This window comes from Chiloscyllium punctatum, chromosome 21 (assembly GCF_047496795.1).
Source record: "Chiloscyllium punctatum isolate Juve2018m chromosome 21, sChiPun1.3, whole genome shotgun sequence".
Lineage (NCBI taxonomy): Eukaryota > Metazoa > Chordata > Chondrichthyes > Orectolobiformes > Hemiscylliidae > Chiloscyllium > Chiloscyllium punctatum.
The window spans coordinates 80,697,657-80,769,745 of NC_092759.1; positions in this window are offsets into that span (position 1 = coordinate 80,697,657).

A 72,089-nucleotide genomic window follows, 5' to 3' on the forward strand; every position below is an offset into this window, starting at 1 on the left:
TCTATAAAATTCCACGCAATGACTGCCACAAACACTACGTAGGACAAACAGGATGAAAGGCAGCCACCAGGATACATGAACACCAGCTAGTCTCAAAAAGACACGACCTCATAGCCCTACACACGGATGAAAAAAAAAACCATTTCGCCTGGGGAAACACATCTATCCTGGGACAGGCTAAGCAAAGATAAGCCAGAGAATTCCTAGAGGGCTGCCACTGCAACCACAACACCCATAAACAAGCACATAGATCGAGATGCCATCTATCAACCCCTCAGATAACGAACAGGAAATGGCATACCCACAAACCCCAGGAACCCCATCCAGGAGAAAGATATACATATAAAGCAGGAGACAACAGCTTCGCTTCACTTGGAGGTCGCCACTGATGATGTTACCTACCGAGGTAATGAAACGTCTGGATATCGAACCTACTGCTCAGACCTCAACCTGAGCTACAAACCTTCACAAACCTTGCGAGTATTTAGTGTATTTCAACAGTGCCATTTATCTCAATGGTCTCAGATCATTAAACTGAACCAATGTCGTAAAATCTGTGTTCAAAATGGTATAAAAAACTGAAGATGTAATCACTGTTTCCCAGTGATTAAAATGAAGTCTCTGGAATTGTGCCAGCTCTAACTCCGTGAGAATTGTCCAATTCCTACAGATTGACAAAAGCATGAATGGAAACATTGTGTCACAAACAGCAAAATGCAGCTTCTCAGGGAAAGGGTCGATAAAGTGTACGAGACTATTCTTGTCGTTGGTGTTAATGGTAAGTCTTGTAACAAGTTAACATAAATGCATTTCTGCGTTGAACCATCTCTATTTCCGACGACAAGTGATATTTATCATATTTCCATTCAGCTAGGCAAAACCTGAATTTCTGAGCTGAAAATGTGTTGCTGGAAAAGCGCAGCAGGTCAGGCATCACAAAGGAACAGGAGAATCGACGTTTCGGGCATATGCCCTTCTTCAGGATTCCTGATTCCTGAAGAAGGGCTTATGCCCGAAACGTCGATTCTCCTATTCCTTGGGTGATGCCTGACCTGCTGCGCTTTTCCAGCAACACTTTTTCAGCTTTGATCTCCAGCATCTGCAGTCCTCACTTTCTCCTCGAATATCCTGATGTTCGCCAATCGTAATCTCACTTAATGAGTTTAAAGTGAATAGTTTTATTCACAATTTTGGAGTTCCTCAGTAATGTGCTGCAATGGGGGATGGAATCCGGACTTGTAGTCCAGCAAGTAAGCTAGCTGTGTGTCAGGATGTCCAAGACTGTAGGGAGGCTGTGGAGAAGGTAGCACTGACAGGGACTACTTGCGGACACAGAGATGGGCTCAAGTGCGTATACTTCAATGCAAGGAGTATCAGAAATAGGTTGGGTGAACTTAAGGCGTGGATCGGTACCTGGGACTACGATGCTGTGGCCATCACGGAAACATGGATAGATGAGGGACAGGAATGGCTGTTGGAGGTTCCTGGTTACAGATGTTTCAGTAAGATTAGGGAGGGTGGTAAAAAAGGAGGGGGGCTGGCATTGCTAATTAGAAATGGTATAACGGCTGCAGAAAGGAAGTTTGAGGGGGATCTGCCTCTGGAGGTAGTATGGGCTGAAGTCAGAAATAGGATAGGTGCAGTCACCTTGTTGGATGTTTATTATAGGCCCCCCAATAGCAGCAGAGATGTGGAGAGACAGATTGGGAAACAGATTTTGGAAAGGTGCAGAAGCCACAGGGTCGTAGTCATGGGCGACTTCAACTTCCCAAATATTGATTGGAAGCTCTTTAGATCAAGTAGATTGGATGGGGCGGTGTTTGTGCAGTGTGTCCAGGAAGCTTTTCTAACGCAGTATGTAGTTTGTCCAACCAGAGGGGAGGCCATATTGGATTTGGTACTCGGTAATGAACCGGGACAAGTGGTGGGCTTGTTAGTGGGTGAACATTTTGGTGAAGGTGACCACAATTCTGTGACTTTCACCTTGGTTATGGAGAGAGATAGGTGCGCACAACAAGGAAGTTTTACAATTGGGGGAAGGGAAATTACGATGCTGTAAGACAGGATTTGAGGAGCATACGTTGGGAGCATAGGCTGTCAGGGAAGGATGTGGTGGAAATGTGGAACTTTTTCAAGGAGCAGATATGACATGTCCTTGATATGTATGTACCGATCAGGCAGGAAAGAAATGGTCGTGTGAGGGAGCCTTGGTTGACGAGGGAGTTTGAATGTCTAGTAAAGAGGAAGAAGGAGGCTTACATAAGGTTGAGGAAACAGGGTTCAGACAGAGCAGTTGAGGGATACAGGATAGCCAGGAGGGACCTGAAGAAAGGGATTAGGAGAGCTAAGAGAGGGCATGAAAAATCCTTGGCGGATAGGATCAAGGATAACCCCAAGGCATTCTATGCGTATGTGAGAAACCTGAGAATGACGAGAACGAGGGTAGGTCCGATCAAGGACAGTGGTGGGAGAATGTGTGTATTGAGTCGGAAGAGATAGGAGAGGTCTTGAACAAGTACTTCTCTTCAGTATTTACGAACGAAAGGGACCGTATTGTTGAAGAGGAGAGTGTGAAACGGACTGATAAGCTAGAAGAGATACCTGTTAGGAAGGAAGATGTGTTGGACATTTTGAACAACTTGAGGATAGACAAGTCCCCCGGGCCTGACGGGATATATCCTAGGATTATGTGGGAAGCAAGAGAGGAAATTGCAGTACCGTTGGCAATGATCTTCTCGTCTTCACTGGCAACGGGTGTGGTACCAGGGGACTTGAGAGTAGCGAATGTTGTGCCCCTGTTCAAAAAAGTGAATAGGGATAACCCCGGGAATTACAGGCCAGTTAGTCTTACTTCGGTGGTAGGCAAAGTAATGGAAAGGGTACTGAGGGATAGGATTTACGAGTATCTGGAAAGACACTGCTTGATTAGGGACAGCCAGCACGGATTTGTGAAGGGTAGGTCTTGCCTTACAAGTCTTATTGAATTCTTCGAGGAGGTGACCAAGCATGTGGATGAGGGTAGAGCAGTGGATGTAGTGTACATGGACTTTCGTAAGGCATTTGATAAGATTCCCCATGGTAGGCTTGTGCGGAAAGTCAGGAGGCATGGGATAGAGGGAAATTTGGCCAATTGGATAGAAAACTGGCTAACCGGTCGAAGTCAGAGAGTGGTGGTAATGGTAAATATTCAGCATGGAGTCCGGTTACAAGTGGAGTTCCGCAGGGATCAGTTCTGGGTGCTCTGCTGTTTGTAATTTTTATTAATGACTCAGATGAGGGAGTCGAAGGGTGGGTCAGTAAATTTGCAGATGATACAAAGATAGGTGGAGTTGTGGACAGTGAGGAGGGCTGTTGTCGGCTGCAGAGGGACTTAGATATGATGCAGAGCTGGGCTGAGCAGTGGCAGATGGAGTTCAACCCTGCCAAGTGTGAGGTTGTCCATTTTGGAAGAACAAATAAGAATGCGGAATACAGGGTTAATGGTAGGGTTCTTGGTCAGGTGGAGGAACAGAGGGATCTTGGGGTCTATGTACATAGATCTTTGAAGGTTGCCACTCAGGTGGATAGAGTTTGTAAGAAGGCCTATGGAGTATTATCGTTCATTAGCAGAGGGATTGAATTCAAGAGTCGTGAAGTTATGTTGCAGGTGTACAGGACTTTGGTTAGGCCACAGTTGGAGTACTGTGTGCAGTTCTGGTCGCCTCACTTTAGGAAAGATGTGGAAGCTTTGGAGAGGGTGCAGAGAAGATTTACCAGGATGTTGCCTGGAATGGAGAGTAGGTCGTACGAGGATAGGTTGAGAGTTCTCGGCCTTTTCTCGTTGGAACGGCGAAGGATGAGGGGTGACTTGATAGAGGTTTATAAGATGATCAGAGGAATAGATAGAGTAGACAGTCAGAAACTTTTCCCCCAGGTACAACAGAGTGTTATCAAGGGGACATAAATTTAAGGTGAAGGGTGGAAGGTCTAGGGGAGATGTCAGGGGTGGGTTCTTTACCCAGAGAGTGGTGGGGGCATGGAATGCGCTGCCCGTGGGAGTGGTAGAGTCAGAATCATTGGCGACCTTTAAGCAGCATTTGGATAGGTACATGGATGGGTGCTTAATCTAGGTTAGAAGTTCGGCACAACATCGTGGGCCGAAGGGCCTGTTCTGTGCGGTATTGTTCTATGTTCTATGTTCTAATGTCCGTTTGTCTAAACTTGGTAGAATGCGTTTACACTGAGGCCACTTTAATGTCGTTTGACTAAGCACCCGCCCTGGGTGGTCTAGAAAGTGTTTAGCCAGACTACTCTCTCTCTGCTAGATGAAATACTGCTAGATCGGCTATGGGTCAGATGGGTTTTGTAACAACTCACGTCTTGGTGACACCTCGTGTTTCACATTGCTTGAAGGAAAGGGACTTTGTTGGTGGATCTTGCACAGGCCGCTCCCTCCAACTGGGGGACCTAATACAAAAGGACAATGGGTGGGTTGAGCAGACGTTTCGGAATTAGGAGACAATGGGGTGCTGTTGATGCTGGAAAAAATCATAGTTGATGAAATGTGGAGCTGGTAAAGGCACAACAGCATTCGAGCACCCAAGCTATCGAAGTGTCCTTTTGGATACTTCTTCAGAACGGTTAAAATGAGCAATGTTGCATGGATTTAGAATTTATTTGCGTCAGGGCTATGCTGTACCATCTTACCCAACTAAGGGGAGTCCTAACAAATGTTGAAAGTTTTCTGACTGAGGTGTGGAGACAACCTTGGACATGGTGTGTGGATTCATTACTGAAAACCTTCATGGTTCCTATTTTCGGGATGTTCAATTATGTGCAGAAGGGAGGGACTCAATGCTTTATCATTTGTCCATCCATATCGTGAAGTCCATTCATTATTGGGTGCTGTGGAGTGATCCCTGTTCAATACTCCATACAGCGTGGTCATAGAATTCCGATTGAAAAGTGAACTGTGGAGACTCCAAACCGAAGTACAGAACTTTTGCAATCAATGTCCATATTAGGTGTCTCCTATTCTTTGTTTTACTGATCCTAGGTGTCTTTGTGTGGATGCTGTGTTTTTATGGGAAATGTAAGCCAGTTGGTGTACCATATCAAGCAGATGTAATAGACTGCTGCCTTCCAAAGTAAATATTGTGTGCATGACCATCTTTCTGTGTCCTTTAATTGTCCAAATTATTTATTTATGGAGAGTTGGTTGCTGTGGTTCAGATTTGTACATCTTCACATAAGATTTACAATAATGACTGTTGTGTCATTATTTACAGCCACGACTCCGGTACAGAGAAATTATGGTTAATACCGTCATATCTCGTTTTTCTTTTTTCTTGAAGTTAGTCTATTGGTGATGGGAATATTAGCTCGGGGCAAATATGGAGTTTTTTGCATACCGCACTCATTACGTGATGGCCATGAACCCGTTCGGTGGACTGTTCATTGTTTATCACATAATTCTTTCCCGATTTCCATATTATTCTAATTGTACACTTGTTTCCTGGACATCCTGTTTGTTGTGTTATCTGTGCCCGGAGACACTTGACAATTCATTGCTCTTTGAGGTTCACCATTGCTTTTTCAATTGACCAAATTGTCGCCATTTGGAATTGTCGCCAAATGAAAATTAAATATTGCACAGGTAAATCTGCAATGAAGGTTCCAGCAACAAAGTGATTCATTTTTTTTCTTTAACTAACATTTCCAACTTTTTGAATATACACCTGGAAGGATTAACAACAATGTTCAATCCTACTGTTGAATCAGCTCTGGTAAGTAATATAATCCTCGGTGGATAAGCTTTAAATATTTTGAGAGATCTTTTAGCACCCATGTTGCCATTCACTTTTCTTCTCGGTATAAACATTCTGCCTTTCAGACAGATTTGGGAGACCATTAAGGTGTGTACGGAGTCTGAGAAAAGTAGATAATGAACCAGAGATTGGGAACAGGAAGATTTCTCTGATTTTACTCTTTGCCATATCGGCCAGTTTCATACTTCTCTTGTTGTCATATGCTTTGTATTTTTTTAATGCTGGTTATTGCTTAGAATTCTGTTGTTACTGGTCTCTTTTTTTCAAATTGGATATATTCTGAAGAACTTAAGTTGCTGCACAAATGTACTTATTTATGTGGTGACGCAGGAACATATAACAGACCAGTTGAAGTATGCAGTGGCATGTCCATTAATAAAAATAAGTCGATTGCGAAATAAATCCACTTCTCTTAAGTAAAATATTGGATGCAGGAGATAATGGACGAGGAGTCGATATGAGGAATCGCCCAAAAGGAGAAGCAGGAGTAGTGATATTTTAACACTCCCTTTCTAATCTGCAATGATTGACTCCATCTGAGGAGCAAAATGAAAGACACTGCAAGAGGAAAGTCGGTATAAAGTGCTGTTAGCAATGAACAACAATTAGTAATAAGTGGAACTACAAAACAAAACCAAAGTAAGAATTAGATATGCATGAAAGATGCATTGATCCTAAGTAATCAATTCTCAGTGAATGAAGTGCATAGAAAAATAAATGAAATGGAGGATGGTATAATCGTTCACGGTAGGCCAGAATGGGAAATACAACGACAGGCTCATACCCACTGTCACTTCCTCACTGAATTATCTGATCTGAACTTCTGGCCAAATTTAAAACAAAGAATTTGAGACGTTTCCTGTTATAAAGTGGAAATAACATACTGTAAAGTTTCTGTCTTTTGATTGTGTATTGGACATTCTACCTTCCCTGCTATACTCACTCTGCAAAACCCTAACTTTTTTCTCCAATTATGTCAACCTTGACAAAGTATACAACGACTTCCGGTCTCTCTCCATTTGACAATATGGTTCAAACATTTTGAGATATCCTTCACCCTTGCATCAGAAAAGCAACATGCTATCCTAGATACCAACTCACTGCCACCGAAGCCCCAGTCTGTGCAAATGGTGGGACAGATTCCGAAAACACTTATTCTTTTGAATCTTGGCAAGCCCATTTAACATACTATGCATTGTCAGCACCCAGGATCGGACGACCATTTCTATTTTTCTCATTAATAATAACTAAACCTGAGTATCGGTTGGCGAGAGGAATCGACACAGAAGACTTAGAAACAATCTTAATTCTTTTGCTGACGGTCAATTGTCTATTTGAATGATCTTTCTCTAAATCTGTTCGTCATCAAACTCAATGTTTCAGTAGCATTACTCCTAAAAGCAATCTCTCAACAGCAACACACACACACACACACACACACACATTTGTATATACACTCACATAAAAGATCCTTCCAAAACCACATATTTAAAATGAAGCATGCAAAAATCCTTTAAAGCATAAAAAGAAATCAAACGCCACTGAATCTGCATCACTGATTCCAGAAACAGCAGATTGAACCAACAATGTGCGTTTCACTGACCCGGGGAGAGCAGAATGAACCCATTGTTTGTGTGTCAGTCTGAGACCACTGTTTCTATGTTACTGACTCCACTGAAAGCAGTCTTACCACCATGCGATTGTCTCACTGACCAAGGGCAGAGAAAACTGAAAACACTATCTCTATCACTGAACGAAGGGAGAGCAGACTGACTCCACTGCGCCTGTGTCACCGACACAGGGAAAGCAGGATGACACCAGTGTGCCTTGATCACTGACATGGTGAGAGCAGACAGATCCCACTGTGTCTCAGACATTAATGCCGGGCAGAGCAGAGTGCCATAAATATGTATGTATCCCTGATCGCAGAGGTAGCAGGCTTTATCAATTATGTGTGCATCACTGACGCAGGCGAGAGCGGATTGACATCACTGTCTGTGTCTGTCACTGACCCCAGGGAGAACAGCTTGAACCCACTTAGTGTGTATCACTGACCCGGGAGAGCAGACTGACTCCATTGTGTCTCACTACTGACCTTGCAGAGAGTAACCTGATCTCACCGTGTCTCTGTTACTGACCTCGGGGAGAGCAGACTGACCACACTGTGTCTGTATGATTGACCTATGGGAGAGCAGATTGACCACACAGTTTGTACACCATTGACACCGGGATGAGAAGACTGTCCCGACTGTGTGTGTATTAATGACACTGGAGAGAGCAGACTGAACCCACTGTGTGTCTATCAAAAACCCCAGGTGAGCAGACTGACCCCACTGTCTTGTTGTCACTTACCCCGAAGAGAGCAGACTTTCCCAACTGTGTCTCTGTCACTGTCCCAGGAGAGACATGACTGATCCCACTAGGTCATTGTCAGTGATGCAAGGAAGAGCACACTGACCCCACGATGTGTCTGTCACTGATCCTGGGGAGAACAGACTGAACCCACTGTGTTTGCATCACTAACCCCAGTAAGAGCAGACTGACTTTCCATGTGGGTATCATTGTCTCCAAAGACAGCAGACATTGCCCACAGTATGTGCATCACTGATCCCGATAAGAACATACTGACACTAATGTGAGTGTACCAGTGAACCCTGGGAGAGAAGACTGAACGCTGTGTGTGTATTATTGAAACTGGGGAGAGTAGACTGATACCTCGGAGTGAGTATTCATGAGACCAGTGAGACTAAACTATCCCCAGTACGTCTCTGTCACTGATCCCGGGAAGAATGGACTGACCTCACTGTGTGTATATCACTGACCCCAGCGACAGCAGACTCACACTACTGTGTGTGAATCACAGAAACGAGGAGAGCAGACTGACCATGTTGTTCATGTATCACTAACCTGGGAATCGCAGTCTGACCCACTGAGATTGTATCACTGCTACCGGGGAGAGCAGACTGACACCACTGTGTGTGTGACGTTCAACCGTGGTCCATCAGACTTACCCCACTGTGACTAAATCACTGACAGGCCTGGAGAGCAGGCCGTCCTCACTGTGTCTCTGTCACTAACAGACCTGGAGAGCAGGCTGAACCTACATGGTCGGTGTTACTGACACAGCAGAAAATGGACTGACCTCACTCTATCTCTGTCATTGATCCCGGGGACGCAGACCGACATCACTGTGCATGTATCACTGACACAGGAGAGAACAAATGCACACACTGCGTGTGCATCACTGACCTCGGGGAGAGTAGACTGATGCCAATGTGTGTATTTGGGCGTGGGTTTGTTTGTGGATGGTGCGCGTGTGTGTGTCTGTCACTGAACCGGGGAGAGCAGACTTACACCACTGTGTCTCTGTCACTGACCCAGGGGAGAGCAGGCTGACCCAGTACGTTTCTGTCACTGACACAGGGGCCAGCAGAAAGACACCATCGTGTCTGAATCACAGCAATTGACAATAATATGGACAAACTGTGTCTGTAGAAGTGACTCCGGGGAGAGCAGACTGACCTCATTGTGTGTGTATCACTGAACCCGTCGAGCGGACTGAAATCACTGTGTCACTGTCACTGACCCGCGGCCGAGCAGATCGACCACACTACGTCTCTTTCACTGACATTGGGCAGGGAGTACACTGATCTCACTCTGTTTCTGTCACTGAAACAGGGGACAGCGAATTGACGTCACTGTGTCTGCATCACTGACCCAAGGGAGAGCGGCCAGGCCGCACTGTTTTTGTAGTACTATCCACGAGAAGAACAGACTGACCCCAGTGAGATTGCATTGGGGAGAGCAGAGTAGCCTCACTATGTCTTCGTCACTGACCACTGGGATAGCAGACGGACCCCACTTTGTTTTTGTCACTGACCCAGGAGAGACCGGACTGACCTCACTATCACTGACTGAGGGAGAACATAATGACCCTATCGTGTCAGCATCACTAATCTCAATGTGAGCCGACTGACCCAACTTGTATGCATCACTGACTCCAGGGAGAGCAGACTGACCCCACTGTGTCGGTACCACTGACTCATGGAAGAGCAGACTGGCACCAATGTATCTGTATCACTGACTCCGGGGAGAGCAGACTATCCGCACTGTGTATGCAACGCTGAGCTCGGAAAAGCGATTGATATCACTGTGTGTGTCACTGACCCCGGCTGAGCAGACTGACCACACTGTGGATGTATGACTAACCTCTGGTGAGAGTGGACTAACTGCGCTGTTTTTTTCAGACCCGTCTCTGTAACTGACGCAGGAAAGAGCCAACTGACACTACTCTGTGTGTATCACTGACCCGGGGAGAGCAGAATGACCCCACTGTATGTGTATCACTGTCTTCGGGTAGAGCAGACTGACCCTACGCCCTGTGTGTCACGAATCCTGGGACAGCAGACTGACACCATATTTTGCATATGAATGACACCGGGATGTACAGACTGACCCCGCTACGTGTGTATTAATGACACCTGGAGAGCTTTCTGAACCCATTGTGATCTGTCACTATCCCGGGGAGTGTACTATATCCCCATGTGTCTTTGTCACTGACACAGTAGAGACAGGACTTGATCTCCGTCGCTGCCCAGAGAGCATGCAAACCGACCCACGCTGTGTGTATCACTAATCCCGGGAAGAACAGAATGACCCCACTGCATCTGCATCACTAACCCCGTGGAGAGCAGATTGATCCCCTGTGTGTGTATCACTGATCCTGGGCAGAGCAGAATGACAACACTGTGTGTGTCACTGACCCCACGGAGGAGAGACTGACTGCAAACTATCTGTAGCACTGACTCCGTCGAGAGCAAACTGACGCCACATTTTGCTTATGAATGACACCGGGATGAACAGACTGTCCCCGCTACGTGTGTATCAATGACACCAGGAGAGCTTTCTGACCCGATTGAGATCTGTCACTGATCGCGGGGAGCGTACTCTGACCCCAGTGTGTTATTTGTCACTGACAGAGTAGAGACAGGACTTGGTCTCCGTCGCTGCCCAGAGAGCGTGCAGAGCGACCCACGCTGTGTGCATCACTATTCCCGGGAAGAACAGAATGACCCCACTGCATCTGCATCACTAACCCCGTGGAGAGCAGACTGATCCCCTGTGTGTCTATCACTGATCCTGTGCAAAGCAGAATGACAACACTGTGTGTGTCACTGACAGCAAGGAGAAGAGACTGACCGCAATCTACCTGTAGCACTGACTCAGTCGAGAGCACAGTGAGTTTGTGTATCATTGAAAACGGTCGGGCAGACTGACCCCACTGTATCTCTATCACTGACCACGGGTGGACAGATTGACATCTCTGTCAATGTCACTGATATCTCGGACAGCAGACTGTGTTGGCATATCTAACTCGGGGAGAGCAGACGGACCAACTGTGTGTGTGTGTGTGTGTGTGTGTGTGTGTGTGTGTGTGTGTGTGTGTGTGTGTGTGTGTGTGTGTGTGACTGACCCCGGGCAAAGAAGTCTGAACCCACTGTGTTTCGCTCACTGTCACTGGGGAGAGCAGAGTGAGACAACTGTGTCTCCGTAACTGACCCAAGAGAGACCGGGCTGATCCCACTTGGTCTCTTTCACTAACCCAGAAGAGAACAGAGTGGAATACACTGTGCTTATCACTTACCCAAAGACTGCAGACTCACCCCACTGTGTCGGTATCATTGACCCCGGGGAGTACAGACTATCCCCACTGTGTGTGCATCACTGACTCGGAGAGAGCGGATTGACCTCACTTTGCGTGTATCACGGACCCCGATTGAGCGACTAACCCCACTGTGGATCTATCACGAACCTCAGGTGAGAGTGGATTAACTGTACTTATTTTTCTACACTGACCCCTGGGAGAGAAGACTGTTACATCTGTGTGTGTATCACTGACCCCGGGGAAAGCAGACGGACTCACTATGTGTGTATCTCTGACACAGCAAAGAACAAAGTGCGCCCATTATGTGTGCAGCACTGACCCTGTGGAGAGCAGACTGACGCCATTGTGCTGGTGCCACGGACTCGAGGGAGAGCAAATTTAAAAAACGGTGTCTCTGTCAATGACGCAGGGGACAGCAGAATGAACCAGTGCCTTCCTGTTACTTATCCAGGGTCCAGAGGACTGACACAATTCTGTCTGAATTCGAGAAACCGGGAGGATCAAATGACCCCACTTTGTCTGTGTAATTCACTCCAGGTAGAGCAGATTGACCCCATTGTGTGCGTCTGTCTAAGAACAGGGACAACAGACTGACCCCACTGTGTGAGAATCACAGAAAATGGGAATGTAGACTGAACCCATTATGTCTGCATGATTGACGACAGGGAGACCAGAATGATTCCATTGTAAGTCTGTCACTTACCCAGGGGTCTACAGACAGGCACCGCCATGTCTCAATCACAGAAACCGAGAAGGTCAGACTGACCCCTTTGTGTCCTTATGACTGACTCGGGGGAGAGCCGACAGACTCCATTGTTTGTGTATCAATTAAAACGGGGAGAGTAGACTGATCCCATGTTGTCTGTATCACTGATACAGGTCGAGCAGACTGACCCCACTGCGTCTCTGTCACTGACGCAGCAGAGAGTAGACTGATCTCACTGGGTCTCTCTCACTGACCCAGGGGCGAGCAGACTGATACAAGTGTTTGTTTATCACTGACCGCGGGAACAGCAAACTGAGTCCACTGTGTGTGAATCAATGACCACGGGGAACTCAGAATGACGCCCTGTCTGTGTATCACTGACAGCGGGGAGAGCAGACTGACCCCACTGTGTCGACCTCATTGACCCTATGGAGAGCAGACGGACTAGACGGTGTGCGTGTATCACTGACCCATGGGATCGCAAAATGACCCCACAGTTTGTGTATCACTGACACCGGGAATAGCAGACTGTCCACACTGCTTGTGTGTCAATGACACCAGGGAGAGCCGACTGAACCTGTTAGGAGTCTACCAATGACCCCAGAGAGAGCAGACTGACCCCACTGTCTTTTTGTCACTCACAGAGGAGAGACCGAACTGCTCCCAATTGGTCTCAGAACCTGACCCAGGAGAGAGCAGACAGACCTCACGCTCTGTCGATCACTGAGTCCGGGAGAAAAGTCTGACCGCACTGTGTGTGCATCGCTGACCCGGGAGAGCGATTGAACCCACTGTGTGTATCACTGATCCTGGTGTGCGGACTGACCCCACTGTGGATGCATCACAGAACTCATGTGAGAGTGAACTGACTGCACTGTGTTTTTAACACTTGTCTCCTGGGAAACCAGACTGTCACATCTGTGTGTGTGTTTATCATTGATCCCGGGGAGAGCAGACTGACCGCGCTGTGTGTGCGTTACTGAATCCGGCGAGAGTAGACTAATCCTATTGTGTCCCCGTTACATACCGCGGGGAGAAAGGACTGACTCTGCTGCGTGTACATCACTGACCCCAGTGACAGTAGAGTGACCACTCTGTATGCAGATCACTCACACTGGGGAGAGCAGACTGACAACACTGTGTCTCTATTGCTGGACCCAGGGAGTGCAGACTGACCACACAGTTTGTGTGCCACAGATCCGGGATGAGCAGAATGTCCAGAAAGTGTCGGTATCAATGACACTGGGGAGAGCAGAATGAACCCACTGTGTGTCTGTCAACAACCCCTGGAAGAGTAGACAGACCTCACTGTGTTTTTGTCACTTATGCTGGAGACAGCAGACTGCCCCAACTGTGTCTCTGTCACTGTCCCAGGAGAGACATGACCGATTCCAATTTGTCATTGTCAGTGACGCAAGGAAGAGCAGAGTGATCACATGCTGCGTGTATCACTAATCCCTGGGAGAGCAGACTGACCCCACTCTGTCTGCATCACGAACCTTGGGAGAGCAGACTGGCCAACTGTGTGTGTCTCACTGACCCTTGGAAGAGCAGACTGATCCCACATTGTGTCTGTCGCTAACCCCGGGGAGAGCAGACTGACCACACTGTATCTGCATTATTTAACCCAGTAAAAGCAGAAAAACACACTGTGTGGGTATCACTGTCTCCAGAGAGAGCAGATTTTCCCCATTGTGTGTCTATCAGTGATCTCGGCGACAGCAGACTTGCACTAATGTGAGTGTATCACTGAACCCTCAGAGAGCCGATTGAACGCACCATAAGTGTATTATTGAAACAGGTGAGAGCACTGAGACTCTGTCACTGACCCCGGGAAGAATGGACTGACCCTACTGTTTGTCTTTCACTGACCCCGGCGACAGCAGACTGACACAACTGTGTGTGAATCACTGAAACCAAGAGATCACACTGACCACGCTGTTTATATGTCGCTGACCCAGGAGGAGCAGTCTGACCCATTGTGATTTTATCACTTATTCCGGGGAGAGCAGACTGACACCACTGTGTGTGTGACACTCAACCGTGTTGGAGCAGACTGATACCACTGTGTCTCTATCACTGATTGCAGGTAAGCAGACTGACCTCACTGGGTCTCTGTCACGAACAGGCCTGGAGAGCAGGCTGAATGCACTGTATCACCATAACTGACACAGCAGAAATTTGGCTAAACTCACCGTATCTCCGTCACTGACCCAGGGGACGCAGAGTGACCCAACTGTGTGTGTATATCACAGACAAAGGAGAGAACAGAGTGCAACCACAGTGTGTGCATCACTGACCCGACGAAGAGCAGACTGACACAACTGTGTCTCTATCACTGACCCAGGGGAGAGCAGACTGACCCAGTGCGTTTCTGTCACTGACCCAGGTGCCAGAAGTCTGAAATCATTGTGTCTGAATCACAGAAACTGGGTGGATCACATGGACTCACTGTGCCTGGATAAGTGACTCTGGGGAGAGCAAACAGACACCGTTTTATGTGCATCACTGAAACCGATCGAGCAGACTGAAATCAGTGTCTCTCTGTCACTGACTCCGAATGGAGCAGACTGAACCCACTATGTCTCTTTCACTGAATTTGGGCAGGGCAGACATACTCCATTGTGTCGTTGTACTCAACAAGCAGAGAGTACACTGATCTCATTGTGTCTCTGTCACACACTCAGGGGAGAGACGACTGACCCCGCTGTGTGAGTATCACTGATTCAAGGGAGCGTAGAATGACACCACTGTTTGTGTATCATTGCCCTCGGGTATCGCAGACTGACCCTACGCTGTGTGTATCACTAATCCTGGGGAGAGCAGACTGACGCAAGAGTTTGTGTAACAATGACACTGGGGTGAACAGATTGTCCCCACTGCATGTGTATCAATGACACAAGGGAGAGCTTACTGAATCCATTGTGTTCCGTCACTCACACCGGGAAGCGTACACTGACCCCAATGTGTCTTTGTCACTGACACAGGCGCGACAGGACTGATTCCACTTGGTGTCCATCATTGCCCAAAGAGCGTGCAGACTTACCCCATGCTGTGTTTATTGCTAAACCCGGGGAGGAGCAGAATGACCCCACTACATCTTAATCACTAACCCCGCGTATAACGTACTGATTCACTGTGCGTTTACCACTGATCCCGGGGAGAGAAGACCTACTCCAAAGTGTGTGTGTCGCTAACTCCGGGGAGAAGAGACCGACCGCACTCTATGGGTATCACTGACTCCTTCGAGAACAGACTGATCCAATTGTGTCTGCATCATGAAGCCGGGGGAGAGCAGACTAACCGACTCTGTGTGCATCACTGACTCTGGTGAGAGAAGACTGCACCCACTGAGTGTGGATCATTGACCCCGGGGACAGCAGTCTGACCTCAATTTGGTTGTTTGTCACTGATCCGTGGGAGAGCAACCTTGCCCCACTGTGTTGATGTCACTGACCAAGTGGAGAGCAGACTGATCCCAATGTGTTTCAGGCACTGATCAAGGGAACATCAGAGTTACAGACCTGTCTGTGAATTGCAGAAATCGGGAAGTTCAGACTGACGGCACTGTGGCTGTATGACCGACTCCTGGGACAGCAGACTGACCCCACTGTTTGTGTATCACTGACCAGAGGGAGAGCAGTCTGACCCCATTGTGTGTGTATCATTGAAACCGGTCGAGCAGACTGACCCCACTGCATCTCTATCACTGACCACGGGTGAACAGACTGACATCTCTGTCTCTGTCAGCTATATCCTGGAGAACAGACTGTGCGTCTGTGACACTGTCCTCGGGGATAGCAGAAGATCCCACTGTTTGCGTATCAATCACCGAGGGGAAAGCAGACCAACCCTTCGGTTTGTGCAGCACTGATACTGCAATGAGTAGACGGTCTACACTGTTTGCGTATCAATGACACTGGTGAGAGCAGACAGAAACCACAGTGTTTCTGTTACTGACCTGGGGAGAGCAGAGTGAGCCAACTGTGTCTCGGTTACTGACAGAAGACAGACCGGGGTGATCCCACTTGGTTTCTGTCAGTGACTGAGAAGAGAGCAGACTGACTTCTGCTGTGTATATCACTGATCTATGGAGAGCAGACTGACCCCACTGCGTCCGTCTCACTGACCGCGGGGAGAACAGACCGACGCCATTGTGTTTGCATCACTAACCCCGGGGAGACCAGACTAGTCCACTGATTGTGTATCACCGACTGAGAAAAGAGGCAACTGACCTCACTGCGTGTGTATTACTGACACCGGGGAGAGCAGGCTGACCTAATTGTGTGTACATCACTGACCGCTGGGAGATCAGACTTACCCCACTGTATTTGTACCCCGGGTAGAGCAGACTGATCGCATTTTGTCTGTATCAGTGAACCTCGGGGTGAGCAGACTGACCTCACTGCGTCTATAGCACTGACTCTAGGTGAGCAGACTGACCCCTCTGTGCGTGTATCATAGAGCCTGGTAAGAACAGACGGAATCCACTCTTAAGTGTTACACTCTCCCCGGAAAGAGCAGACTGTCCCCACTGTGTGTGTATAAAAGTAGCCAGGTAGAGCAGACTAACACCACCTCGTCTCTGTCACAGACCACGTGGTGAGTCGACTGACCGCACTGCGTGTGCACGACTAAGCACAGGGACAGCAGACTGAGCACAATGTATGTAAATCACAAACATGGAAGAGCAGACTGAACCCACTGTTTCTGTACAACTGACGCTGCTTTTTCAATCACTGGCCCAGGGCAAAGCAGAGGGACATCATTGTGTGTGAATCACAGATACTGGCAGGATCAGATGACTGCTTACAAATGTGTTGCTGAAAAAGCGCAGCAGGTCAGGCAGCATTCAAGGAGAAGGAGAATCGACGTTTCGGGCATAACCCCTTCTTTAGGAAGCGCTTATGGCCGGAACGTCGATTCTCGTTCTCCTTGGATGCTGCCTGACCTAGTGCGCTTTTCCAGCAACACATTTTCAAGCTCTGAGCTCCATCATCTGCAGTCCTCACTTTCTCCTAGGATCAGATGACTACATTGTGTTTGTATGAATGACACCGGGTCAAGCAGACTGCCTCCCATTGTGTGTGTATCACTGACCCCAGGGAGAGTAGACTGACCGCACTGCGTCTGGATCACTCACCCAGTCGCGCAGACTGACCCCACTGCGTCTCTGCCACTGACGATGAGTGAGCAGAATGACCTCACAGTCTCTGTTACTGGGGCAGAGCAAATTGACTCCACTGTGTCTCCGTCACTGACCCAGCAGTGATTATACTGATCTCACTGTATTGTGTCACTGACCAAGGGGAGAGCAGACAGATCCCACTGTGTGTGTATCACTGACACCAGGGAGAGCAGACTGACACACTGTGTGTGTATCAATAATCCCGGGGAGAGCAGACTGACACCACTGTGCGTGTATTATTGCCTCCTGGGAATGCAGACTGATCCCAATGTGCGTGTGTCAAGGCTTCAGGGGAAAGTAGATTGACTCCACTGTGTGTGTATGTCAATGACTCCGGGAAGAGCAGACTTTCCTCACGATGTGTGTATTGCTGACTCCGGGGAGAGCAGTCTTTCCCCACTGTGTGTGTATTACTGGCCCAGGGGAAAGCACAGTTACCCGATTGTGAGTGCATCATTGATCATTGGGATAGCACACTTACCCCACTGTGAGTGTGTGAGTGTGCGTGTGTGTGTGTATGTGTCACTGAGGCCGGGAAGGGTAGACTAAACCCACAGTGTATCTGTCACTGACCACGGGGATAATGGACTGACCCCACTGCGTGTATCGCACTGACCCTGGCGACAGCAGACTGACCCCATTGTGTATTTCTGAGCCCAGTGAGAGCAGACTGACCCCACTGTTTTTAAAGCACAGTAACCAGGAGAGCAGACTGATCCTTCCTTGCCTGTATGACTCACTCCTGGAGAGCAGATCGACTCCACTGTTTCTGTATCATTAAACCGGGGAGAGCAGACTGACCTCAACATATCTCTGTCGCTGACTGCAGGTGAGCATACTCACATCACTATGTCTCTGTCACTAACATCCTAGAGAGCAGTCTGACCCCACTGTGTGTAAATCATTGACACAGGAGAGAACAGAATGCACCCACCGTATGTGTATCACTGACGACAGGGAGAGTAGACTGACCCCAATCTGTGGGTGTCACTGATCTAGGGGGAGGGCGGAATGACCATACAGTGTCTCTGTCACTGACCAGCGGAGAACAGATTTATCCTAGCGTGTTTCTGTCATTTTCCTAGGGGATAACAGACCGACACCATTGTGTGTGAATCACAGACTCGGAGAGGATCACACTGTATCTGCATAACTGACTCTGGGTAGAGCAGAGTGACCCCACTGCTTGTGTATTACTCACCACGGGTAGAGCAGACTTTCACCAGTATGTGTGTATCACGAAACACGTCGAGCAGACTGACTCAACTGTGACTCTGTCACTGACCCCTAGTCGAGAAGTCTGACCCCACAGTGTCTCCATCACTGACACAGCAGGGTGTAGACTGATCTCACTGTGTGTCTGTCACTGACGCATGGGAGAGGATAGTGAGCCCACTGTATGTGTATCGCCTAACCCAGGGAGTGCAGAATGAACCCAAGGTTTGCGTATCACTGCCGCCGGTAGAGCGCAATGATCCCAACATGTGGTTGTCTCTGACCCAGAGCAGAACAATCTTACCGCTATGTCTCTGTCACTGACTCAAGGCAGAGAACACTGACCCAGGAGAGACATGACTTATTTCACTTGGTCTCTGTCACTGACCCAGGAGAGAGCAGACTGACCCCACGCTGTGTCTATCACCAATCCCCGGAAGAATAAATGACCCCACTGTGCCTGCATGACTGACGCCGTGGTGAGCAGACCGACCACTCAGTGTCTGTATCACAAGCGCGGGGAGAGCAGACTGACCCCCTGGTGTTTGTGTCACTGACCCCACAGAGAGCAGACCGACACTACTGTGAGTGCATCACCTAACCATTCGAGAAAAAAAAACTGACCACACTATGTGTGTATTACTGAAACCAGGCAGAGAAGACTGACCATACTCTGTGTGTATCACTGAGGCCAGGAATAGTCCACTAACCCCGCTTTGTCTCTATCACTGACTGCGACAGAACGTGTGAACTCACTCTGTCTCTGTCACTGACATCCTGGAGAGCAGACTGACACCACTGTGTCTCCGTAACTCGCTCAGCAGAGAGCAGACTGGCCTTACTGTGTTTCTGTCCCTGACACAGTGGATGGCAGAATGACTCCACTGTTTGTGTGTCACTGATACAGAAAAGAGCAGGCTGACCACACTGTTTATGTATCATTGACATAGCAGATAGCAGAGTGCACACTCTGTGTGTGCATGTCACTGATCCAAGCGAGAGCAGACTTGACCTACTGTATCTTTGTAATTGACCCAGGGGAGAGCAGACTAATCCTACTGCGTTTGTGTCCGTGACCCAGGGGATTGCAGACCGACACCACCGTGTGTGAATCCCAGGCACCGGAAGGATAACACTGACCCCACTGCATCTGTATGACTGACCCGGGGAAGAGCAGAGTGGGCCCACTGTTTGTTTAGTAATTAACCCGGGGAGAGTAGAATGACACCCTGGTGTATGTATCACTGAATTTAGTCGAGCAGGCCGACCCTACTGTGTCCCTGCCACTAACGCTGTGTCGAGCAGACCGACCCCATTACGTGTCTGTCACTGGCACTGGACAGTGCAAATTGACTCCACTGTGTCTCCATCACAGACACAGCAGGGTGTAGACTGATCTCACTGTGTCTCTGCAACTGATGCAGGGGAGAGCAGACTGAGCCGACTGTGTGTGTATCACTTAGCCCGGGGAGAGCAGAATGACTCCAGTGTGTGTTTATCACTGATGCAGCACAGACCAGGTTGTCTCCACTGTGTGTGTATCACTGGCATAAAACAGAACAAACTGCAACAACTGGATGTGTGTCACTGATCGCGGGGAGAGCAGAATGATCTCAATGTATCTCTGTCATTGACCGTGTGTGAGCAGGCTGACCTCACGCTGTCTCTGTCACTGACATTCTGAAGAGCACACTAGCATCCAAGGAACAGGAGAATCGACGTTTCGGACATGAGCCCTTCTTCGGGAATCCCGAAACGTCGATTCTCCTGTTCGTCGGATGCTGCCTGACCTGCTGCGCTTTTCAAGCAACACATTTTCAGCTCTGATCTCCAGCATCTGCAGTCCTCACTTTCTCCCCTGGAAGAGACGACTTACTAACTGTATTTGTAGCACTATCCCGTGGGAGAGCAGTCTGGTCAAACTGTTCGTGGATGACAGACAGATGGGAGAGCAGACTAACACCACTTTTTGTGTACCACTGATACTAGGGAGAGCGACTGACCTCACAATGTGTGAATCACAAAACTCGTGGAAAGCAGGCTGACCCCATTGTGTCTGTCTCAGTGACACCAGGGATTGCAAACACCTCTCTGTGTCTTTATCACTGACTCGGGAGAGAGCAGAGTAACCTCACTGTGTCTCTGTCACTGACATCTGGCAGAGCAGACTGAAACTACTGTGTCCCGGTCCCTAACCCAGCAGAAAGTAGAGTGACCTCACTGTGCCTCCATCACTGACGCAGGGGAGAGCGGAGTAACACCGCGGTGTGTGTTTCATTGACCCCGTGATGAGCTGACTGGCCCCGCTGTGTATATAACACTGACCCTTGGGAGAGTAGACCGACCCCATGGTGAGTGTATGACTGGCACTGGGGAGAGCTGACTGACTCCATGTGTCAGTCGCACTGACACCGGGGAAAGTAGACTGGCCCACGATGTGTGTATCACTGACCCCTGTGAAAGCGTCTGACACCACTCTGCTTTCAGCATTGTCCCCTGTAAGACCAAATGTTTGTATATCACTGATGCCGTGAATAGCAGACTTACCTCACCATATCTCTGTCATTGACCTAGCGGAGAGCAGACTGATTCCATTGTGTTTCTGTCACTTACACAGTGGACGACAGACTCACACCACTAAGTATGAATTACAGAAAGTGAGGAGAGTATACTGACCCCACTGTTGGTGTATCACTGACACTGGCAAGAGCAGAATGACCCCATGTGACTCTGTCACTGACCATGGGTGAGCAGACTTACCTCACTGTGTCTCTGTTACTGACATCGGGCAGAGTAATTGAAACTACTGTATCTCCGTCACTGACACAGCAGAGAGTAGACTGAACTCACTATGTCTCCATCACTGAACCAAATAAGAAAAGACTGACACACTGTGTCTGTATGACTTACTCCGGGGAGTGCAGACTGACCCCATAGTAAGTGTATCACTGTTGCTCGGTAGAGCAGACTTACACCACGGTGTCTGAATTACTGAATCCCGGGATAGCAGACAGACCGCACTGTGCCCATACATCTCACTCCCAGAGACAGCAGACTGAACCCGCTGTTTCGGCATCACTGACATCGGGTCCAGCAGTCTGACGCCACTGTATCGGTCACTGACCCAGGAGAGGCGAGTCTGATCCCACTTGGTCTCTCTCTGACCCAAAGCTGTGTGTATTACTCATCCTGGGGAAAGCAGAATGTCCCCACTGTGTCTACATATCTAACCCGGGAGAGGAGACTGTTGCACTGAGTGTGTATCACTGACGCCGGTGGAAAGCAGAAGGTCCGCACACTGTATGTATCACTGATCCCTGGGGGAACACACTCGCCCCACTGTGTTTGCAGCACTGTCCCGTTGGAGAGCAGACTGATATCACCGTTTGTGCATCACTGATCTTTGGGAGAGCAGAATCACGTCAGTATGTGTGTATCATCAACCCCGATGACAGCAGGCCGATCCCTTTGTGTCTGTCTCAGTGACCCTGTGGGTAGCAGACTTGCACTTCTGTGTCTTTATCATGAACACCGGGGATAATAGACTGACCCTTCTATGTCTGTATCACTTACTCGGGGGAGAAGCGACTGAACCGTCTATGCGTGTATCACAGACCCTGCGGAGAATTTATGGACCTTCCTGTGTGTATTACACTGTCCCCGTGAAAAGCAGATTCAGTACATTGCGTGTGTATTACAGAACCTGGGGAGCGCAGCCTGAGCCCACTGTGTGTGTATCGCTGAGGTCGGGGATAACAGACTTACCCACTGTTTCTCTGTCACTGTCCATGAGGAGAGCAGACTGACGCAACTGATTGTAGTTCACTGATACCGACGACAGCAGAATGACCGCACAGTATGTGAATCACAGAAACCGGGGAGAGCAGACTGAACCCACTGTTTGTGCATCACTGAACCGGGGATGGCAGACTGACCGCATTGTATGTCCATCTTCGAAGGAGAAAGTGAGGACTGCAGATGCTGGATATCAGAGCTAAAAATGTGTTGCTGGAAAAGCGCAGCAGGTCAGGCAGCATCCAAGGAGCAGGAGAATCGACGTTTCGGGCATGTGCCATTCTTCAGTGCCCATCTCTGAAACCGAGTCAAGCACACTGAACCCACTGTATCCTAGTCATTGACTGCAGGTAAGTGGACTGACCTGACTGAGTCTCTCTACCGGATCCAGAGGAGAGCAGACTAACGACAATATGTGTGTATCACTGGCACGGGGGACAGCAGACTGTAGCCACTCTTGTGTGTATCACCGGCATCTGGCAGAGCATTCTGAGTCCTATGTGCCTGTTTTTCTGACCCCGGGGAGAGAACGCTGACACCGCTGTGTCTTTATCACGGACCTCAGGGAGAGCAGTTTGACACATTGTGTCTGTATGACTAACTCCAGGCAGAGCAGACTGAACCCACTGTTTATATATCACTGACACTGGGGAGAGTAGGCTAACCCCATTATGTATGAATTACTGAAACTGGTTCGAGCAGACTGACCCCACTGTGTCTCTGTCATTGACCCCGCGTCGAGCAGAGTGCCCACACTGCACCTCTGTGACTGATCACGCGTGCCAGACTGACCTCAGTGCCCCTGTCACTGAAATCGGGAAGAACAAACTGATCCCACGATGTCTCAGTCACTGATCGCAGGGAGAGTAGACTACCACCACTGTGTGCACATCTCTGACCACGGGTGACAGCAGACTGAACCCACTGTGTGTGTATCACTAAATGCGGGACAGCACACTGACACTACTTTGTCTGAAACACAGAAACCGGGGAGAGCAGACTGACACAATGTGTCTGCATGAAGGACTACTCAGAGAGAAGACGGACCTGACAGTTGTGTGTCACTGACCCCGGGGACAGAAGACTGAGCCTATTGTGTGTGTGCGTGTGTATCACTGAATCTGTGTCGAGCTGACTAACTCCATTATGGGTATACCACTGAAATCGCTTCGAGCAGACTGACCCCATTGTGTCTCTGTCACTGACATCAGGCAGAGCAGATTGACTCCATTGTGTCTCAGTCACTGACCGCGGTGAAAGTAGACTGACCCCACTGTTTGCACATCTCTGACCACAATGACAGGACACTGACCTCACCGTGTGTGCATCACTAAGCCCAGGGACAACACACTGACACCACTGAGAGTGAATCACATAAAGCAGGGAGAGCAGACTGACTCCAATCTGCGTGTTTTACTGAAACCCATTCGAGAAGCCAAACCCTTCTGTGTCTCTGTCACTGACCCAGGTGAGAGCAAACTGACCCTAATGCGTCTCTGTTACTGACCGTGTATGAGCAGGCTGACCTCAGGCTGTCTATCAAAGACATCCTGAAGAGGATCTCAATCCATTGTGTCTCTATAACTGAACCAGCAGAGAGCGCACTGACCTTACTGTGTCTCTGTCACTGACCCAGGGGAGGGCATACTGACTCAACTGTGTGTGTATCACTGACACAGAAGAGAGCAGAGTGACTCCACTGTGTGTATCACTTTCCATTCAGAGAGCAGACTGACCGCCATATGTGTGTGTACCGACCATGGGGGGAGCAGACTGACCACAATGTGTTCAGTCACTGACTCCGGGGAGAGCAGACTGACAACTCTGCGTATCACTGATCCAGGGGAGAGCCGACTGACACCAGAATTTGTGTATCAATGACACCGAGGTAACCAAACTGTCGCCATTGCATGTGTGTCAATGACTGAACCGGGGACAGCAGACTGACCCCTTGGTTTGTCTATCACTGACACGGGGCAGAGCAGACTGACTCCATTGTGTGTGTATCACTGAAACCGGTTCAAGCAAACTGAAACTACTGTCTCTCTGTCACTTGCACCGGGGAGAGCAGACTGATCCCAATGTGTCGCTGTTGCTGACCGTGGGTGAGCAGGCTGACCTCACTCTGCCTCTGTCACTGACATCCTGGAGAGCAAACTCAACCAAGATGTATCCATAACTAAACCACCAGAGAGCAGATTGACCTTACTGTATCTCTGTCACTGACCCAGGTGAGGGCAAACTGGCTACACTGTGTGTGTATCACTGATCCAGGGGATGGTAGAATGACCCCAGAGTTTGTGTATCACTGACACTGGGAAACCAGACTGTCCCACCTGCATGTCAATCAATGTCATGGAGGAGAGCAGAATGAACCCCCTGTGAGTCTGTAAATAACCCGTGGGAGAGGAAACTGACTCGACTGTGTCTCTGTCATTGATACAAAAGAGAACGGACCAATCCCACTTGGTCTCTGTCACTGACCGAGGAGAGAACAGACTGACCCCGCAGATTGTGCATTACTAATCTTCGGAGGGCAGGCTGACCGCAACATGCGTGTATCACCAACCCTAGGGATTGCAGTCTGACCTCTGTGCGTCTTTATCATTGACCCCGGCGGGAGCAGACTGAACCATTTGTGTCTGTGTCATGGACTCGTGGAGAGGAGATTGACCCCTCAGTGCGTGTATCGCAGGCAGATCCCACTGTGTCCACCGTCCCTGGGGAGAGCAGACTGACCCAACTGTGCGTGTATTACTGAACTCGGGGAGAGCAGACTGAGCCCACTGAGTCTGCGTCTTTGAGGCCGGGGAGAGCAGACTAACAGCACTTTGTCTCTGTCACTGATCGCAGAGAGAAGTAGACTGACCCCACTGTGTGTACATCACTGACACCAGCGAAAGCAGACAGAGCTCATTGTGTGTGTATCTCTAAGCCCTGGGACAGCAGACTGACCAGACTTTGTGTGAATCACACAAATCAGGGAGAACAGACTGACCCAATGTGTCTGTATGAATGACTCCGTGGAGTGCAGACTGACACCATTGTTTGCGTATCGCTGACACTGTGGAGATGAGACTGATCGCATTGGGTCTCTTGAACTGATCCACCGCAGTGAAACCTGATTCTACCGTGTTTCTGTCACTGACATGGGGGCAGCAGACTGAAACCACAGTGTGTGAATCACAGGAACCTAAAGACCAGACTGATCCGAAATTTTATGTATCACTGACCACGGGGAGACCAGACTGAACACACTGTGACTCGATCACTGACTATGGGTCAGCAGACTGACCTCTCTGTGTCGCTATGACTGATATTGGGAGAGCAGACTGAAACGACTATGTCTCCGTCAGTGACCCAGCAGAGAGTAGACTGACCTCACTTTGTCTCTGTCACTGCCGCAGTGGAGAGCAGACTCACCCTGCTGTGTGTGTAACACTGACCGTGGGGAGAGCCGACGTGAGGATATACAATTTGTTATTAGCTTATTATTAGACGCAATAAGTATATGTAGATTTTCAGTCACACAATGGCTTTTTAATTTAAAAGAATACAAGAAAATGACTGAGTGTAGTGATTGAACTCTGTGAACGTGAACTGCTATTTTGCAGAATTAAGCTGAAATCCAAAGATAAGAGTACAATAGCGTTTTCATAAAATGAATATTGACACATTTCTTGACCATTCGCTCTAACCTTGAACCGCAAAAATGCATGATGATTTACATAAATAAGTACCCTATCCCAGGAAGTGCCATTGGATTAACTTGCTGTAAATCATGTCACCTTATTATATGTGATAGATCTTTTCTTGTAATTAATGCTGTACTATCTCTGAAAAAAAAACATAATGTGTAATTTTCGAATGTCATTGCACAACTTCACCACAGAACACAGAAGCGTTAGCCTCTGTGTTTTTGGATAGAATTACGTCAAGTTTCTTCAATTTAATAAACGAATGACCCTTGCTTTTGAACACAACACATTCATTTAATTCTTTTGACCGATCTCGAACCAAGAGGACTCTCTTGAGGGGTCGCAAATCTTCATTTTGGTGCCATGACACATTTCAGCTCGGACAGGTTATGAACAGCAGTGTAAGAGTTAAATGTCCTTCACTATTGAGTGCTGAGGAATTCGGCCGGCCAGAAGTGAGTATTTTAAGAGCATTTAGTTTTCATCTTATTCAAGTGGTGTCTGACGTGTTTATTTTCCAGTCTATCCCGAAAGGATCTGTCTAAGCACGTGTTGGGTCTGCGGGACATTTTACATGTACATAAAAAAGGGGGGAGATAATAACTGAGGTTGGGGGTGTTTTTGTTCACGTGGATCGTGGTTTCAGAAAATTGCTGAACTCTGAGTTCCAAGCTTTGCTTATTTCTGGGTTTTTAAAAATATCGTCTATCTCCCCAGCTTCGTTTATTCCCAGATTTAGAAAAAAAGATCTCCTAAATGTCGTTAATTACCAGGTTCTAAAAAGTCAGATCTTTGCATCTTCAACAGTTTTCAGTGGCTGGTCACCTCAAGAGTTTTAATACGGACAGTTAATTAAAAGGGAGGCAAGTGGCCTCCGATATTTGGAATTATTAGAACTGAAGATCAGCGGAGGAAGAGGTGGGGAGTGGTGCCGGTGAGAGGAGGAAGAGGTGGGGAGTGGTGCCGCACACGTATGGGCCCCAGCTATGCCTGTCTCTTTGTTGCCTATGTAGAACAGTTGATCTTCCGTAATTACACCGGCACCACTCCCCACCTCTTCCTCCGCTACATTGATGACTGCATTGGTGCCACCTCGTGCTCCCGCGAGGAGGTTGAGCAATTCATCAACTTCACCAACACATTCCACCCTGACATTAAATTTACCTGGACTATCTCTGACATATCGCTCCCCTTCCTGGAGCTCTCCATCTCCATTAGTGACGACCGACTTGACACTGACATTTTTTACAAACCCACCGACTCCCATAGCTACCTGGATTACACCTCTTCCCACCCTATTTCTTGCAAAAATGCCATCCCGTATTCCCAATTTCGTCGCCTCCGCCGTATCTGCTCCCAGGAGGACCAGTTCCACCATAGAACACACCAGATGTCCTCCTTCTTTAGAGATCGCAATTTCCCTTCCCACGTGGTTAAAGATGCCCTCCAACGCATCTCGTCCACATCCCGCACCTCCTCCCTCAGACCCCACCTCTCCAACCGTAACAAGGACAAAACGCCCCTGGTGCTCACCTTCCACCCTACAAACCTTCGCATCAACCAAATCATCCGCCGACATTTCCGCCACCTCCAAAAAGACCCCACCACCAGGGATATATTTCCCTCCCCACCCCTTTCCACCTTCCGCAAAGACCGTTCCCTCCGTGACTACCTGGTCAGGTCCACATCCCCCTACGACCCACCCTCCCATTCTGGAACTTTCCCCTGCCACCGCAGGAACTGTAAAACCTGTGCCCACACCTCCTCCCTCACCTCTATCCAAGGCCCTAAAGGAGCCGTCCACATCCATCAAAGTTTCACCTGCTAATCCACTAATATCATTTATTGTATCCATTGCTCCCGATGTGGTCTCCTCTACACTGGGGAGACTGGGCGCCTCCTAGCAGAGCGCTTTAGGGAACATCTCCGAGACACCCGCACCAATCAACCAAACCGCCCGTGGCCCTCCATTTCAACTCCCCCTCCCACTCTGGCGAGGACATGGAGGTCCTGGGCCTCCTTCACTGCCGCTCCCTCACCACCAGACGCCTGGAGGAAGAACGCCTCATCTTCCGCCTCGGAACACTTCAACCCCAGGGCATCAATGTGGACTTCAACAGCTTCCTCATTTCCCCTTCCCCCACCTCATCCTAGTTTCAAACTTCCAGCTCAGTAACTGTCTCCTTGACATTCCGGACTTGTCCGATTTGCCTATCTTCTTTTCCACCTATCCACTCCACCCTCTCCTCCTTGACCTATCACCTTCATCTCCTCCCCCACTCACCCATTGTACTCTATGCTACTTTCTCCCCACCCCCATTCTCCTCTCGCTTATCTCTCCATGCTTCAGGCTCACTTCCTTTATTCCTGATGAAGGGCTTTTGCCCGAAACGTCGATTTCGCTGCTCGTTGGATGCTGCCTGAACTGCTGTGCTCTTCCAGCACCACTAATCCGGTCTCTCGTCTGTTAGTAACCGAGACACAGTTGGCTCACTCTGCTCTCCCCAGGTCAGTGATAGAAACACTGTGGTTTCTGTCTGCTCTCATCAGTGTCATTGATGCACACACAGTGTTGACCGTCTACTCATTGCAGTATCAGTGATGCACAAACCGAGGGTTGGTTTGCTTTCCCCTCGGTGATAGATACGCAAACAGTGGGATCTTCTGCTATCCCCGAGGAAAGTGTTACAAACACAGAGGGACAGTCTGCTCTCCCCGGGGACAGTGGCACAGACGCACAGTCTGTTCTCCAGGATGTAGGTGACAGAGACAGAGATGTCAGTCTATTCACCCGTGGTCAGTGATAGAGATGCAGTGGGGTCAGTCTGCTCGACCGGTTTCAATGATACAAACACAATGGGGTCAGACTGCTCTCCCACTGGTCAGTGATACACAAACAGTGGGGTCAGTCTGCAGTCCCAGGAGTCAGTCATACAGCCAAAGTGCCGTCAGTCTGAACTTCCCGATTTCTGCAATTCACAGACAGGTCTGTAACTCTGATGTTCCCTTGATCAGTGCCAGAAACACATTGGGATCAGTCTGCTCTCCACTTGGTCAGTGACATCAACACAGTGGGGCAAGGTTGCTCTCCCACGGATCAGTGACAAACAACCAAGTTGAGGTCAGCCTGCTGTCCCCGGGGTCAATGATCCACACTCAGTGGGTGCAGTCTTCTCTCACCAGAGTCAGTGATGCACACAGAGTCGGTTAGTCTGCTCTATACGGGGTTCATGACGCAGACACAATTGGATCAGTCTGTTCTCGACGGAGTCAGTGATACCCATAGAGTGCGGTCAGTATCTTCTCCCTGGAATAAGCGACACACACACTCTGGAGTAGGTCTTCTCTCCCCGGGATCAGTGGTAAACGCACAGAGAATCAGAATGTTATACGCGGGGTTAGTGATTAAGATGTAGTGGGGTCATTCTGCTCCTCCCCGGGTTTAGCAATAAACACAGCATGGGGTAAGTCTGCACGCTCTTTGGGCAATGATGGACACCAAGTGGAATCAGTGCTGTCGCGCCTGTGTCAGTGGCAACGACACATTGGGGTCAGTGTACGCTTCCCGGTGTCAGTGACGGAACACAATGGATTCAGTAAGCTCTCCCTTGTGTCATTGATACACATGCAGTGGGGACAATCTGTTCACCCCAGTGTCATTGTTACACAAACTCTTGCGTCAGTCTGCTCTCCCCAGGATTAGTGATACACACAGCGTAGGGTCAGTCTGCGATACCCGAGGGCAATGATACACAAACAGTGGTGTCATTCCACGCTCCCTTGAGTCAGTGATACACACACAGCGGGGTCAGTCGTCTCTCCCCTGAGTGTGTGACAGAGACACAATGAGATCAGTTTACTCTCTGCTTGTTCAGCACAACGACACAATGGAGTATGTCTGCCCTGCCCAAATTCAGTGACAGAGACATAGTGGGTTCAGTCTGCTCCATTCGGAGTCAGTGACAGAGACACACTGATTTCGATCTGCTCGATCGGTTTCAGTGATGCACATAAAACGGTGTCTGTTTGCTCTCCCCAGAGTCACTTATCCAGGCACAGTGAGTCCATGTGATCCACCCAGTTACTGTGATTCAGACACAATGATTTCAGACTTCTGGCACCTAGGTCAGTGACAGAAACGCACTGGGTCAGTCTGCTCTCCCCTGGGTCAGTGACAGAGACACAGTTGTGTCAGTCTGCTCTTCGTCGGGTCAGTGATGCACACACTGTGGTTGCACTCTGTTCTCTCCTTTGTCTTTTATATACAAACACAGTTGGGTCACTCTGCGTCCCCTGGGTCAGTGACGGAGATACGGTGAGTTTAGTGAAATTTCTGCTGTGTCAGTTATGGTGATACAGTGCATTCAGCCTGCTCTCCAGGCCTGTTCGTGACAGGGACCCAGTGAGGTCAGTCTGCTTACCTGCAATCAGTGATAGAGACACAGTGCTATCAGTCTGCTCCAACACGGTTGAGCGTCACACACACAGTGGTGTCAGTCTGCTCTCCCCGGAATCAGTGATAAAATCACAATGGGTCAGACTGCTCCTCCTGGGTCAGCGACATATAAACAGCGTGGTCGGTCTGATCTCTTGGTTTCAGTGATTCACAAAGAGTTGTGTCAGTCTGCTGTCGCCGGGGTCAGTGAAAGACAAACAGTAGGGTCAGTCCATTCTCCCCGGGGTCAGTGACAGAGTCTCAGTGCTCTCACCTGTTTCAATAATACACTTATGGTGCGTTCAATCGGCTCTCTGAGGGTTCAGTGATACACTCACATTAGTGCAAGTCTGCTGTCGCCGAGATCACTGATAGACACACAATGGGGAAAATCTGCTCTCTTTGGAGACAGTGATACCCACACAGTGTGTTTTTCTGCTTTTACTGGGTTAAATAATGCAGATACAGTGTGGTCAGTCTGCTCTCCCCGGGGTTAGCGACAGACACAATGTGGGATCAGTCTGCTCTTCCAAGGGTCAGTGAGACACACACAGTTGGTCAGTCTGCTCTCCCAAGGTTCGTGATGCAGACAGAGTGGGGTCAGTCTGCACTCCCAGGGATTAGTGATACACACAGCATGTGATCACTCTGCTCTTCCTTGCGTAACTGAGAATGAAAAATTGGAATCGGTCATGTCTCTCCTGGGACAGTGACAGAGACACAGTTGGGGCAGTCTGCTGTCTCCAGTATAAGTGACAAAAACACAGTGAGGTCAGTCTACTCTTCCAGGGGATGTTGACAGACACACAGTGGGTTCATTCTGTTCTCCCCAGTGTCATTGATACCGACACTTTCGGGACATTCTGTTCATCCCGGATCCGTGGCACACAAACTGTGTGGTCAGTCTGCACTCCCTGGGTCCAGCAATAGAGACACAGTGTTGTCAGTCTGCTCTCCCCAGTGTGAGTGATCTGCATACAGAGTGGTCACTCTACTGTCACTGGAGTCAGTGATGTACACGCAGCGGCGTCAGTACTTTCTCCCCGCAGTATTTAACGGGGACACAATCGGGTTAGTCTACTCTCGCCGGATTCAGTAACGCACAGACAGCGCGGTCAGTCTGCTCTCCCCGGGATCAATGATGCACACACACAGATGTGACAGTATATTAGATTAGATTTCTTACAGTGTGGAAACAGGCCCTTCGGCCCAACAAGTCCACACCGCCCCGCCGAAGCGTAACCCACCTATACCCCTACATCTACGTCTACCCCTTACCTAACACTACGGGCAATTTAGTCTGGCCAATTCACCTGACCTGCACATCTTTGGAATGTGGGAGGAAACCGGAGCACCCGGAGGAAACCCACGCAGACACGGGGAGAACGTGCAAACTCCACACAGTCAGTCGCCTGAGGCGGGAAATGAACCCGGGTCTCTGGCGCTGTGAGGCAGGAGACAAGTGTTAAAAACACAGTGCAGTCAGTTCACTCTCACATGAGTTCTGTGATGCATCCACAGTGGGGTCAGTCCGCACACCAGGATCAGTGATACACACAGTGGGTTCAATCGCTCTCCCGGATCAGCGATGCACACACAGTGCCGTCAGTCTTTTCTCCCGGACTCGGTGATCGACAGAGCGTGAGGTCTGTCTGCTCTCTCATGGGTCGGGTTCTGAGACCAATTGGGAGCAGTTCGGTCTCTCCTCTGTGAGTGACAAAAAGACAATGGGGTCAGTCTGCTCTCTCTGGGGTCATTGGTAGACTCCTAACAGGTTCAGTCGGCTCTCCCTGGTGTCATTGACACACAAGCAGTGTGGACAGTCTGCTATTCCCGGTGTCAGTGATACACAAACTGTGGGGTCATTTTGCGATCCCATGGGTCAGTGATACACGCACACCGTCTAGTCAGTCTGCTCTCCGTAGGGTCAATGAGGTCGACACAGTGGGGTCAGTCTGCTCTCCCCGCTGTCAGTGATACACACACAGATGTAACAGTCTTCTCTCCCCGGGGTTAGTGTAGAAAAAACAGCACAGTTAATCCACTCTCACCTGAGGTTCGTGATAGATCCACAGTGGGGTTAGTCGCTCAATTGGGGTCCGTGATACACGCACAGTGAGGGCAATCCGCTTTCTCCCATCAGTGATGCACACACAGTGGGGATAGTCTGTACTCCCCGGGGTCAATGATATAGACACAGTGGGATCAGTCTGCAGTCCCTGGGTAAGGGAGACACACAGCGTATGCCACTCTGTTCTCTTCTGGATTAGTGAAAGAGACCAAGTGGGATCAGCCCGGTCTCTCTTGGGTCAGTTACGGAGACACAGTTGTCTCACTCTGCTCTCCCCGAGTTAGATATGCCGACACAGTGTGCTCTCCACGATATCAGTGACATTAACAGAGATGTCAATCTGTTCACCCGTGGCCAGGGATAGAGATACAGTGGGGTCAGTCTGCCCGACCGTTTTCAGTGATACACAAACAATGGGGTCAGACTGCTCTCCCTCGGATCAGTGATACACCAACAGGTGGGTGAGTCTGATCTTCCCGGTTTTCTATAATTCACAGACAGTTCTGTAAGTCTGATATTCCCTTCATCAGTGATAAAAACTCAGTGGGATCAGTCTACTCTCCCCTTGGTGAGTGACAGAGACACAGTGGGGCATGTGACAAACGCACACATTGAGGTCAGTCTGCTCTCCCCGGGGTCAATGATCCATACTCAATGGGTGCCGTCTCTTCACCCCTTGTCAGTGATACACACCTTGTGGGGATCGTGTTCTCTCAAGAGAGTCAGGGATACACACAGAGTGGGTTAGTCTGCTCTCCCCGGGGTTCATGGTGCAGATGCAATTCGATCAGTGTGCTCTCGACTGAGTCAGTGCTACAGATAGTTTGCAGTCAGTCTCTCCTCCGTGGAGTCAGTGACACACACAGTGTTGTCATTCTGCTCTGCCCAGGATCAGTGATAGACACACAGGGGATCAGTCTGCTCTCCACGGGGTTAGTGATGCAGATGCAGTGGGGTCATTCTGTTCTTCCCGGGAATAGTGATACACACAGCGTGGGTCGTTTTGCATGCTCTCTGGGCAGCGACGGAGATCAAGTCCTGTCTCTACTGTGTCAGTGACAAAGACACAGTGGGGATATAGTACACTCCCCAGGATAGTGACAGATCACAATGGGTTCAGAAAGCTCTCCAGGTGTCATTAATACACACGTAGCGGGGTCAGTCTGTACATCCAGGTGTCATTCATATGCAAAATATGGCGTCAGTCTGCTGTCCCAGGATTCGTGATACACAGGGCGTAGGGTCAGTCTGCTCTACCCGAAGACAGTGATACACATACAGTGGGGTCATTCTGCTCTCCCCGGGTCAGTGATACACACAGAGTAGTGTCAGTTGGCTCTTTCCTGCGTCAGTTACAGAGACGGGTCTGAAAAAAACAGTGCAGTTAGTCCACTCTCACCAGAGGTTAGTCATACATCCACAGTGTGGTCAGTCTGCTCAGCCGGGGTCAGTGACACACACAGTGATATCAATCGCTTTTCCGAGTTCAGCGTTGCATACACAGTGCGGATAGTCTGTTCTCCCCGGAGTCAGTGATACAGATACATTGGTGCCAGTCTGCTCTTCCATGAGTCAGTGGTACCGACACAGTGGGGTCAGTCTGCTCTCCCTGGAGTCAGTGATGCATACACGTTGGGTCAGTCGGCTCACATTGAGATTAGTGATGCTGACACGATAGGGTCATTATGTTCTCCCTCAGTCAGTGATAGACACAGCGTGAGGTCAGTCCGGTCTCTCCTGGGTCAGTGACAAAAACAAAGTGGGGTCCGTCTGCTATCCCAGTGGTCAGTGACGAAGACATAGTGAGGCTACTCTGCTCTCCCCAATGCAATCTCACTGGGGTCAGTCTGTTCTTCTCGTGGATAGTACTACAAAAACAGTGCGGCCTGGCCGCTCTCCCTTGGGTCAGTGATGCAGACACAGTGACGTCAATTCGCTGTCCCCTGTTTCAGTGACAGAAACAGAGTGAGATCAGTGTACTCCCTGCCCAATGTCAGTGAAAGAGACGTAGTGTGGTCGATCTGCTCGGCCGCGGGTCAGTGACAGTGACACAGTGATTTCAGTCCGCTCGACGGGTTCAGTGATACACACACAATGAGGTCAGTCTGCTCTCCCCGGAGTCACTTCTACAGACACAGTTTGTCCATATTATTGTCAATTGCTGTGATTCAGACACGATGGTGTCTTTCTGCTGGCCCCTGTGTCAGTGACAGAAACGTACTGGGTCAGCCTGCTCTCCCCTGGGTCAGTGACAGAGACACAGTGGTGTAAGTCTGCTCTCCCCGGTTCAGTGACAGACACACACACGCGCACCATCCACAAACAAACCCACGCCCAAATACACACATTGGCATCAGTCTACTCTCCCCGATGTCAGTGATGCACACGCAGTGTGTGCATTTGTTCTCTCCTGTGTCAGTGATACATGCACAGTGATGTCGGTCTGCATCCCCGGGATCAATGACAGAGATAGAGTGAGGTCAGTCCATTTTCTGCTGTGTCAGTAACACCGACCGTGTAGATTCAGCCTGCTCTCCAGGTCTGTTAGTGACAGAGACACAGTGAGGACGGCCTGCTCTCCAGGCCTGTCAGTGATTTAGTCACAGTGGGGTAAGTCTGATGGACCACGGTTGAACGTCACACACACAGTGGTGTCAGTCTGCTCTCCCCGGTAGCAGTGATACAATCTCAGTGGGTCAGACTGCGATTCCCAGGTTAGTGATACATGAACAACATGGTCAGTCTGCTCTCCTCGTTTCTGTGATTCACACACAGTAGTGTGAGTCTGCTGTCGCTGGGGTCAGTGATATACACACAGTGAGGTCAGTCCATTCTTCCCGGGATCAGTGACAGGGACGTACTGGGGATAGTTTAGTCTCACTGGTCTCATGAATACTCACTCCGAGGGATCAGTCTACTCTCCCCAGTTTCAATAATACACACACAGCGTTCAGTCTTCTCTCCCAGGGTTCAGTGGTACACTCACATTAGTGTCCGGTTGTTCTTATCGGGATCAGTGATGAACATACTGTGGGCAATGTCTGCTGTCTTTGGAGACAATGATACCCACATGGAAAGTCAGTCTGCTCTTACTGGGGTTAGTGATGCAAACACAGTGGGTTCAGTCTGTTCTCCCCAGGATCAGTGACAGACACATCGTGGGGTCAGTGTGCTCTTCCTTGCATCACTGACAATGACCTAGTGGGATCAGTCATGTCTCTCCTGGGACAGTGACAGAGACACAGTTGGGAAAGTCTGCTCTCTTCGGGGTAAGTGACAACAAGACAGTGGGGTCAGTCTGCTCTCCTGGGGTTTTTGATAGACACACAGTGGGTTCAGTCTGCTCTCTCCAGTGTCATTAATACACACACAGTCGGGACAGTCTTCTCATCCCGGTGTCAATGGTGTACAAACTGTGTGGTCAATCTGCTCTCCCATAGGTCAGTCATACAGACACAGTGTGGTCAGTCAGCTCTCGCCGAGGTCAGTAACAGAGACACGGTGAGATCAGGTTACTCTCTGCAAGGTCAGCAGTGAGACACAATGGAGTCAGTCTGCTCTCCCGGGTCAGTGATACACACTAAGTGAGTTCAAGCTGTTCTCCCCGGGGTCAGTGACAGACACAGACAGTGATGTCAATCCGCTCTCGCCTGTGTCAGTGATGCACACATAATTGATAAAGCCTGCTACCTCTGCGATCAGGGATACATACATATTTATGGCACTCTGCTCTGCCCGGCATTAATGTCTGAGACACAGTGGGATCTGTCTGCTCTCACCGTGTCAGTGATCAAGGCACACTGGTGTCATCCTGCTTTCCCTGTGTCGGTGACACAGGCGCAGTGGAGTCAGTCTGCTCTCCCTTCGTTCAGTGATAGAGATAGTGTTTTCAGTTTTCTCTGCCCTTGGTCAGTGAGACAATCGCATGGTGGTAAGACTGCTTTCAGCGGAGTCAGTAATATAGAAACAGTGGTCTCAGACTGACACACAAACAATGGGTTCATTCTGCTCTCCCCGGGTCAGTGAAACGCACATTGTTGGTTCAATCTGCTGTTTCTGGAATCAGTGATGCAGATACAGTGGCGTTAGTCTTTTGTCCCCTGGCTCAGTGATTCCGACACAGTGGGGTCAGTCTGCTCTTCCTGGGGTGAATGAGACAGAGACAGTGGGGTCAGTCTGCTCTCCCCGGAGTCAGTGATACACATACAGTATGGTCAGACTACTCTCCTTAGTGTCAGAAATGATGACACATTGAGGACGGTCAGCTCTCCCCTTGGTCAGTAATATACACAAAGTGGTGCCAGTCCGCTCTTTACGGGGTCAGTGGGACAGACACATTAGTTCAGTATGCTCTATCCGCTGTCAGTGAGACAGACACAGTGGATTCAGTCTGCTCACCACGGAGTCAGTTATACAGACACAGTGAGGGCTGTCTGTTCTCCCTGTATACAGTGATTAAGACACAGTGGGGCCAGTCTGCTCTTCCGCTTGTCAATGATACACACATTTTAAGGTCAGTCTACTCTGCCCGAGACCAGAAATACGCAAACATTGATGTCACTCTGCTCTGCCCGTGTCAGTGATACAGCCACTATGTTGTCAGTCTGCAATCTCTGTGATCAGTGAGGCAGACACACTTTGTCAGTTTACTCTCGCTGGGATCAATGGTACAGACACAGTGGGTTTAGTCTGCTCTCCCCTGTGTCAATCATATCGACACAGTAACGTCAGTCTGCTCTATCCACGTTCAGTGTCAGAGTCACAGTGGTGTTACTCTGCTCTCTACGGTTTAGTCATACACATGCAGTATGGGTTGTCTGCTCTCCACAGGATACACACATACTATTGGCTGGCGGTCTGCTGTGCCCGGAGTCAGATATATACACTCAGTGGTGTCAGTCTGCTCTCTCCTGGGGACAGTGATACAATCAAAGTCAGGTCAGTCTGCTCTCCTGGGGACGGTTGTACAGATGCAGTGGGTTTAGTCTGCTTTCCTGGGGTCAGTGGTATAGAAACATTGGGTTCAGACTGCTCTCCTGGGGTCAGTTATACAGATGCAGTGGGGACCATCTGCTCTCCCTAAGGTCTGTGTCAGAGATACCCTGGGTTCAGTCTGTTCTCCCCGGAGTCAGTAACACACACTGTGGGGACAGCCTGCTCTTCCCGAATTCAGTGACAGTCCGGACAGACTACTTTCCATGGGGTCAGTAATACCGACAGAATGGGGTCAGTCTGCACTCACTAGTGTCAGTGAGACAGATACTGTGGGGTCAGTCTGCTCTCCCCAGGGTAAGTAAATCCAAATAGTGTGGTTGGTCTGCTGTGCTCGGAGTTAGAAATACTGAAACAGTGGTGTCTGTCTGCTCTCCCCGGAGTCAGTGATACAATCACTGTGAGGTCAGTCTGCTTTCCCTGGGAAAGTGAATAGACACAGTTGGGTTAGATTGCTCTCCCGGAAGTCAGTGAGACTGACACAGTGTGTTCATTCTGCTGTCCCCGGGGTCGGTAATGCAGACCCAGCTGGTTCAGCCTCCTCCCTCCTAGGTCAGTGACAGAGACAAAATGGGACCAGTCTGGTCTATCCTGGGCCATTGACGGAGACACAGTGTGGTTAGACTGCTGCCCCGGAGTCAATTATACAGAAACATTGTAGTGAGTCTGCTCTCCCGGGGTTCAGTTTTACAGCGCATTGATGTCAGTCTACTCAACCAAGGATTCAGTGAAGCAGACACAGTGGGTTCAGTCTGCTCTCCAGGAGTTAATGATACAGACACAGTCCGGTCAGTCTGCTCCCCACTGTATCAGTGTGACCACACGGTGAGTTCAGACTGCTACCTCTGTGATCACTGATGCATACATTTTGGGATATGTCTGTTCTCCATGGGGTTAGTGTCAGCGACACAATACAGTCAGTCTGCTCTCCCGTTGTTCAGTGACAGAGACAGAGTGTTTTCAGTTTTCTCTCACCTGAGTAAGTAACAGAGACACAAATGTGTTAATCTGCTGTTCTCGGAGTCAATGATACAGACACATTGGGGTAAGTCTGTTTTCACTCGAGTCAGTGCTACAGAAACAGGGGGATCAGCCTGCTCTCTCGTGGGTGAGTACTGCACAAACAAGGGGTTCATTCTGCTCTACCTGTTTCAGTGATTCTCACACAGTTGGGTCAGTCTGCTCTCCCTGGGGTCAGTGGTACAGACACACTGGTGTAGTCTGGCCGCCTCGTGTAGGTTATACAGACACAGTGTGGTCAGTCTGCTCTCCCCGGAGCCAGTGCCAGAGGTACAATTGGGTTCAGTCTGCTCTCCCCGGAGTCAGTGATACAGTCACAGTGGGTTCAGTTTGCTCTTCCTGTGGATTTAGGCATAGTGTGGTAGGGCGAAGTCAGAGAATTATCAACCTGTGAGCTTTTTGTCAGCGGTGGGTGCATTTCGAGAAAAATAGTTATAAGATTGCCTGAATTCGGACAGTTTGCTTATACATGCAGATTTGATCAAGCAACACATGTGGACGGCTCTGCTGAGTTTTTAAAAAAAATATCTGGACGTTGAAAGCTGGATGTGGGATTATTTGAGGGGGACTTTCTTTTTTTAACAGGAAGGTGTTTGATTTCTTTTTATGCTTTAAAGGTTTTTTGCATGCTTCATTTTAAATATGTGGTTTAGGAAGGATCGTTTATGTCAGTGTATATACAAATTAGATTAGATTAGATTACTTACAGTGTGGAAACAGGCCCTTCGGCCCAACAAGTCAACACCGCCCCGCCGAAGCGCAATCCACCCATTCCCCTACATCTACCCCTTACCTCACACTACGGGCAATTTAGCATGGCCAATTCACCTGACCTGCACATCTTTGGACTGTGGGAGGAAACCGGAGCACCCGGAGGAAATTCACGCAGACACGGGGAGAATGTGCAAACTCCACACAGAGAGTCGCCTGAGGCGGGGATTGAACCCAGGTCTCCGGTGCTATGAGGCAGCAGTGCTAACCACTGTGCCTGTGTGTGTGTGTGTGTGTGTGTGTGTGTGTGTGTGTGTGTGTGTGTGTGTGTGTGTGTGGCTGTTGAGAGATTGCTTTTCGGATTAATGCTACTGAGACATTGAGTTTGATGACGAACAGATTTAGAGAAAGATCATTCAAATAGACAATTGACCGTCAGCAAAAGAATTAAGATTGTTTCTAGGTCTTCTGTGTCGTTTCCTCTCGCCAACCGAAACTCAGGTTTAGTTATTGTTGAATGAGAAAAATAGAAATGGTCGTCCGATCCTGGGTGCTGACAATGCATAGTATGTTAAATGGGCTTGCCAAGATTCAAAAGAATAAGTGTTTTCGGAACCTGTCCCACCATTTGCACAGACTGGGGCTTCGGTGGCAGTGAGTTGGAATCTAGGATAGCATGTTGCTTTTCTGATGCAAGGGTGAAGGATATCTCAAAATGTTTGAAGCATATTGTCAAATGGAGAGTGAGAGATCGGAAGTCGTTGTATACTTTGGTAAGATTGACATAATTGGAGAAAAAAGTTAGGGTTTTGCAGAGTGAGTATAACAGGGAAGGTAGAATGTCCAATACACAATCAAAAGACAGAAACTTTACAGTATGTTATTTCCACTTTATAACAGGAAACGTCTCAATTTCTTTTTTTAAATTTGGCCAGAAGTTCCGATCAGATAATTCAGTGAGGAAGTGCCAGTGGGCATGAGCCTGTCGTTGTATTTCCCATTCTGGCCTACCGTGAACGATTATACCATCCTCCATTTCATTTATTTTTCTATGCACTTCATTCACTGAGAATTGATTACTTAGGATCAATGCATCTTTCATGCATATCTAATTCTTACTTTGGTTTTGTTTTGTAGTTCCACTTATTACTAATTGTTGTTCATTGCTAACAGCACTTTATACCGACATTACTCTTGCAGTGTCTTTCAGTTTGCTCCTCAGATGGAGTCAATCATTGCACATTAGAAAGGGAGTGTTAAAATATCACTACTCCTGCTTCTCCTTTCGGGCGATTCCTCATATCGACTCCTCGTCCATTATCTCCTGCATCCAATATTTTATTTAAGAGAAGTGGATTTATTCCGCAATCGACTTATTTTTATTAATGGACATGCCACTGCATACTTCAACTGGTCTGTTATATGTTCCTGCGTCACCACATAAATAAGTACATTTGTGCAGCAACTTAAGTTCTTCAGAATATATCCAAACTGAAAAAAAGAGACCAGTAACAACAGAATTCTAAGGACTAACTGGCATTAAAAAATATAAAGCATATGACAACAAGAGAAGTATGAAACTGGCCGATATGGCAAAGCGTAATATCAGAGAAATCTTCCTGATCACAATCTCTGGTTCATTATCTACTTTTCTCTGACTCCGTACACACCTTAATGGTCTCCCAAATCTGTCTGACAGGCAGAATGTTTATACCGAGAAGAAAAGTGAATGGCAACATGGGTGCTAAAAGATCTCTCAAAATATTTAAAGCTTATCCACCGAGGATTATATTACTTACCAGAGCTGATTCAACAGTAGGATTGAACATTGTTGTTAATCCTTCCAGGTGTATATTCAAAAAGTTGGAAATGTTAGTTAAAGAAAAAAATGAATCACTTTGTTGCTGGAACCTTCATTGTAGATTTACCTTTGCAATACTTAATTTTCATTTCATGTAACAAATGGCGACAATTTGGTCAAATGAAAAAGCAATGGTGAACCTCAAAGAGCAATGAATTGTCAAGTGTCTCCGGGCACAGATAACACAACAAACAGGATGTCCAGGAAACAAGTGTACAATTAGAAAAATATGGAAATCGGGAAAGAATTATGTGATAAACAATGAACAGTCGACCGAACGGGTTCATGGCCATCACGTAATGAGTGCGGTATGCAAAAAACTCCATATTTGCCCCGAGCTAAGATTCCCATCACCAATAGACTAACTTCAAGATAAAAGAAAAACGAGATATGACGGTATTAACCATAATTTCTCTGTACCGGAGTCGTGGCTGTAAACAATGACACAACAGTCATTATTGTAAATCTTATGTGAAGATGTACAAATCTGAACCACAGCAACCAACTCTCCGTAAATAAATAATTTGGACAATTAAAGGACACAGAAAGATGGTCATGCACACAATATTTACTTTTGGAAGGCAGCAGTCTATTACATCTGCTTGAAAGAGTACACCGACTGGCTTACATTTCCCATAAAAACACAGCATCCACACAAAGACACCTAGGATCAGTAAAACAAAGAATAGGAGACACCTAATATGGACATTGATTGCAAAGGTTCGTGTACTTCGGTTTGGAGTCTCTACAGTTCACTTTTCAATCGGAATTCTATGACCACGCTGTATGGAGTATAGAACAGTGATCACTCCACAGCGCCCAATAATGAATGGACTTCATGATATGGATGGACAAATGATAAAGCATTGAGTCCCTCCCTTCTGCACATAATTGAACATCCCGAAAATAGGAACCATGAAGGTTTCAATAATGAATCCACACACCATGTACAAGGTTGGCTCCCCACACCTCAGTCAGAAAACCTTCAACATTTGATAGGACTCCCCTTAGTTGGGTAAGATGGTACAATATAGATCTGACGCAAATAAATTCTAAATCCATGCAACATTGCTCATTTTAACCGTTCTGAAGAAGTATCCAGAAGGACACTTCGATAGCCTGGTTGCTCGAATGCTGTTGTGCCTTTACCAGCTCCACATTTCATCAACTATGATTTTTTCCAGCATCAACAGCACCCCATTGTCTCCTAATTCCTAAACGCCTGCTCAACCCACCCATTGTCCTTTTGTATTAGGTCCCCCAGTTGGAGGGAGCGGCCTGTGCATGATCCACCAACAAAGTCCCTTTCCTTCAAGGAATGTGAAACACGTGGTGTCACCAAGACGTGAGTTGTAACAAAACCCATCTGACCAATAGCAGTATTTGATCTAGCAGAGAGAGAGTTGTCTGGCTAAACACTTTCTAGACCACCAAGGGCGGGTGCTTAGTCAAACGACATTAAAGTGGCCTCAGTGTCAACGCATTCTACCAAGTTTAGACAAACGGACATTGCAGCACATTACTGAGGAACTCCAAAACTGTGAATAAAACTATTCACTTTAAACTCATTCAGTGAGATTACGATTGGCGAACATCAGGATATTCGAGGAGAAAGTGAGGACTGCAGATGCTGGAGATCAAAGCTGAAAAAGTGTTGCTGGAAAAGCGCAGCAGGTCAGGCAGCATCCAAGGAACAGGAGAATCGACGTTTCGGGCATAAGCCCTTCTTCAGGAATCAGGAATACTGAAGAAGGGCTTATGCCCGAAACGTCGATTCTCCTGTTCCTTGGTGATGCCTGACCTGCTGCGCTTTTCCAGCAACACATTTTCAGCTCAGAACATCAGGATTTGCCTAGCTGAATGGAAATATGATAAATATCACTTGTCGTCGGAAATAGAGATGGTTCAACGCAGAAATGCATTTATGTTAACTTGTTACAAGACTTACCATTAACACCAACGACAAGAATACTCTCGTACACTTTATCGACCCTTTCTCTGAGAAGCTTCATTTTGCTGTTTGTGACACAATGTTTCCATTCATGCTTTTGTCAATCTGTAGGAATTGGACAATTCTCACGGAGTTAGAGCTGGCACAATTCCAGAGACTTCATTTTAATCACTGGGAAACTGTGATTACATCTTCAGTTTTTTATACCATTTTGAACACAGATTTTACGACATTGTTTCAGTTTAATGATCTGAGATCATTGAGATAAATGGCACTGTTTATATACACTAAATATTCGCAAGGTTTGTGAAGGTTTGTAGCTCAGGTTGAGGTTTACGGTGTAGGTTTGCTGTCTGACCTGTAGGTTCGATATCCAGACGTTTCATTACCTCGGTAGGTAACATCATCAGTGGCGACCTCCAAGTGAAGCGAAGCTGTTGTCTCCTGCTTTATATTTATATATTTTTCCTGGATGGGGTTCCTGGGGTTTGTGGGGATGCCATTTCCTGTTCGTTATCTGAGGGGTTGATAGATGGCATCTCGATCTATGTGCTTGTTTATGGGTGTTGTGGTTGGAGTGGCAGGCCACTAGGAATTCTCTGGCATGTCTTTCCTTAGCCTGTCCCAGGATAGATGTTTTGCCACAGGCGAAATGGTGTTTTTTTCATCCGTGTGTAGGGCTATGAGGTCGTGTCTTTTTGAGACCAGCTGGTGTTCATGTATCCTGGTGGCTACCTTTCTTCCTGTTTGTCCTACGTAGTGTTTTGTGGCAGTCATTGCGTGGAATTTTATAGATGACGTTGGTTTTGTCCATGGGTTGATCAGGGTCTTGTAAGTTTGTTAGTTTTTGTTTGAGGGTATTGGTGGGTTTATGTGCTACTAGGATTCCGAGTTGTTTTTGTAGTCTGGCTGTCATGTCTGAGACTTCTTTGATATATGATAAGGTGGTTAGGGTTTCTGGCTGTGTTTTGTCTGCTTGTGGTGGTTTGTTCTTGAGTATATCTGGATATCAAACCTACAGCTCAGCAAGTAAACCTACACCCTACACTAAATACTAAATTAATCTGATCCTATTAGGTCTCAACGTTAGTTCCAGTTTGCCTTCAAACAAAACGACTTCTTATTTCACTCGCTACCAGTCGCATCAATATCTAACTACTTCTTGACATTCTAAACAGTAATGAGCTTCATTTCACTGAGGCTCTTCAGTCTTTCAATAACTAATATTGTAGAGCTTATCGAAACCCTTTCGATTGGACGCTATTATCCCACAGCTGTCCTTGTTATTTCAGTCATGCAACTGATTTGGGAAATCCATCTGTGAAAGAGTACTCCAGTACTTCACATGTTTCGCCCAAAATCATAGAATGATGGCATCATACAGGACAGAGGTGGCATTTCGTTGCTTCGAAATGGTATCTCTAAAGTTACGCTCAAGCTACACGGGCCGAGAAATTATGTCGCCTTTCTCTTCAACACTGAGATGACGTGAGACCAGACACAGAATTTTCCTGTTTGGGTGAATGGCAAGGCTGGTCTGTGTAGTTAATGCTGGATGACTGGAGAAATTAAGGTTTTGGTCAAGAAAAACAAGGAAACGTATGTCAGGTATAGACAGCAGAGATCGAGTGCATCTCTTGCCGAGTATAAAGGCAGAAGGAGTCTGCTTAAGAGGAAAATCAGCAGGCCTAAAAGGGGAAATATAATAGCGTTGGCCAGGAGTGTTTAGAGGACTCGAAAATGATTTTATAAACACCTTCAGAACAGAAATAGTAACTGGGAGAGAATACGAACACTCAAAGATCAGCAGAGCAGCCCATGTGTGCAGATATGGGAGATAGTAAACTTATATTTTCCATCAGTGTTTAAAATAGATAAGAATATAGAAATATATGGTCAAGTCTTAAAAGAAAACAAGTCCATCTAACAGATGTGGAGGTGCTGGATATCTTAAAACGCAGAAACGTTGGTAAAACACAAGGACCCAATCAGATGTCCAGTAGAAGTCAATGGGTATCCAACTAGTGATTTCTGGGTGCCTTGCTGAGATATTTGCATCGTCTAAATCACAGGTGAGGTATCGGAAGGCTGGAGGTTGGCTGAAGTGCTGCCTATATTGAAGAAAGCTGGTATGGACAAGCCAAGAAACTGTAGAGCTTGACATCAATTGCGAGCAAGTTGTTGGAAATAATACTGTGAAACAGGATTTACATGTATTTGGAAAGGCAATGGCTCATTAGGGATACTTATCATGGCTTTGTGAGTGGGAAAGCGTGTCTTACTACCTTGGTGTAGTTTTTTGTAGAAGTAACGAAGAGGATTAATGACGGCAGAGCGGTGAACATGATCGTAAATGACAGCAGTACGGAGTTCGACAAGGTTGAAGGGATCCGGCCCGGAACGTGGATTCTCCTGCTCCTCGGATGTTGCCTGCACTGCTGTGCTTTTCAAGCAACATAGTATCGAGTGTGATCTCCTGCATCTGCAAGCTTCAATTTTTCCTAATCTTTTTGGTGTCCACGACACCTCCAATTTTTGTTTCACCTGCAAATTTACGAACAGTGCTTCCAATATTCACATCCAAATCATTTATATAAATTTCGATTAACAGTGGGCACAGCACCAATCCTTCTGGCACACTACTGGTCACAATACACCAGTCTGAAAACGAGCCTTCACCAACATTTCCTTTTTACTACCTTTGAGCCAGTTCGGCTTAAAATGGAAAGCTTGCCTTGTATTCCACGTAATTTAACGTTGTTTACAGTTCAACTTTGCAGAAACTTGTTAGCGTTGCTTAGAAATGAAACGCTAGAGTGCGAATTCAAAGTTCCTTTCAAGCAAAGTCACAGGTAGATAGGTTAGAGAAGAAGGCGTTAGTATAACTTCAGTCATTGGTCAATGCATAGAGTTTAGGAGTTGGAAGTTCATGTAGCGCCTGTACAGGACATTGTTTGAGACACTTTTGGAATATTGTGTGCATGTCTGGTCTCTCTGCTACCGGAAGTATGTTGTAAAATTCTAAAGGTTTTAGAAAATATTTACAAGGAAGTTGCCAAGCTTAGACGTTTTGAGCTATAGGGAGAGTCTAAATAGGCTGAGGCTGTGTTCCCTGGAGCATCGGATGTTGAGGTGTGTTATTATATAGGTTTATAAATCAGGATGGGCATGGATAGGACAAATGGACAAGATCTTTCACAGAAATGGGGGAAATCCAGAATTGGAGGGCATCCATTTCGAGTGAGAAGGGAAATATTTCAAAGGGAACTGAGGGGCAACCGTTTCAAACAGTCTATGGAATGATCTGCCAGAGGAAGTGGTGCAGGCTTGTACAATTACAACATTTACAAGACACATGAATGTGTTTATGAATAGGAAAGATTTAGAGGGATTTGTACCAAATGCTGGCAATTTGAAATGGATTAATTTCGGATATCTCATCGGAATTGATAAGTTGGAGGAAGGTGGTGTTTCTGTTCTGTTTATATCTATGACTCTATGAGTCTAACTCCCCTACACACAGTCGATATTCTTGAATGTTTTGACCTTTCAGTGCTCATCCAAATAGTTTGTCAAGGTCTGGAAGAGGTCTACCTCAATTACCCTCTGGGGCAGTGCAGTGCAGGCCATTAGCATCCTCTGGGTGGCATGTTCCTTCTGAAGCGCTAAGCTTTCAGATTAATTTAGTTCCACCCTATTATTTGTCCTCCAACTCAGGAGAAAGAAAAGCCTTCTATTCAGTCTGTACATGCCGCTCGTTGTCTGATATATCCCAATCTCTGCTCCAATGAAAGCAGCCTGAGCACATCCAGCCCCTCTCTTCGCAATGAAATGGCTCCGGATCAAGCAACATTCTGATCAATCTCTGTTGCACTTTATCAAATGCAATCACATCCTTCCCATGGTGGAATAACCAGAACTGAATGCATTATTCCAACTGCGTCCAATCCAAAACTCTGTAGATCTCCAACACGACCAACCCTCTCCCCGGATCCAAGTCCCCTGCTTAAATGGGAATGCGTGTGTCTTTTATGCGTTCTTAACTGCTCAAAGAACCAGTCCCGCTGTCTTCAGAGATCTGTTCAAATACGCATCAAGTGCTTTCTGTTCATTTGAGCTTCCTCATGTTCTCCCATTCACTGAGTACTACCTTATCATAGAACATCTGCCAGAGAACATTACATCTCGGTCATAAGTGCGAAATTTCATCCATCAACGATCTGCCCATATGCTCAAGCTGTCTATTTCTACTTTTAACAGAATGATTTTGTACTCTCTGTCAACGACCCAATCCATATTTATGTCATCTGAAAGCATCATTCCTAAGCCTTCTCTTGCCCCACCCCTCGTCACAACACACACAGGGACAGAAACACAGACAGATGCACAGACATACACACACACACACACACACATACACACACACACACACACACAAACACACACAAACACACACACACACACACACATAGACACACACACACTCACACAATGGCTCATTTGAAGATATAGATCCCAGCCGAGAGATCTGTCAAAGAATCAACGGATGGCGGTCTGTAAAAAGCAAGGTTATCATTTTAATAAAGAAAGGCAGCCTGACCGAACTCTGTCTAGCAACATAAAGGTTAAAGACAATACAGACTTATTTACACGTAAAGTCCAATCAACTCTAATAACGTGACATGATTGACGGCAGGTTAATCCAACAATATTTCCTGGCAAATGGTTCTTGTTTTACCCTAGATCATCAAGTGTGAGTGGTCAATTAATGTTTACAGTTTATTTAATGAAAACTCCATTGTGTGCCTTATATTCTTTTTCAACTAATTCAGCAAAGCAACAGTGCAGGTTCAAAAAGTCAAATCATAACATGCAGCCAATTTGTTGTATTATTTTAAATTGAGAAGCCATTTTGTTGTGTTAATAAAAACCTACATATATTTGTTTCTTCTGACAACAGCAGGATTCACAATTTGAATCCTCATCTCCCCCTTTTGGGCATTCTGACTGTACCATAAATGTGAAGGCATGGAACAAACTAATCCAACTCTGTGGCAGCCAAAGACTGCTCTACCTCCTCTTCCTCCGAAGAGGGAACAGGGCAGTCGATGGTGTTTCCTCCTCTTCATCTAAGTAGAGAAGTAGTATTTTCCGGCTGGAATCAATGCTGTCATTCGAAGCTAATGTCTTAGTAATAATATAAAAACAATAGCAATACCAACAAAATTACCAACTAAAATAGAAGCAGCATACATTGCCATATTGCTTATCCAGTTGTACCGTGAGCCAAAACCGCAGTATCCCCATCCTGCATTTTCATTCATTTGACCGACAAAGGTCAAATGTTATCTATATGCCTAGTAATGTTTTGGATGAGATCAGTGACGCCCAAGATACAATTAACTTTGACTACTTCTCAAATCCATCTTCGTTTGCAAGCATGTAATGGCGGGCATATGGGTTTTGTTGGGTAAATAGGCGCAATTCTGACAGCATGTCCTGAATTTCTAATAAGGTAGCAGTTGTCTTATTACCCAAAAAGCTGAGGCCACACAAGAGTTAATTACGATTTTGATAATTAATTGGAACATCCTCCTCCGAAACAAAGCACGAAGAGTTGCATATCCCAAAGAGTGAGTTTAATGTTTTTAAAATAAGTGTGTAACAGACCACTTCATCCCGACCAAATATTCCACTGTGAGTATGAAAAAAACACAAATTATTCGCAAAAGATATTGTTACCCTCTCTTCTCTTTTGAGACATGACGTGTTTGAATGGGGACAAGGCTTACAAGTGTTACACACAGCACAACTGGAATCAAATTGGTACAAAACATCTTGACAGTGTAAAGACCATTTAGCCTTGTTCTGTAAATAAATTGTCAAATCTTTTCAATGTAGTTGACCACTGCAATGTTCATTCTTGTTAGCATTCTGTCTCTCGGCACACAAGGACATCTTCCTGGCATATTAGTAAACAGTCTATGTTTGCTCGGGATCGCACAGGTCAACTTCCCCTTCTTATGCACCAGTGTTGGCAATGGCACATCCGCACAGCAGCGCAAGTTCGAACTTTATCATCTCCCCCCTTGCACAAGTGTATACAAAATAATCATAATCTATTAAAACAGACAGCAGCAAAGATGGAGCACAAACTTGTCCACTATGTGTCATTCACATTCTGGATTGATCATCGAGGGAGTACCTATTAGAGGCCACAGATTGTGCTATTCAGCAGGGACATCGCCTATGATTTGTGTACCTTACCTCGATCTGATACACTGTCCTTATACTGGAGCTGACCCGGTTTTGCTGGGAATCCAATGGGACCAGAAGTTTGGGGTGCAAGACTGCCTGCTTGGCTGCTGCATCTACTGGCCCACCACTTAAGAAGCAGTACAAGTTTCCTCGGCATGAACGGTGCATCATGATAATTGCCAGATTGATTGGACAAAACAGCATGACTGTAACGCTGCCCCCTTGGGGGTTAAAAATCTTCAATGTTCCCACAAGGCTCCTAAATCGTGAGTCCTACTAAAGCGCAAAGAATTGTCAGTGTATATTTGTGGATTTTCCTTTGCCATGAAGAAAGCATGTAGTTTCCCCTCGTCTGCTCCAAGGTAACATTAAAGACACATCACCCCACAGTGGACTTATTTCAACAGTTAAAGCAAGGAACAAGCATTTATACCTGGGGGTTATGCTGTCTTGTTGCCAGACCCATTGGTAAAATGCTAGGCCCTGCCTATCCCCATTATTAGGATCCCCTCGGGAAAAGGTTATCTAGCAGTGATTGTCGGGTTGGGCATATGAGGAATATTCCACCCCCAGTGGATACCCTGGTTCCATTCAATCCTGTCAGGGCTGGAATACGGTATTTGGGATCGCGAGGGCACTGGTAACTTGCATCGTGGTTTAGTCGGTTCTGGCCAATAACAAACCACCGTTCACCTCAGGTGCAACTGCAAAGTCCAGGACTCGTTCGCACTGTTCATCTGGATCATGCAAGTGACTCCAGACAGCAGATATTGCAAAAACATCGGGTTAAACAAAGGTAATTGAGCGTCATGATTTTTGTTCCGTTGTATGTCATTTCCGTCAGACAGATCGGCACATCTTTCAGTATTGTCATTCATATTCAGGTTTCCCACAGAAATTCAATGCATTTACATTCGTATCACTCTTGGATATATTTGGGCCGGTATGCTCTTGTAGTCAGAAGCATGCTTCATTAACATATCACTAATTTGCAGATGGGACCCAAAATAAAAATGTGCAGTCCACTCATCCCCATGATATTAGCTATGATGTTTGCATGCTTCAATTTCAAAAGAAGGAAAGGTTTGTAACAAGTGGGCAGTTTAAATTAAGGATTTGGACAATCAGGAGATTTTGGGGGCTCAGTGGGTATCTAGGAACAAAATCCCCATCGTCTAAAAGTGTCGGTGTGCCAAACATCGGCTCGGGATACCTTGTAGAACTTTAGTTATTTTACAGTATTGTTGCTTTAACTCTTTATATTTCCCTCAACCTTCGTGTCGTTACACATTTTCACATGTCCCTTTAATTATTCATATGCCCTTTCACAGTCCCCTCCCAGGCTTTGTGAGTTCCATCCGCTATACTTATGTCTTTCCCCCAATCACATGCAGAATTTCTTCAACTGGCCAGTAGGGTAGCTTTCCATTCTTTAGTTCGCAAAACTTAATGCAGCCATGCTTCAAATTAGTCAATGAGACAGGTCACTGACAATGTATAAAGGAGTAAAACTAAGTGATCCTGACAATTAATATTGATTTTGTGATTCGGGCTATTGCAATTGACTCTTAAAAATAACAAAAGAAATAATCAATATCTGCAAGTCAAGTGACAAAGAAATTTTAAAAATCATCAAAATAAATGGAAATTCATTTATTCAGTAAAATGTGTACAGTTTCCAACTCTGAAATACACTATAATTACCCGTTTCGAATTCCTTAATTTAAATTTAAAATTTGGTTCAGTTAGTGGTCCTGATCAGTCATTGCGCATTCCCAATGTCGTTAAAAGAGGACAACTGCCTGACAAGGGTGTGGTTTACTCAGATGATAAACAAATACTTTCAATGCATGAATAATAGCCGAATCCAAAGACACGATTTCAACCATAAGATATTAATTTTGTTACATGATTTATCACAGCCTAATGCTGAACTTGAAACTTCATTTGTTATTGAGGGATTTGACTCCCTCGATAAGGCTATGACTGGCAGAACATAATCACCAACGAAACACAGCAGTCTTAAAATTAACTGGAAAAAATGAGTCTGAAACATTAAAAAAGGTTATAATGTTGTCTTCCTTCGTATCAAACTGATTTGAAATTGAATAAGGTTGGCTTTTATGAAAATGCAAAATAAATTAGTTAGAAACTGACAGTAGGATAGTCATGAACTGTAAAACGAACGGAAGTTAATATTTCATTTCATGATCACTGATTGATCCTTAATCTTAAAGTAGATCATGTTAAATTTTCAAAAAGGAAATCAGATTCAAAACAGTCCTGGCTCTCCAGCTACAGGCAGCAAAGCACAAGCATTCAATCACAACAAACAAATGTGCATTCAAACCGAATCACAAAAGGTTAAACTTTCCACAAGCTGTCTCGCTCTCTCATTCATTCCCCCCCCCACCCCACCCCCTCCCCATTCATTCGCTGTCTCACACACACCATGTCTCAGGTTTTTTTAAGCTTGGGAGTTTAGCCTCAAAAATCCTGGCTGTGGCAAATCGTTGCTTAACTAAGTGTGAAAAATTGTACCACAGGCCAGCGTATTTCTTTACACAACAGTGTCTACCCTCCATAATTCTTAAACAAAGAACAAACACTAAAACAAATAGAAAAAATACGAAAAGCAGCAAAGCAAGACAGTTCAGGAATAACAAATACGACAGGTACCAATGTGCAGCCATGTAACGAACCATTGACAAGGGATAATGGATTAATTTCTGAAAAAAATAATCCTCTGCCTCTTGCTTGTTGTGGAGGATGACTGTTATCAAAAGGTTTACCACAAGTGTCATAGGAGTTCTGAGGGTAATTCTCAGGAATACGTCCTTGGTTCCAATTTGTGTCCCACTTGGAAAATTAGATGTCCAATGGAGGGGACTGCCGCAAGTAAGTCAGTTTTGAAGTAGGGCAGACACGAGCCCAGTGATATATACTTTTACAACTAAAACAGGCCGGGCCCGGATCCCTCGGGGTGTCCCTCTGTCATACCCACGACTGCAGCCTAAATGGGTGCAGGGCCAATGCTATGACGCACGGGTAGTTTTTGAGGTGCGTCTGCTTGGACGACAAATTCTGACTATATACGGATTGGTGGTCTGTCTGCTATCAGCTGATTCCACATTGCCTTAAAGAACAATGGAGTTTATTAAGGTTGGCTTCACATCAGTCTCAATTGTTTTGACTGCTGTGACCACAGATGACGGCAGGGAGTCTAATAGCATAGAGTTGTACTGAGAATTAATAGGATTAAAATTCCAAGCCCGATCGTCGGAATAGGGCTCATAACAGTCTCAAAAAAGTTCAAAGAAGTCTTAAGCTGTTTCCTTATTTTGGGGTGAAGTTCAAGGATACGAGTAAAGTCAATGGGATTTGCTGGTATGGCAGATGTAGCAGCAAGGATATCGTCTTGTTGTTTTTTGATCTTGTGCTACCTCATTAGAGAGGGACAAACAATTATTGTGATCTATACTTTCAGTGAAACGGGCATATTCAGTGACAGTGAGGACATGTTGAAGAAGAGCCCAAAGATCCTGAGTATGGCCATCATAAAGGTTAATTGTGGTGTTTCAAAAAATCACCGAACAGCTTAGGAATCTTCTGGCGGTCAGGTGCATTACTGAGGATGGATAAAATTTCATGTGGTTTCCAGAGACAGTAAAGTGGCGTATTGACCAGGAGTGTCAGCCTGTGGGTTCGGTAGTTCCTCTCATGCAGAACATTTCGAATGTATGTGCTTCGTCTACGGAGTTCTCGGATGAGGAATTTGCAAAGGTTTCGAATTGCTGCACGAGTTATTTATGAGAGGATCTATGCTGTTTCAATTTTCGCTGACATGGTCAGTGAACTGGAGAGGGAATGGGGGAACAGGAGTTTGCTTACCAGCCAATAGTGACTTCTCCTTTAGTTTATGTTGGCGTTTTGCTCGAGCACCTTCATTTCTGAGAACCTCAATAGATTGCACGGCACTATCAGCAGTTAGTTCAATTCCCAATTTAGTGGCATTATCCTGCCATAAGCGCAAAACAGCATCATCATGAGTTTTATAACAGCATTGACTCCACAGCTTAATTAGTTCTTTCGTTCTCGAGCACATGTTCTTTTGACAAATCGTTTGCTAAGGTGATTTGTTCAATTGAAAATTTTAGGGTTATTTAGTGGCCACTGCTCATCAACCAATGCTTTATTTATCATGGCAGAAATTTTCCGAAAGGCTTTGGATTTTTCTGGAAACTTCTCACATATTTTTACTAACGGAGAAGACGGATCTTCCATCTGATCTATGTGATTATCCATCTCAAACAACCTTCCTTATCTAATTTAACAATTTAAGTGCCAATTTAAACAATGCGAATCCAACTGAATCGGAGTTTCTCAGCTCTGAGTTTCACGACACTGTCTCTCTTTGTTTCGAAATCCGTCTCTCAGTCTGTCCTTAGATGCCACTCTCCGCCACGTTCCGTCCGTGCGGAACAACGAGTCACCGCACCACATTCAGATATGGATCCCACGTGGGACTCCTCAGCTTCAAGATCGGTCAAGAATCAACAGCGTGAGGTCTGTACAAAGTAAGTTTATCAGTTTAATGAAGTAATAAACCCTAACTAATTTTTTCCAGCATCACAGATGTTAAAACTTCTGTGCTCTGTGGCGAAATTGCGCAATCACAAGAAAATAATACGTATTTTAATATGTTTTCTTTTGAAAGACAGTGCAGCATTAGTTACAAGAAAAGACCAATCAACTGTAATAAGGTGACACGATTGAACGCAGGTTAATTCAACAATATTTTCTGGGAATTAGTTCTTATTTTATGTAAATCATCATGTCATGCTAGCAGTTCAAGGTTAGTTTGAGTTATCAATTAATGTTCATGATTTGTTTTGTAAAACTCCATTGTTTGCCTTATCTTCTATTTCAGCTAAGTCAGCAAAGCAGCAGTACAGGTTCAGAAAGTCAAATCATAACTTGCAGCCATTTTGTTGTGTTAATAAAAACAACTACATATATTTGTTTCTTCTGCCAACAGCCAGGATTCAAACTTTGATTCTTCACCCTGACTTCTCAGTTCCCCTCCTTGAAATTTCTGTTAGTATTTCTTGGGTTAGATTGGCCACGAGTATGCATTATAAATTCAACGTCTCTCATTTATCTGGACTATACATCCTAGAATCGTGCTTCCTGCAAATACTCTGTTCCATTCTCCAAAATCGTCCTTCTGCATCGCTTTTGTTCAAAGGACAACAGCTTCGATAAGGGAGAATACAGAATGTCCACCTTCTTCCTCACCTGAGGATTCGAAAACTCCGCAGGGCCCTCAGCCTGGTCCAACCTATCTCCTGTACCTCGCTTTTCACCCGTTGTCTTCACTCCCGCAAAAGTGATAGGTAGCAGTTGTCCTTACCTACCATCCCACCAGCAACCACATTCAGAGGATCATAGCTATCATCTCCAGCGAGATGCCAACACCAGGCAACTATTCTGCTCCATTTCCTTGTCAACCTTCCGCAGGGACCGTTCCCTCTACGAAACCCTCATCCGTTCTTCTTTTATTCCCAAACCCCATTCCCCAACAGCCTCAAAGCACTCACTGAAAATGTACCACCTGCCCATTTACCTCCTTACTCCTCAGTATCCAAAAGCCCAAAAGTACCTTAAAGGTAAAATTAACAGGACTTCACATAATCTAGTCTACTGCATTTGCTGCTTACAATGCATTCTCTTCGCCAGTGGGGAAATGAAGCATATACTGGGTGACTCCTTCGCTGAACATCTACATTCTGTTCGCAAAAAAAGACCCTGTGCTTCCAGCTGCCGACCACTGCAACATTCTTCGGTGTTCCCAGGTCAACATCGCTGTCTCAGGTTGGCAAGAGTGTGTCAGCACAGGGTGGAAGAATATTACCTCATTTTCCAGTTGTCGACACTGCAGCCTTCCAGAATCAATATCGGATTCAACAACGTTTGGGCTTGAGCTCTACCATATCCTTATCCAAATTCCCAGACACCAGGCTTCGTTGTTGCATAGTCCACTATGACACAAAACCCTACAATCTCCATTGACGGTTACACACCATCCCAGCCAGATTGCTATCCACGCTTTTGTCTCCCACTGTTCTCCTCTATACTTTGCTTCTATTCCTACCTGTGATTTCCTCATAACACCCAACTCTTCGCCTTCCCTTCTAGAATTAGAATTAGAATATCATTTATTGTCACATGTACTAGAGACCAAATATGCAGGAGTACAGTGAAACGTTTTACAATATCGACTCTTATGGTTATGAGTTGGAGTTTCCAGTGTTGAACTGGAGTAGACCAAGTTAAAAATTTTGCAACACCAGGTTATAGTGCAACAGGTTAATTTGGAAGCATTAGCTTAAGGAGCGCCGCTCCTTCATCAGCTGATTTTGGAGGAGAAGATCATGCTCAATCTGTCACAGAGATCTGACACATTAAACCATGCTGGTTTTGATATGCAAATTCCAGAACTTTTATTCACTTACATTCTCAAGATAGTTGAGTTTTTCTTACAACAGGTGAGAAGACTGTTGGTGTCTCAATTATTAGACAGATTGACAAGTTCTCTGCATCGTTTTACAAGGATTCAGGCAGTTTCTGAGCAAAATAAAATGCAGTTCTGGAGAAAATCTCTTTACCTTATACGTATGTGCGTCCAGGAACAACTGAGTGATTGCAATGCGAGCGTGAACGTACGGGTGTGAGTGAACATGATATTATGCGTCTGTGTATGTGTGTGCAAGCTTAGTTAAGTGTGTGCGTGAGTGTGACGGGGTATATGTCTCTTAGAGGGTACGTGCGTGCGTGTGAGTCCGCGAATGTCTGTGTGTGCATTTGAGAAAAATGTTTATGAGATAAAGTCTGCATAGGTGCATGAATATGTGGAAGTATGGGTGCATATATGTATGTGTATGTGAGAGAGAGAGAGTTCATCGTGCAGTGGTAGTGTGATATGAACCCAAGGTCTCGGTTGAGGCCATTACCACGTGCGTGGAACATTGCTATCAGGTGCTGCTCAGCTACTCTGTGTTATTTCATGTGCTGAAGTCTGCCTTGGAGATGATCACCCGAAGGTTCAAGGTTGAATGTCCTGGACTGCTGAAGTGTTTCCTGACTGGAAGGAACACTCCTGCCTGCTGATTATTACACAGTGTCCATTCATCCATTACTGTTGCAAGTACACGACCTTGCCAACGCACCGTGTATATCAATCTCTGAAATTTGCCACCCAAATTGATAGCGCAGTAAAGAAGGAACATGGTGTGTTCGTTTCAACTAGGAGACGGATTGAGTTTCAGAGTCATGACGTCATGTTTTAGCTGTACAAAACTCCGGTGTGGCCACACTTGAAGTATTGCATACATGTCTACTCATCACATTATAGGAAGGATGTGGAAGCTTTGGATAGGTTTCAGATGAGATTTACGAAGACGTTGCATGGTTTGGCGGAAAAGTCTTACGAGAAATGTCTGACAGACTTGAGGCTGTTTTCGTTGGACAGCAGAAGGTTGATAGCTCACTTAATGGGGACATGTAAGACACTCAGAGGGTTTGATAGGGTGGACAGAAAGAACCTTAGATAGAACATAGAACAATACAGCACAGAACAGGCCCTTCGGCCCACGATGTTGTGCCGAACTTCTATCCTAGATTAAGCACCCATCCATGTACCTATCCAAATGCCGCTTAAAGGTCGCCAATGAATCTGACTCTACCACTCCCACGGGCAGCGCATTCCATGCCCCCACCACTCTCTGGGTGAAGAACCCACCCCTGACATCTCCCCTATACCTTCCACCCTTCACCTTAAATTTATGTCCCCTTGTAACACTCTGTTGTACCCGGGGAAAAAGTTTCTGACTGTCTACTCTATCTATTCCTCTGATCATCTTATAAACCTCTATCAAGTCACCCCTCATCCTTCGCCGTTCCAACGAGAAAAGGCCGAGAACTCTCAACCTATCCTCGTATGACCTACTCTCCATTCCAGGCAACATCCTGGTAAATCTTCTCTGCACCCTCTCCAAAGCTTCCACATCTTTCCTAAAGTGAGGCGACCAGAACTGCACACAGTACTCCAAATGTGGCCTAACCAAAGTCCTGTACAGCTGCAACATCACCTCACGACTCTTGAATTCAATCCCTCTGCTAATGAACGATAATACTCCATAGGCCTTCTTACAAACTCTATCCACCTGAGTGGCAACCTTCAAAGATCTATGTACATAGACCCCAAGATCCCTCTGTTCCTCCACCTGACCAAGAACCCTACCATTAACCCTGTATTCCGCATTCTTATTTGTTCTTCCAAAATGGACAACTTCACACTTGGCAGGGTTGAACTCCATCTGCCACTCCTCAGCCCAGCTCTGCATCATATCTAAGTCCCTCTGCAGCCGACAACAGCCCTCCTCACTGTCCACAACTCCACCTATCTTTGTATCATCTGCAAATTTACTGACCCACCCTTCGACTCCCTCATCTAAGTCATTAATAAAAATTACAAACAGCAGAGGGCCCAGAACTGATCCCTGCGGAACTCCACTTGTAACTGGACTCCATGCTGAATATTTACCATTACCACCACTCTCTGACTTCGACCGGTTAGCCAGTTTTCTATCCAATTGGCCAAATTTCCCTCTATCCCATGCCTCCTGACTTTCCGCATAAGCCTACCATGGGGTAAACCTTCTTCCTTGGATTGTAATGGCCAGCACGAGGTGATATAGATTTGAGTGTAATAGACACAGGACAGATGTGCGAGGTTTTTACTTCGTAAGTAATAGGGGCATAGTTCCCACTGCCTGCAACACTAGTAGACGCGACAAATTTAATGGCTTTTAAATGGTCATTGGATAAACATGGAGGAAAATAGAACAGTATAGGTTTTATGGACTTCAGATTTGTTCCACAAAACATTGAGAGCCAAAGGCCCATCCTGCGCTGTGATGTTCTTTGTTCCATGCTGTATGATCTCATACTCAACAATCACCTGATGAAGGAGCCGTGCTCTGGAAATCTCGTGCTTCTAAACAAACCTGCTGGACTATAACTGGTGTTGTGTGCCTCTTATGACGCCATTTTAGTACAAATACAAGTGCAACACGTTGATGCAAAGAGAGGAATAAAAATTCGTTGAATTACATTCAGAAATAAAACAAAGGTAAAAGGGTAGCGATCGCTGTGATGTAAACAAATTACAAATAAACAAGACATTCCAGGAGCTGAGCACTGGGGTGGCCGCACGTGATCTGACTGCCTGAACCAGACCCCCGTCGCACTACGATACCTACTCCACTCCAAGCCTCCATTCTGCTCCATATCGGCTTTCACCTGGTTCAAGATAATTTATCTCCAGGACTGCTTCCCCTCACTGACCTCAGCCCTGGGAGTTTCACCTCCATGGACTCTGCACTGAGACTGCTTCCACTCAATGGCCTCCATACTGGGATTGCTTCCACTCACTTGTTTCCACACTGGGACTTTCTTACCACAGTGGACTCCACACTGGGACTGCTTCACTTCTCTAGTTTCCACACTGGGACTGTTTAACCTCACTAGCCTCCACATTGGGAGTGCATCCCGTCACTGCCTCCGTACTGGGACGCTTCCAATCACTTTTCTCCGCACTCAGACTATTTCACCTCAGTGGTCTCCGCACTGGGATGTTTCACTCATGGGCCTCTGCAGGAGGACTGCCTCTGTACACTGGTTTCTGCACTAGGACTATTTCAGCAGTAACCTCCGCACTGGGACTGCTTTCCCTCACTTGTTTCCGCACTGGCACAGTTTCGTCTCATTGGCCTCCATACTGGCACTGCTTCCCTTCACTGGCCTCTGCATTTTCAATTTTTTCCCCTCAGTGGTCTGTGCTCTGGGACTCGATTCGCAAAACTAGCTTTCAAGCTGCAATTACTTCCCCTCACTTGAGTCCACACACAGGCCTTTGATTCCCCTCGCTGGCCTCTGCACTAGAACGTGATTCTCCTCACTGGTCGCTGCACTGGCAATCTGTTCTCCTCACTGTCCTTTGCATTGCGAGTCGATTCTCCTCGCTGCTCTCCCCATTGGGAATTTATTTTCCTCATTGGCCTCTGCACTGCATATCGATTGTGCGCAAAATGAGATTTGATTCTCCCGATACATATTAAAGGGTTGGACATCCTGGAGGAAGGAAACATGTTTCCGCTGATGGGTGAGTCCCGAACCAGAGAACACAGCTTAAAAATAAGGGGTAGGCCATTTAGGACAGAGATGAGGAGAAACCTCTTCATCCAGAGAGTGGTGGGTGTTTGGAATTCTCTGCCCCAGAAGGCAGTGGAGGCCCAGTCTCTGGATTCATTAAAGAAATTATTAGATAAAGCTCTCAATGATAGTGGAATCAAGGGTTGCGGAGATAAGGCAGGAACAGGATACTGTTTAAGGATGATCAGCCATGATCATAATGAATGGTGGTGCAGGCACGAAGGGCAGAATTGTCTCCTCTTGCACCTATTGTGTATTGTCTATTGCCTGACCTTCTTACTAAGATTGCTTCCCCTCACTGGTCTCCACATTGGTATTTTTCCTCCTCATTGGCCTTTTCACTGGGACTACTTCCTCTCACTAGTTTCCACACTGGGACTGTTTCAGCTCAGTAGACTCCGCAATGGGACTGCATCGCCTCATGGGGCTGCACTCCCGGACTGCTTAGCCTCACTGGCCTCCACACTGGGATAAATTTTCCTCACTGGCCTTCGCACTGAGATTGCTTTTCATCACTGTCTTCCGCACTGGGACTGTTACCCCTCAGTGGCCTGCGCTCTTGGACTTTTTCCCTTCAATGGTCTCTGGACTGGGACTCGATTGCCCTCGCTGGCCTATAAACTTGGATTCTATTCTCCTCTCGGTCCTCCGCACTGAGCCTCGACTCGCCTCACTGATCTTCACACTGGGAGTCAATTCTCCTCACTGGCCTCCACACTGAGACTCGTCTACCTTCACTGACCTCTGCACTGGGATTCGATTATCCTCACTGGCTTCTAAACTGTGAATCGATTTCCTTCACTGACCTGGTCCCTGGAACACGATTCTCCTCACTGGGCTCTGCAATGAGAATTGATTCCCCTCACTGGCATCCGCATCGGAACTCGATTCACTTCACTGGTCTTCACACTGGGTCTCCATTCCCATCATTAAGCTCTGCACTGCGAATTGATTCACCTCACTGGCCTTTGCACTTGAACACGATTCCCCTCACTGAGATCTGCAATGGGACTCGATTAAACATCACTGGCCACTCTACACTTAATTTCGATTCTCCTCACTGCTCTCTGCACTGTGAATCGATTCCTGTCACTGGTCTCTGCACTGGAACGCGATTCTACACACTGAGCTCTGCAATGGGATTCGATTCACTCACTGGTCGATGCAGTGCGACTCGATACCCCTCATTGACCTCCTCACTAGGCTTTGATATCCATCAACTGTCCTCTGCACTGGGACTGTTTAGTCGCACTGGTACTCGATGGCCGCACTGGCCTCCAAACTGGAACTGCTTTCCCTCACTGGCATACTCACTGGTACTGCTTCCCTGCACTAACGTCCAAACTGGGAGTGTTGCCCCTCACTGGCCCCTGCACTAGGGCAGTTGCTCTCAGTGGCATCCACACTGAGACAGCGTCTGCTCACTTGCCTCTACACTGGTACTACTTACCCTTACTGGCCTCTGCACTGTATCTTGATACCCCTTTCTGTTCTCTGCACTGGTCATCGATTCTCCTCACTGGCCTCGGCACTGTGTATGGCTTACCCTCACTGGCCTCTGCACTGGGACTCGATTCGTCTCACTGGCCAATAGTTTGTGATTCGCTTCTCTTCACTGGCCTGTGCACTGGTCCTCAATTCCTCTCACTGGCCTCCATAAAGGGACTCCATTTTCCTCAGTGGCCAACACACACTGAGTCGGTTCCCGCATTGGGTAACAATTCCCCTCATTGGCCTCATCATTTGTACTCGATCCCTCTGACAGGCCTTCACACTGGGTATCGATTTGACTCCCTGAAATCTGCACAGGCAATGGATTTCTCTGACTGCATCCATACAGTGATTTCATTCCCCTTAATGGCCTCTGAAATGGGACTCGATCCCTCTCACTCTCCTTCACACTGGGTGTTGATTCTCCTCACTGGCCTCCGTACTGTTACTCCATTCCCCTCACTGGTCAATGCACTGGGACTCTATTCTTCTCAATTGTTTTCAGACTGAGTATCTATTCCCCTCACTGGCCTCTGCACTGGGATTCAATTCCTCTGACTGTCCATCATACAGGTTATTGATTCACTTCATTAGCCTCTGTACTGGCATTTGAACCCCCCTCAGTGGTCTTCACACTTGGTATCGATTCACCTCATTGGTTTCTCCTCTCGACTCACTTTGTCTCCCTGGCTCTGCACTGGGATGCTATTCCCCTCACTAGCTTCCGGGCAAGAACTCGTTTCCACTCACTGGCTTCTGCACTGGGTCTCAATTATCCTCACTGGCCTCAGCTCCCATTTGCCTACGTCTCAGCTCATCTATTTACACCAAGCTACATCAACCTGGGACGCACATATCCCAGGGATGGAACACATAAAGAGTCGTTAATGTATTACTAGAAGTGCTGGATGGAGGTATTTGCAATTGAAAACCGCAGGCAAATCGTGTTGTCCTGACGGCCTTTGTCTGCTCCTGCTTTGCATTTTACTGTCTCTGAATGAGAGGCACTTGTATTTTCAAACTCATAAAGTTTCTGCAGTTGTGATTTTTCCTATTGCTCAGTGTTTTGCAGGGAATCAAACCCAGGTCACCGGTTTGGATTGCAGCTAGAGTCACCATGACAGCACCACCTCTCTACATGGTAACACATCATAATCACCAAACACACTTAAAAAAGACTTTGATACTGGCAAACTAAACAGTGTTGGTGTTGATGAACTGAAGATGATATAATGAAGCAATAATCTATTGGAAGAGTTGGGTTTTAAGGAGCACCTTAAATAGATCGTCTTTCCACATGGGAAAAGAGAAAGAGTGGGCATCACGCTGGCACAATGGTTCGCACTGCTGCCACACAGCGCCAGAGACCTGGGTTCAATTCCCACCTCAGGTGACTCTCTGTGTGGAGTTTGACATTCTCCCCGTGTCTGCGTGGGTTTCCTCCGGTTTCCACCCACAATCCAAAAAAGAAGTGCAGATTTGGTGAATTGGCTGTGCTAAGTTGCCCATAGTAAAAGGTGAAGAGGTAAATGTAGGGGAATGGGTCTGGTTGGGTTACGCTTCGGCGGCTCGGTGTGGATTGTTGGTCAGAAGGGCCTGTTTCCACACTGTACATAATCTAATCTAATCTGGTCCAGAGGTACCCATGGTTGTGCATGAATTCCCGCGTCAACACATCAGCTAGTCCAGGGAAAGGAACAAATAAAGAAAAGGAATGATATCAGTGAATGGAAAGGAGAAGAAGTAAAGTATTGACGAAAATAAATTTCCAATCAGACGACACAGAATGTTTAGAGAATATTATATACTATTTATAAGAATGCTTTTGTAAAACATTGTCAAATGTGTGCATCAAGGAATTTAGTGAGCAAAATTAGCTCGCATCCTGTAGTTGCGCTTCGCACTCTGGCTTGCAGTGAACGATGATACTTCACTGCAAGTCAGTTACTCTGTATCTGCTCCACTCTCTGAGAACTTATTGCTTGTGCATAACGTAATTTTTGTGCATAACCTTATACCTCGTGCCGTTTGCTTTTGTATTTGAGATTTGTACTGCTGTTGTTCCATTCCTCATCTGGAATCCTCATTCCATTATCAGTATATGAAAAGTTGTGTCTGACTTACTTGGATGTATTCATCAATTGTATTAGTTTTATAAATATATATGAAACGTTATGTTTTAACTGGTCTCTGATTTTTTTTCTGCGTCACTACATAAATAACTGCATTTGTGCAGCAACATAGGCTCCACAGCATAAGTGCGACTTGTTGAAAGAGAAGAAAAGCATCCATATCCAAGGAATATCCAGCATTAAAGAAACACAAAAGAGGCAACAACCATAGAAGTAAGAAGCTGGCAGACATGGTCAAGAGCAAAGTAACAGAATGCCTTCTGTTCTCTTTCTCTTGGTCATTCTCTATGTTCCTCAGTCTCGTAAGCTCCTTAATGGCCTCGAAGATAAGTCTGGCAGTCAGAATGTTAATAAAAAGAATAAAAGTGAATGTAAACATTGGTGTTAAAAAAGCTTCAAAATATTGAAAACTTGCCCACCGAGGGTCAGAATAATAACTGGACCTCAGATCGCAGTGCCATGCCACATTGTTGATAATCATCCCGGGCTTAAATCGAAAATAGTTGGGGATGTTCTATAAAGCAAAGAAAATGCAGATTATTGCTAGAACTCTCATTGCAGTTTTTTTGTGCAATAATTAGTTTTCAGCTGATGAAAACAAATGGCGACAAATCGATCAAAGGAACAAGCAACAGTGAACCAGACAGAAAAATCTACAGTCCATTGGCTCAGGGCACTGAAAGCACTACAAGCAGGAGTGAGGTTCAGGAAACATGGCGGATAGTAAAAATGTCGAAATATACCAAGTATAACATCAAAAAGAATGTACAGGAGATCGGACGCTGCCATAGCCACGAGATAGAGAGTGCTGCATGTCGAAAGACCACAGTTTCCATGAGCGAGAATTAGAATCACCATGAGAACAACTGCCAGGGTGAGAATGGAAAACAAAAAGAGACTTTAAGTTACTGATAAAACATTGCCCGTGACTGAATATGGCTATCAGTAATTGTAGGAGGATAATTGTTTCATGGTCTCCAAGTTTTCTTTCTGCAATGAATGATTTCATTCACTTTGAAGTTTACTCTGACAGGCTGGAGTTTCCAACAAGACCACAGCATCCACATAAAGACACTCTTCGCAGACTGTCTTCTGGTAAATGGAGATTCTTCTCCCAGATTCAGAGCCATTTGAAACTACATAACCCCATACAGTTTTCCAGCAAAATCCATGGAGAATTGAACGACAGCTGAGGATCAGACACTTATACATACAATCTTAGTTGATAGCCAAAGACAAGATAACAATCTCAAACGAATGCCAATGGGAGGATTATCACAAAGACAAGCAATAATGGTCTTTTGTTACTGTTGCCATTTGTTACTGTTTCAAAGGATAACCATAACAAAATGCAAAGTGAGAAACATACTGTTGGACAAAGCAATGTGATCCTCTGTGGGAGAACTGCTACCATAACACTTTGTACCCGAGTATTTTTCATTTTTCCATAAATGACACAACTCACACTTTTTTTTAGGGAAACGAAAAATTCAACAATACGAATCATAGTTGGAACGCTGTGCTCAACACTCTACTGAGTAATCTGTCTTCACAAATATCATGTCCGCACACATTCGGAATCTCAGAAAAAAACACACTGGAATGTCAGAGCTCTCCGTGCCCCCCTCACTTATCACTCCATAACTACTTGCTCAACTCAAACATTGGCCACGTTATATTTCGATTCCCATTTGTAGCAAGCTGCCTGTGTTAGATCCACGAACAAAATGCCTTCTTATTAAACAAAGGGAAACACCGGGTGTCACAAAGATGTGACTTTAGAAAACTCATCTGCACCATAGCATGCTTCGCATGACCACAGAGCAAGCACGAGAGAGGGTGCACCAGAGTTAGAGAGAGAGAGATTTTTTTGACCGGTCAAGGACGGAGCTAAGCTCAACTTCATTGTGTGCTCATCAAAATGGATCAGAGTTAACACATTTTAGAGAAAAAGAATCCTATACAGTGAAACAGACATTGCTGCAAATTATTTGATTTTAATCAGAAAATGGGAACACTGTCTCATGGCATCGGTATTTTCCTTGCAATTTTGAAACAAATATATCATTTGTGGGACGAAATAATAATAATTTACTGCGTAAGCTCAATCAAGATAAATTGTTACAACTCTTACCAGGAACACCAATAGCAACAACGGCGGTCACATACACTTTGTGGACCATTACAAGTGGAATATACATTTTGCTGTCTGTTAAACAAACTATCCGTTTCTGTGTCTGTCAATCACATGGAAATGGAGCTGACACAGTTCGGGAGAGGTAATTTTATATTGTGCGGTGTCTCCACTGGGAAACAGCGATTGCAACTTCAATTTATTTTTATCATTTTACGCAAACAGATTAAGAAAACAGATGTATTTTAATTATGTATGTCATTGACATTTAAGTCTTCATTTGAATATCCCAAGGTCTGGAATAATATGATCATATTGAATCTGCATTGTTAATTGCAACTTGTCCTCAAACAACGATATTACTATTCTTTCACAGACATGGTCAGTCCCGTCAATATCTAAATATTTTTTCGATATTCTTTTCAATGATGCCGTTCATGTTGCTAAGGTTATTTAGTCATTCAATACCCGAATGTTACAGAGCTCATTGACACCTATTCTCGTTCGCCCCGTTATACCACTGCGTTCCTTTTTACAACTCATTGATTTAGTTCTATGAATGAGCACTCTTATACAGCACCTGAAGTTGATAGTAAATGCAACAACACCTGGAACTTACAGTCGGCACTATTTTCTCAAAGCAAATACAAAGCAAATTCATACCTTAAATTTGACGTCCTAAAATGAAGACATCACAGAGGAGAGAAGAGGCCTTTCTCTCCATCCAGTTTGGAACGACAAAATTACACAAAAGCTACACGAGTCTGTTTCCACAGCCGTTAGTCCATCGTCTTGAAGGTTAGGACAGTTCAATGGCTCATGCAACTACTTTTAAAAGGTTTTTGATATTTCCAACTTAATTAGCCTCCCAGACACCTCAGAGCAGTCGTCAACTTCTAGGCGTCCCTCTCCTCCAAACTTTAGGCCATTCATATGAAAATTAAGCCTCGATTTTTTCGCTCATTGACGATTGGGAACTACGGCTTTTTTGCAAGTTTTGTGAAGGTATGTAGCACAGGTTGAGGTTTAGGTTTTGTCGGTTTGCTCGCTGAACTGAAGCATTAATCTGCAGACGTTTCATTACCTGGCTAGGTAACATCATCACTGGTGAACTCCAAGTGAAGCGAAGCTGTTGTCTCCTGCTTTCTATTTATATTTTTCTCCTGGATGGAGTTCTTGGGGTTTATGGTGATGTCATTTCCTGCTCGTTTGCTGAGGGGTTGATAGATGGTATCTAGATCTATGCGTTTGTTTATGGCGTTGTGGTTGGAGTGCCAGGCCTCTAGGAATTCTCTGGCATGTCTTTGCCTAGCCTGTCCCTGGGCAGATAGGTCCTCCAAGTCGAAATAGTGAATCGTGACACCTGCAAACTTTCTCACCAGACCACAAAGCACTCTTCCAGATCATTTATCTGTACCATAAACAATAGTGGTCCCAGCACCAATCCCGGTGGAACACCACAGGTCGCTATTCTCCATTTTGAGAATCACCATTCAACTTCTACTCTCTGTCTCCAGTTGCTTAAACAGTTCCATATCCACCTAATTCGAACTCCTTGCACATCATTTGACTTCACGTGTTTCCATTAGTTTACCGTGGGAAACCTGAACAAACGTCTTTCTAAAGTCCATGCTAAAGACATTTACAGCGGTTCCTGCATCGATTAACTTGTTCACTTTCTCAAAGAACTCTGTTAAGTTTGTAAGGCACGATCTCACCGGCAAAGAAACATGTTTCCTACTACTGATAAACCTATTGTTTTCCAAATATAACGAGATTTTATCCGTCAGCACTTTATCCAGTAGCTTTCTCACCACTTACGTCAGGCTCACTGATCTGTAGTCACCTGGAATACCACAATTAATCTTGTTGTACACGGGAACAATATCACCAACCTTCCAGTCCACCAGTACTTGACCTGTGTTTAAGGATGCTACAAAAATATGACAGTGCCCCAGTTGTTTCCCTTCTCACCTTCCTCAGACACCCAGGACAGATCCCACCGGGTCCTGGGGATTTCTCCACCTTAGTATCATTTAGATTCCCAATACATCTTCCTTATTATGTCAACATGATCCTGAGTTAACAAACTTCTATCTCTAATCTCAACATTCATCATACCTCCCCTCAGTGAATGCTGATACAAAGTAATCATTGATGACATCAATCATCTTCTTAGGTTCAACACACAATCGTCCTTCATATCTTTTAGTGGACCGTCCTTTTCTCTAGTTAACCTCCTGCTTCTTATGTAAGAATAAAAGGTCATGGCATTCTCCTTAATTCTGTTCGCTAAAGTTATTTTATTACCACTTTTATCCCACTTGATTCACATTTGAGACTAGTCCGACTCTCCCGCTATTCCCCAAAGTCCGATTCTGTTCTGAGATGCTTGGGCCTTACGCACGCTTCATTTTTCCTCTTGGCTATTCACACGAATTGTCCTGTCCTCCACTGTTCACGAATCTTGCCTTTCCTATCCGCTGTTTTCGAAAGGACAAGCCTATCCTGCACTATCTTCAATCTATCTTTGAAAGAATCCCACAAATCAAATGCGCAATTCCCACCAACTAGGAGTGTCCAATCGATATTTCACAGCTCTTGGCTAATGTTGATATAATTGGCCTTGCCCAGTTTCGTACTCTTACCTTGGGACCACTCTCATCTTTGCCTACGAATATTCTAAAGCTTAAGGAATTGTGGTCACCATTCCCAAAGAAATATCCCATGTCTCATTCCACAACACCAGGTCCAATATGGGCCCTTCCCTCTCCGGAGTATTTACATACTGTTCTAGAAAAAATCTTCTTACATATGCCTTACAAATTCTGCCTCATCCAGACCTCTGACAATAAGTTTATCCCAGTTAATAATGGGAAAATGAAAATCTGCCATCACTAGCACACTGTTACATCAATGTCTTTCAATAATCCGTTTACCTATGTGTTCTTCTACCTCACGCTCACTGTCGGGAGGCCTGTAATACAAATGCAAGAACGTAACTGCATCCTCCTTGTTTCTCAGCTCCACCCATTGTGCCTCACTGTCCAAGTCCTCCATAGTGTCCTCCTTTAGCATAGTCGTGGTTTCATCCCTGACCAGAAATACACTTTTTTTTAGATTAGATTACTTACAGTGTGGAAACAGGCCCTTCGGCCCAACAAGTCCACACCTCCCCGCCGAAGCGCAACCCAACCATACCCCTACATTTACCCCTTACCTAACACTACGGGCAATTTAGCATGGCCAATTCACCTGACCCTGCACATCTTTGGACTGTGGGAGGAAACCGGAGCACCCGGAGGAAACCCACGCAGACACGGGGAGAACGTGCAAACTCCACACAGTCAGTCGCCTGAGTCGAGAATTGAACCCGGGTCTCTGGCGCTGTGCGGCAGCAGTGCTAACCATTGTGCCACCGTGCCGCCCAATAACTTCCTCGTCCCTTTTACTTCCCGTCGAGGTGAAGACCATTTGAGCTGGGAAATCCTGTTAAAGCTGGGCAGGAATTTGTTTGGTTACACCTGGAGCATTGTTTGCAGTTCTGGTCACTGCAGCTCAGGGAGGATGTTATTGTCCTGGAAGGATTCAAAAGTGGATTGGACAACATGTTGCTGGCCTGGTGCAATGCAGCTGTAAAGAGTAAGCTGGAAAACTTCGAGTTGCTTTCCTTAGAGCAGAGATCGGGGTACATAAGACTTTGAGGGTCGTGTACGGGGTAAAATGAAAGCAGTAGTTCAAAGTGTGGGAGAAGATTTGTAGCTCGGGTGCTCGTTGTTGTGGTTTTGTTCGCCGAGCTGGGAATTTGTGTTGCAGACGTTTCGTCCCCTGTCTAGGGGACAGTCTCAGTGCTTGGGAGCCTCCTGTGAAGCGCTTCTGTGATGTTTCCTCTGGCATTTATAGTGGCCTGTCTCTGCTGCTTCCGGTTGTCAGTTCCAGCTGTCCGCTGTCCTGGCTTGTATATTGGGTCCAGTTCGATGTGTTTGGTGATAGAGTCTGTGGATGAGTGCCATGCCTCTAGGAATTCCCTGGCTGTTCTCTGTTTCGCTTGTCCTATAATGGTAGTCTTGTCCCGGTCGAATTCATGTTACTTGTCATCTGCGTGTGTGGCAACTAAGCTTAGCTGGTCGTGTCGTTTCGTGGCGAGTTGGTGTTCATGGATACGGATCGTTAGCTGTCTTCCTGTTTGTCCTATGTAGTGTTTTGTGCAGTCCTTGCATGGGATTGTGTACACTAAATTGGTTTTGCTCATGCTGGGTATCGGGTCCTTCCTTCTGGTGAGTTGTTGTCTGAAAGTGGTTGTTGGTTTGTGTGCTGTTATGAATCCTAGTGATCGCAGTAGTCTGGCTGTCAGTTCGGAAATGTTCTTGATGTATTGCAGTGTGGCTAGTCCTTTGGGTTGCGGCATGTCCTCGTTCCGTTGTCTTTCCGTTAGGCATCTGTTGATGAAATTGTGCATGTTTCCATTTTTGCGAATACCTTGTATAGGTGTTCCTCTTCCTCGTTTTGCAGTTCTGGTGTGCTGCAGTGTGTTGTGGCCCTTTTGAATAGTGTCTTGATGCAACGTCGTTTGTGTGTGTTGGGGTGGTTGCTTTCATAGTTCAGGACTTGGTCTGTGTGTGTGGCTTTCCTGTACAAATTTGTGGTGAATTCTCCGTTCAGTTTTCTCTGTACCATCACGTCTAGGAACGGGAGTTGGTTATCCTTTTCTTCCTCACTCGTGAATCGGATTCCTGTGAGTGTGGCATTGATGAGCCGGTGTGTTTTCTCTATTTCTGTGGTTTTAATGATTACAAAGGTGTCATCAAAAGATCTGACCCAGAGTTTGGGTTGAATTTGCGGTAAGGCTGTTTGTTCTAAAGTTTACATGACTGCTTCTGCTATGAGTCCAGGGATGGTTGATCCCGTGGGTGTTCCGTTGATTTGTTCGTATATCTGGTTGTTGAATGTGAAGTGTGTTGTGAGGCACAAGTCCAGTAGTTTAAGTATGCCGTCTTTGTGGATAGGTTCAACGTCCTGTTGTCTGTTCTGTGTGTCCAGCAGGTTGGCTATTGTTTCTCTGGCGAGGGCTTTGTCGATAGAGGTGAACAGAAACGTTACATCGAATGAGACCATGGTTTCTTCCTTGTCTATGTGCATATTTCTGAGGATGTCCAAGAATTCCTGTGTTGATTGTAATGATTGTCTGGATCCACTGATCAGGTGTTTCAGTTTCTGCTTTAGTTCTTCAGCCAGTTTGTGTGATGGTGTCCCTGGTAGTGATACTATGGGTCTGAGTGGGATGTCTGGTTTGTGCACTGTAGGTAGTCCATAGAATGTGGGGGTGCTGTTGCTTTCAGGTTTCATTCTTTGTAGGTCAGACCTGGTTATCTGTCCGATATTTTCTAGATTCCTCAGTGTGCTGTTTATCCTATTGGTGAGCTGTGGGATGGGGTCAAAATCCCTCTTTTGGTAGGTGTTGGTATCTGCAAGTAGTTGTTGTGCTTTTTGGATGTACTCTGCTTTGTTCAGGATGACCGTCATTCTGACTTTGTCTGCTGGTAGTATGATTATATTCTTATCGTTTCTAAGTGATTTTAATGCTTGTCTCTCCTTGTTATTGAGGTTATGTGTTTGTCTTTTTCTTGTTATCAGAGGTACGATACTTTGTCTCACTGTTTGTTGCCTCTCTTCTGTCAGTCCATTGTTCCTGAGTGTGCATTCTAGTGCTGCTAGAAATACTGCTGTCTTGGCGTCCCTGTGGTTGTAGTTGAGTCCCTTGGCCAGTATTGTTCTGTCCTTCTTTCCGTGTCTATGAGCTGTCTGTGGGAGAGGTTTTTAACCCAGGTATGTGTTGTGGTGTCCTCTTTTTTGTCTGTTAGTTCTGCCATTTTTTCAGGACGTTGAACCTATCAACAAAGATGGCATACTTAAACTACTGGACTTGTGCCTCACAACACACTTCACATTTAACAACCGGATGTACGAACAAATCAACGGAACACCCACGGCTCACCCAACTCTGGACTCATAGCAGAAGCGGTAATGCAAAGGTTAGAACAAACAGCCTTACCGCAAATTCAACCCAAACACTGGGTCAGATATGTTGATGACACCTTTGTAATCATTAAAACCACAGAAATAGAGAAAACACACCGGATCATCAATGCCACACTCACAGGAATCCGATTCACGAGTGAGGAAGAAAGGGATAACCAACTCCCATTCCTAGACGTGATGGTACAGAGAACACCGAATGGAGAATTCACCACAAATCTATACAGGAAAGCCACACACACAGACCAAGTCCTGAACTATGAAAGCAACCACCCCAAAACACACAAACGAAGTTGCATCAAGACACTATTCAAAAGGGCCACAACACACTGCAGCACACCAGAACTGCAAAAAGCGGAAGAGGAACACCTGTTCAAGGTATTCACCAAAAACAGAAACACGCGCAATTTCATCAACAGATGCCTAAGGGAAAGACAACGGAACGAGGACATGCCGCAACACAAAGGACTAGTCACACGAACATACATCAGGAACATTTCCGAACTGACAGCCAGACTACTGCGACCACTAGGACGCATAACAGCACACAAACCAACAGCCACTCTCAGACAACAAAACACCAGAACGAAGGACCCGATACCCAGCATGAGCAAAACCAATTTAGTGTATAAAATCCCATGCAAGGAC